The sequence below is a fragment of the Canis lupus genome, chromosome 17 (genome assembly GCF_048164855.1).
Source record: "Canis lupus baileyi chromosome 17, mCanLup2.hap1, whole genome shotgun sequence".
Classification (NCBI taxonomy): domain Eukaryota; kingdom Metazoa; phylum Chordata; class Mammalia; order Carnivora; family Canidae; genus Canis; species Canis lupus.
The window spans coordinates 46,391,610-46,463,698 of NC_132854.1; the positions used below are offsets into that span (position 1 = coordinate 46,391,610).

A 72,089-nucleotide genomic window follows, 5' to 3' on the forward strand; every position below is an offset into this window, starting at 1 on the left:
GGGACATAGAGTTTGAAAATAATGGTTAAAAATGGACAGAGTATTGAAGAGTACAACTTTGTTTAGGTAGATAATCCTAGAAATGAATAAAAAAATTAACCAAGGTCATGGTTAATGGATAATGATTTGTGGTATTTATGCATTATCAATGTGGTTTTTTGGTGAGGGAAAATACCAGAGCAATAATTGAGATAAAAACTATTGTTCCCCCAACCTACATATCAGTTTGGCAAAAGGTTACTGTCAGTCCCCTAAGTATGAAAAACTATTATTGTAATCATTGAGAATAGCTTATTCCAACTTGATTTCTGTATTTTTGTTTTGTTTTATTACACTGGACATTCTATTGGCTTCTAAGATACTATTAATATCTTGTGTTGCCAGCACACCTGGCTTCTTCCTAGGGAATAGATAATAATGCCTCCGGGGAAAAAGGATGTAAGATCTGAAGGCATAATCATTAATATTTAAAATGATAAAAATAACAAAATAAAAATAAAAGATATACATATAGGATAGATATTCATATAGAGTATATACAAAAAATGATGCTATGTATAGAACCATAGACAATTAGAGTTAAAAAAAAACAAAAAACTAGGGATCATGACGTGTTACTTCTTTGACAATTAACAAATTTTCCACAACATCCTGATGCATGATCATTCTATATTTTATCATTTTCTCAGTGCTCATTTCTTTTAAGGAAATTCATTTACCAGTTCTTATCATTTAAATGTCTTCCGTGTATGGAGATGTAATCTGCCTCTCTATAACTTTTACCTACTGATCCTATTTGACTTTCAGATGGTTATAATAAGTCTCCTTCCCTTAACACACAATAGGCTTTCAAATATTTGGAAATTACAGTGAAGCACTTTTTTCTCCAAGCTACATATTCCACGTTCTCTCAGCATTTCTATAGAAGTATCTTTGGGCACCATCACTAATCCTACTGCCATTCCCTGCATTGTCTTGAGTTTATTAACTCTAGAAAATAAAGGTATAGAAGGTTCATATTAGAGCCTGTTTCCTTTTTGGAACAATAGAATACCACTGGCTCACACTGATTCTGTGATTCCAAGCTACAATCAATTGAACTCTCTTCCAAGCTGAATTTGTATGTTTAATTGTTGAATCAAAAAGGAATATGTGAATCTAGATGAAAACCTTAAATGCATGTTTTTGCTATCCAAAAATTTAGCTGGCCCCTTGAGATTATTGCATCTGGAAAATATACTAAATAGGGCTTGTATGGCTTCATCTGGTATGTGATTAAAAACACACACAGGATAAAACCAAGGACACCTTCTAAAACATATCCTTAGAGGCTGGTTTCTAGATTGAACATAATCCATGAGTCAATGCTGTTCATGCGTCTGAGTCTACCTGTAGGTACTATTGCTGGTTATCATGTAGGAATATCGTGAGAGATTTTGTCAAATACCACCTTCCCAAATGGCTTTGTAGTAAATTTGATGGCTGGGCCTTCTTCACTTGTAAGATGCTATATTTTCCCTTTTCCCTTGTTTGTAACACATTTTCTTGTTCATTCAGTTTTTAGTGAATAGAATATAAGTCATGCAAGAGATGACCTTATTATGCAGGTGAGATGGTTAAGCATGGTTAAGCAGAGTTACAAAATGTTACCTACTCTTCAAAATATTTAAAATATCAAAAAAGATCTGAGGATACTTGAAATAGGAAACATGCAAAAAATTACTAAAATTAAGGTTCAAAGTCATATTAGCTACAGATACTTGTTGAACTTGTAATTACAATAAACTTAGACACATAGTTTGTTGTTACTCATTGTCTGATCAAAGCAGGTATTCAACAGTTTGACTTTTTCTTACCTTAGTCTTTCTATAGAATTTATATGTTCTTGGTGTTCTGCTTTAGAATAGAAGTTTCTTAAGGGCAGGGACTGAATCTTAATTACTACACAACCTCAAATCTTTCCTAACACAGAACCTGGCATGTGGTATCTATGTATTCAATAAAAATGTAATAGTATTTAGCCCAGATAGCTAAATTAATAATCCTGCTAGATGGATTTCACTCATTTTTTTTCATCTGCATGTTGGGATGTCTATCTAAAATAATTTTGGATTTGGGTACAGTAGGTATTAAACTTACAGTGTTTAGCCAGCAGGCTTAGTAGCTTATCAGAATAGCTCCTGGAACCTGATGAGAAATCCGTGTTGTCATCACAGAAGTAGGTGCTTGTCTTCTTATTTCCTGTGGCAGGAAAGTATTCATTCAGCTCATTAGAAAGATATATCAAATAATCTTGAAATAAATTAAAAAGAAGTAGGGCTAGAACACAAGTCTCTTTCTTGGTTTCTGATTGAAATTTAATGTTGGGAGCCCATTCCTATCTGTTCTGACTCTCACAGTGGTATTTTGGTTCAGACTTTGAAGGGACCGTCATAGCCTAAGACCTGTGCTGAGATCACATGTTTGGCTCATAGTGATGCCTGTCTGCAGAATCAAAGACTAACTGTAGATCAATACTGCTGACAAAGGCTTACATTGTTCTCAAATATTTTTCCAGTAAAGTAAAAATTTCTCCACAAAGCACAAGGTGAAAAGAGGGTAGATGTTTAGCAATGGTCAACAATGCAATAGCTTTATCTGAAACCCACATTTCTCTCATAAAGAATATTTTGTTAAGGGACACAGTTTTGTAGTATTCCAAAGTATAATTTTCCCCAGGGATGTCCTCTTTAATCCTTTCTAAATGAAGATATTTGCAATTTTTAATTTTTTTTTTGAATTTATTTTCTTTTGAGGGAGATGGTGGGGAGGGGCAGAAGAGAGTGAGAGAATCTTAAGCAGGCTTCATGCCCAGCCTAGAGCCTGATGCAGGGCTTAGTCTCACAATCCTGAGATCATAACCTGAGCCCAAATCAAGAGTCAGATGCTTAACTGACTGAACCAACCAAGCACCCCTTTTAAATATGTTTTTAGAAAAGACAACCCTCCACTCAAGTCAAATTATTTGCATTCAACTTTTTAAATCCTAGAGCCTAACACAGTGCCTTAGTACCTTAGTATCTTAGTACCTTAAGGCAGAATTAAAACAAAAAAAAATGGCTTTGGTCTGTTTATTTGAAGAGTCCCAAAGTATGACTAGTGTCAATACAAGCCTTATCTAGTGGCTCAGGTGATACTGCTCATTTGTCTCTCTTTCTACTCTACTTTCTGTTTATGTTGGTTTCAGCTCAGTCCTTATATAGTTTTGGATCTTGTCCACTGAAGCTCTGTCTTTCTCTATACCTTTTCACTTGGTCCTTTCTTTATCCAAAGATAAATGGAAAAGTTAATCAATTTCTGGTGACTTTTACGTTGAAGCCATAGCTGTTCAGTTTTAGACTTTCTCTTATGTGCAACAGTTTCTTGACAGTTTTCCATGATTTCAACATATCCTAAAATCATTCCATGAAGTGGATTGAGCCTTTATCATTGTCTTCGTTTCACAAAGCCAGGGAGTCAGTTTCTTATTTGAGGTCACAGTTAATAAGGATCTAAATACATATGAAATAAACTTTCTCAGGCTAGCTCTTATGCACTTTTACTTCTACTATGATACAGTTCAATTGTTCAGGAAGTGAGGTGACACAATTTTACTAACAGGAGCCTAGTTTGCAATTGGACTGATTCTAGTGTTCTGGTGTGTGCTGGCAATGAACCTGACCATCTGATGATGGCACCTCTGGTTCCACATTTGAAAAGAAAAGAATAAAAAGGTGGATGAAAATAAATAAAACAAAGATACATTGACAGATAGTACTTTAAAGGAAAATGAGATGAAACAGTAAAAGTAGACAAGGTGAAAACACAAAATTCTATTGAACAGACAGAAATCTTCAAAGGTCTAAGTTGAGTCTTGTCTGAATTTAAAATAGTTAAAAGCAAGAAGTTAGTGCATTACCAGAGCAAGACTGAGGACTGTAGTAGCAATCAAAGGGTAGAGTTGTACCGAGGACTGTAGGTGGAATTTCCTGATCTAATATCACCAAGCTTTTTTTGGCAAGTGAGGATAGAAATAGAAAGATGACTAAAGTCACAAAGAAAAGTTTTTTTTTTTTTTTTAAATAAAAGTTAGGAACTTAATCAGAGGTTAAGAAGAAGCAGTAACATAAGTTCCAAAAACTTTATAGATTTTCACTTCCTACAGTTTGAACCAATTTGAGATAAAGAGGTTAACCACAACTAGCATTTTGTTTAAGAGCAAAAGCATTATGGATTCTCAGGAAAAACAAAAACAAAAACAAAAACAAAAAACAAAAAATTTTTAGGACTATAGGAATTAGCAAATCTTGTTTTCCAACCACAGTTACAAAGCAGTAGCAGTTGGAACTCCTGTTAAAAATGCAAATGCTCCAGTTTCATCCCTGAAGAGTTTGAACTAATATTTTGAGATGTGGCCAAGAAGAATTGGTATTTCTTAACCTGGGTGTGCTAAGAAATTCTTAGGAATTGGGTCTGTCCTTGTTAGTTGGGGCCTTTGGGTTAAGTGAAGTCTCATCTGTGAAAAAGAGAAATATGTGGAAAGACAAGTACCAATTCTAGTAAAAGGATTTTGAATTAAGAACTGAGAATTTCTCACTTCTCAAGTGATTATCCATAAATTGTCAAAATATGGAAAATCTTGATTAGTATTTCATCTATAACTCAAATTAATTATGAATGTGATAAATGTCTATTTTTTCCAGAACATTGATTTATCTGTGTTGTCAAAGGTTGTCCAGTGTGAAGGCAAATGGAATGTTTTGTCATTGTCAGGCATCCTGACAGTCTTAGTGATACATTAATGCTTCTATGAGTAAAGCTTAATGTATTTCTCTATGTATCTTGATTCTTATAAGTAACAGAAATTAATAGTAAAACTTACTATGTATATGGTACTTTTCATCTTCAACTTGCTTTAGAAATGTTAACTAATTTATGCCCTTCTGCATAAAATGTAGTGCAAGCCTTATTACTGCAGGGGAAGAAAATCTGTCAAAAATCTGCTCTTGGAGCTGTTGCAAAGCATGCCATGGTTCCTGCAGATTCAGCACTTTGTCAAATTGCCAATGGACATTGACAGAGAGCAAATATAATTTGGCAAGAAATGGCAAAAGAACCCCCGTGCCAGCAAAATGGAGATTGTGGGAAACAGAAGTCGTGGACTCTATATAATGTACATACAGCCTTTGTTTGAGATGCTACTTTTTACCAAACTTGGTATAATAAGGTCGTATTTGGTAGATTCAAGTCCAAATCAAGACAAGAAGGACACAGCCATTGAGAACGGTTAAGATCCTGTTAAAAAGTCTTGACTTTTCCAAGGAGAAAAATATTTATATGTTTAAATAAAACTTTTCTTATGACTAAATATTCTTTTTGTTTGTTTGTTTTGACAACATGCAAACTTATCTGGAAGTTTCCATTTGTTGAGGGGGGATGGCTATTACAAACTGTTTTAGACTATTATTATGTTCTCTATTACAGAATTAACACCAGTTTCTTTAACTCTCCATCTGAGTTTCAGAGTTGTGTTTCTGTCAAACCTAATCATATTTCCCACAACTTTCCACAATTCCCCAAACTTCTGTTTGGCTACTCTACAGCCAATTTAATGATCTAATTTATCTTTAACAACCTCTCTAGACCAATCTTATGGAAAGGTGAAACTTGAATGAGATACGATTTTGTAGCATTCATTGCCTTTGTAAATAGGTATGCTCTCACTAATACATTGATTTATTCATTTATACAATCAAAATTTCCTATTAATTAAATAATGTATATAGGAAACTTAGCATGGTCACAAAGTGAGTACTCAGAAAAAAAAAAAAAGCTTTGTATTACAATTATATATTTACTGAAAAAATATTCAATGCCTAATAGGTGACTGTCATATTTAACTTTTGTCATTTCTTTTCAATATTCCATAATTTTTAAATTCTTATGTTTAAGAGCATTGTGATTGAAAAAAATGTAGATAATGTCCACCTGCTTTTATATCTTATATCATTTTAAACTTGACCGAATTTTTTTTCTTAAATTGTTCTTATTCTAGAGCATCCGAACTTAGGGTTTGCATTTATCTCTTACCCAATCTTATTCCTAAAGTTACTTCCAACTTTCAGTATTTTTTCCCTTTCTAAAAACATCTGTTTGCTCTAGATCTTGACCTCTTATTCTTTTGGTCATATTCTTCTAGAAAGGTTGATTCCATTTACTAATTCAAGTGTGCATTTTAAAATTTTTTTGTTTTGTTTTGTTTTATTTATGATAGTCACACAGAGAGAGAGAGAGGCAGAGACATAGGCAGAGGGAGAAGCAGGCTCCATGCAGGGAGCCCGACGTGGGATTCGATCCCGGGTCTCCAGGATCGCGCCCTGGGCCAAAGGCAGGCGCCAAACCGCTGCGCCACCCAGGGATCGCTCAAGTGTGCATTTTAACTAGTATAAGCTAGTCAGTGCCTAGAAATGTCCTAGTGATATTAATCTTCTGGAGATGAGGTTATATCCTTAAATGGCCCAGTTGTTCCAAAAGAAAGGATAGTTGGGAGTGGGAGTTGCTTGTAAACCAGAAAGCATGGTTTCCTGATTGTTGCTGGCAACTATTTTAGGACCATTAGGAAAATCTGCTTTAGGATAAAATAGACCCTGTTGATGGAAGAAGAAATAAGAAAATTCTTAGATTATATATTTAAGTCACTAATTTATCTAATCCTAATAGAGTCTGTCCTTCAACTGTTATGATTAAAATAATTTTATTTTCTTATTGATTGACCAGTTTGACTAGAGGTGTTTGCTACTTGAGCATACTTTACAAGTGCTCCATAGTGCAACACTCCTGTATCTTCAACTCTAGGAACATGACACCCGACATCTCCTGAAAGATCCCTGAAAGATTAGGGATCTATTGATAGATCCCAGCTATCTGATAATTTGTCATAGGATTGTAGATTCATAGGCTAAGGGATCTTAATGTTGTTTCAATCCATTACCCATCTGATATTTAATACTTTTCTGTATCATTGCCATGGACAGGATCTCTGATCTATACTGGTATGAGGGTTATACATCTTTTCAAGGTGGTACATTATCTTTGAGAAGCAAAGCTTGAAAGTTTTTCTTTTTAATTAAAACATTTTAATTTTTTTTTTATTTTAAGTAAGCTCCCTATCTTATATGGGGCTTGAACTCATGACCCTTATATCAAGAGTCACATGCTCTACTGACTGAGCCAGCCAAGTACCTTGAAAAGTTTTTTTTTTTTTAATTTAGCCAAGATAGATCACTATGCTAAAACATTTAATTAATTTTTATTGAATCTTCAGAACCACCATATGGAGGTTACTGCTGTTATTGCTGAGGAAACAAAGGCTTAGAAGAGTTAGGTGAGCTGTCCATTTCTATAAGGGTAATAAATATTACAGCTCACACTTTAAGTTAGTTCTGTCAGATTTCTAAGTTAAGTGATGTTCTCTGTAATTATTTTAAGACTGTGGTGTTAAAAGACTTACTAATTTATTTGTTTTTTTTTCCTTTCCAGAACTTTTATCAGTCTGTTCCTTTTTAATTCCCATTCTACATGAGAATCTTTGTCAGATGCCTTGCCAAACAGTGGTGTACTGTGTCTATCACATTGTTTTTTTCAATCACAATTCTGATAACTTTGCAAAAAAAAGGTTATTCTGATGTAATTTATAGTAAGATATTTGATTTATCTCTGAGGCTGATGGTTGAAGAAAAAGCCACAGACAGGACCTAGTGATTGATCTGAATCATCATAAAATTTAGAAAGGGTGTGTATGTGTGTGTGTGTGTGTATGTGAGAGAGACAGAGACAGAGAGACAGAGACTGTGAGTGTGTATATTTGAGTGTGTATGTGTGTGTTTTTTTTCAAGAAGGTAGGAGCTAGCAAGAATCACCCTTGACCTTGTTTTTTGTTTTTGCTTTTTTTCTAATTTCAGTAGTTCAAATGTATATCCAGAAATCTCCAGGTTCTCCTGCCCTTGTATTTTCTGGATATGGAGTCTAATGAGCTAATAAATAAATCTTAAGCTCCATTTGGAGGCCAAGAAAGATTTGGAATTTGTTTATCTTTCCTATATGCTAAATAGTTTACAAATGTCAGACTATTTCTACAAATTGTCTAAAATTTCCACAGATCAGTTTTGGAAGCAATGAGCATTCCAGCTTTTCCATCCCTTTTCAGGGTCCACTTTTGATTTCCAGACATCTCACTGCCCTGTGGTGCCCCAGTACTGTTAACTGTCCTTGATACCCTGAAAGAATTTTCCCTATATCACATTCCCTAGAGCTCTACTGCAGCGCTGATCCACAGTGTCAGTTGTAAAATTCAGTTTTTCTGGCCTGAACCATACCTTGTTTTCTCACATTTTTGTCAGGTCCCACACTTTATTTCGTATAAGTTAATTCTTCCCATATCCCCAGCTTACCTTGAACCAAAGTGGTAGATGATTAAGTGCAATCCACAACAAATTAGAGCTAAGAGCCTGGGGTTAGCTTTAGACCCTGGAATACCAAAGAGAAAATAAGAAGCTCAGGTGGATTTGTTGGCCTAACAAGGAGGATGTAGGGACCGGCTACAACTTTAGGATAGGTGTGGGAGCCTGGAGACCAAGGGTTCCACCCAGTGTACGCCGGATGCTAGAAATGACATACTTCAGTATCAGTTATGCTGCATCCTACCCAATAGTAGGGTGGAAAATTCTGACAGACTCTGCCCTGGTCAGTTTTGGCTTGAAAAATTTATATAAACAGATGGACAAATCTGAAAAAGGCAGTCTCCTAATACCAAAGTTTATTTTCATTTTTTTTACCTAAAGGAAAAAAAAGCCCTCATGATTAAAATGACTGAATAAATATAGGATATATTTATACCTATATATTTTCTATTAACAGTGCAATATTATTCATAAGAAGGGTGTCTACCCTACCTGTCTGAATAGCATCATCATCATGTTCATCCGCCTAAAGTTACATTTAATTTTATTATTGAGAACATTCTAGATATTGTGCTGGACACTTTATAAACAGTGTTTAATTAGTTGGTTACCAACTCGATGAGTTTTTTGTTTTTTGTTTTTTGTTTGTTGTTTTTTTGCTAACCCAAACTTTTACTGAGAGCAAAAATACCAGGAGGCTGTCTTCTGGAGGTTCTTGCGCCTCAGATCTTAGAAAGTAGGGCCCCTAAACCCATGATCTGTTAGAAAAGGACTAGAACAAAGTTCCACAGCTAGGCCACTTTCTGTTTCTCAGATGCCATGCTGAGTTGCAAGACCTGTGCCCATGTTTCTAGGTTGAGGCCTGGACTGTGGACTCGCAGTCAAGGTTAGCAGGCCCCACAGCTTGTTCTTCAGAGGTGGCCCCACGGGGCAAGTCTGTATACTTGAGGGCAGAGCCATGGGACAGATGTGCTGGGTAGCACCGGCAGTTGAGGTCCATCTTGAAGAGCACTGCCTGGGGCAGGTCCACATGGCAGCGGGCTGCTAATACTAAATTTTGGAAACCTGAATAAACTCTCTAAAGTTAAATAGGTAAATAGTTGAATACCAAGCTCATATTTAACTCAGGCTCTTTGAATACAGAGCCTGCATTGGTAACCACTGCCTTTGTAAAGTGATTAGAAATCACTCCCTGCCATGCACCATCCTTACTTTTCTTTTTTGTCCTTAGGATGACTGTCTGCCATTTAGATCTTCCAGATGCTGTTTTTTGCTTGATTGATATATCTCATTTTGAATTCTTCTCAGCTTCAGGTTATGGTACACTCATCTGGCCTCCTGTTGCCTTGGACAGATTTCAGGATGATCTTCTGGACTTACACCCATGCTGGTCTAGACCTAGAGTCAAATTTCTCTACCTTTTACTCCTTGGTTTGGGCCTCTAGCCTATGTAGGACCTAGCACATTTGCCCTCAACCTGGCCCATCTGCTATTGCCTAAACATTGATTCTGGCAGCTTGCATCCTAACCTGCTCCCACCTCCAGTGTCCATGGATAATTGCTATAAATTCTCATTATTATTTACTGAATAAGAGTGAGCTGCTCCCTGCATGGAGCCTGCTTCTCCCTCTGCCTGTGTTTCTGCCTCTCTCTCTCTCTCTGTGTTACATGAATAAATAAAATAAAAATCTTAAAAAAAAAAAAGAGTGAGCTACCAGCATTAAAGTGACAAAGTTAAGTTGAATCTAGGCCTGAAAGTATTTTTCACCAGCAACACTTGCATTGTTACTTACATGTTCATGAACCAGAGTGTGAGAAGGAAACTGATGCCAAGTAATGAAAAGAAATGCTTTTATCTCTGATTTCCTTTCCTCAAAATTTAATGTTTGAAGCTCACAAATATCTGCTCCATGGAAAGGAGTAGTAAATGTTGTGTCTCTCGCTTGCTGGTCCTGACTGGCCTTCGTTCCTAAAGATTAGAAATCCCAGAACTGAACAACAAAAGGTAATTAGCTTATACATTAGTTTAACTCATGCAATTTGCCTCATAGCAAAGACAGAGCTTTTAGGACTCAGTCTTATGCCTGGAACTTATAGTTTTTTAATCTAGATAATTATTCTAGAGGCAAAATAATGTGTAGGGTTCAGATCATCTCTCTTTATATTCCAGGTCATCCATTTTTCAGATGAGAGACTAAATAAATTATTCATCTTGTTGGTGTCTCAGTTTTCTCATCTGTAAAGTGGGACTACAATTAGTACCTATACCATAGTGAAAATTAATTACCCACACTTCTTTTTTTTTAAGATTTTATTTATTTATTCATGAGAGACAGAGAGAGAGAGAGAGAGAGGGGCACAGGCACAGGCAGTGGGAGAAGCAGGCTCCATGCAGGGAGCCTGATGTGGGACATGATCCTGGGTCTCCAGAATCACACCCTGGGCTGAAGGCGACGCTAAACCGCTGAGCCACCCGGGCTGCCCAATACCCACACTTCTTAGACAGCTGCTATGCACACAGATGTATTGTTATTATTTTATTAATTTGTGTAAATGTTTATTATTACTATTCATTAGTTATTATTAATATTTTTGTTTATATCAATGTTTTAAGCTCTAAACTCGCATCATATTGCTTACCTAAAACCTTCAGTCATTGCAAAATCAACACATTTGACTTGAATACATTCTCTTTTCTCTAACCTTCTATATCTGGCCTAAACATGTTTCTCCCTCAGCGTTTCCTTTTCTAGTAAAGAACTCCATGATTTATTCAACAGTTCATACCAAAAGTTTAATTGTCGTTCTTGTCAGTTTCTTTTGTTTCAGTGCAAACCCTCCCAGTCTGGTAATCTATCAAGTACTGTCCATTTTATGTAAATAGATCTCAAATCCATCTATTTCTCTCATGTCTACATCCTAGTCTACTACTCAAAGTGTGGTCCATGGCCAATGTCAGTTCACAAACTGCTGTTCATGGGAAAATAAACATTGAAATATGGAGTAAACATTTAGAAATATTAAAAGGAATTTGTCATTGGAGACATTCAAACATATCATTTTTCTTCAAGTCTTTCATTTTTTATTGTATTTTCCAAAAACACTGATCTCTGCTGAATTTGAAAGAAAAAAAAAAAAAAAGCAAGCCCAAACAACCTGGGTGTATATTATTCCTGCACATTGAGTAACACTGGTGGAGGGCTGTGCCATCTGTCACTTGAACTACGGCAATGCCTCTTAAGGTCTCCTCCCCTTTCCTACATTCCCCACTTGATCTAGGTCCCACCACAGGCTTTTTCAAATGCAAATAGCTCTGCTATAGTCATGGACCCCCTTAAATCTGCTTGATAACCACTCACTGATTTTTGTAAGAAATCAAAAAACTCCTTCAACACATAATAAATGTTTATTAAATATGTGTTGAACACTTGTGTCTGGGTTCCCCCATGCCCTCTTTGTCCTATTTCTCTCCCTCTCTTTCTTTCTTTCTTTCTTTTTTTTTTTTTTTTTTAATTCCCTTCACTGACGGCCCTGGCATTGTCCTCTATTTACTTACTTGTTTTACCAAACCTATATTGCTTCTCGTGGCTTTCCAGAAAACTCCCCAAAATGTCAGAACTTTTATTTGCCAATCGCCAGCCAAATCCTCTCCTTAACCAGTAGTTGGGCGTGACACAGAAAGGGATGCAGTAAGAAAATTTTGCCTGCCCTAGCATAGACAAGCCCTTAATATCATACCTGTTTTGCCATCCAGGGCATGAGAAGCAATCAGAAATACCTTAACACTTTTTGAATTTATCTTTCTGTGAACTTTTTTTTTTAAAGGTTTTATTTATTTATTCATAACAGACACACAGAGAGAAGCAGAGATCCAGGCAGAGGGAGAAGCAGGCTTTCTGCAGGGAGCCTGATGCAGGGCTCAGGACTTGATCCCAGAACTCTGGGATCCCACCCTGAGCCCAAGGCAGACATTCAACCCCAAACCACCCAGGTATCCCTCTTTCTGTGAACTTTAGAACAGACAAAAATGTATTTCAGTAAACATATATAGCTACAACTTATTTCCTCTTCCCATTGATTAGTTTATTTTTCACAGCATGTAAATAAATACTGTGATCACAGTGGGAAATTGTGAAGATAATCAGATTACCCCTCAAAAATTCTGTGCAAGAAAATAACATGAACTAATGTGTATTATGCATTTGCTTTATGTCAGGCACTGTATGCTGATTTATATACATTGTCTCATTTAATAAACACACTAAGCCTACCAGGTAGGCACTAGTAGGATTTCCACTTCACAGATGTAGGACCTGGTGCTTAGAGATTTAGAGCAAGACACTTCTGATTCATTTTAAAATGGAATTTTGACAATATGCTTGTTTTGCTGTTTAATCTGCATTAAAGAAAATAATGTAACTTGCCAAAAAAAAAAAAAAAAAAGGTTGCAACTGCAATGAGATTCCAGTTTAGGAACAGACTAGCTTGATTGGAATTGCTGATGATGGGTTAAGGGGCAGGGAGATTTGTGTCTCAGATTTATTTGCTCACTAAATTAGCCATTCAGGTCTTTATATAAATGTCTGCCTGTCTTAGTATTCTACATCTTTCATGTTAAGGGGCTAAGACAAGAAAAATAATACCATATACAAGGATAGGAAAAAGTTAATTTCACTGCGGCTCTCTTCTTTGTAGTGCAAGTTCCTTGATTTAAGATCTGAGGCACTTCAAAAGCATTGTGAACTTGGAGAAGTAATACATCAGCTAAAATCTAGAGGCTTAAGGCTTGCACTCCTTCACCCCATCAGGCTTTGTGTGATATGTAACAGAAAATGTCTTTTCATTAGTGCAGTTGATAAAGTTAAAACTTTTCTTGATTAATATTCTCTTGCGGAAATCAGTTACTTCCATGGATTTACACTGCAGATTTGCCATAGCAGTTCTAATTTCTTTTGTGCTAAGATTCAGCTGATACAGATTTTATTTAATAAGGATAATTGTTGTTGAAGGGCTGAGTTGGTTAATATTCCTGAGGTATCTCTGCTTGCAGATCTAAAAAAAAAAAAAAAAAAAAAAAAACTTAGAATCTCTGATACTTGACAATGACCTTCAGTGATATTATGGGGATTTTTACAAGTCTCATTCAGGGAAATGGTGCAGGGAACAGGCCGTTTCATTGTTTAAAGCAATGCAGTGTGTAGCAAAGGTAAATGCCAGCTAACTAGATCAAATTCTGAGAAATAACATGGAAGTTTCTGATATTCTACTTAGGTTTTCAAATTGGTACTTTTTAATAATATATCACTGAATATATTTAATTTCATGCATAAATCACGTTCATTTATTTTAGCATTGGTGCATAAAGTATTTTCTGGAAGTGACTTTTTTATCTCTGTAAGGTAAATTAACCCTATCAAGGTATCATTTGCTGCAACAGGACCACTAATTCACAGGTGCTCCACAAAATTGGATTCATTTCCCACGATCGATCACTTGCTTTTTTCTTCACTGTCCTGTCCCATAGAGAGAATCTTCTTTGTCTTTCTCTAATTGTGATCATTTCTTTTCACAGTTTCTTCTGAATATAAGTATGTTTTTTTCCAAAGACATATTTATAAAAGGAAGAATGATTTGCTCTTCAGGGGAAAACTTTATTTTAAAATTAGTTATTCATAATATTTTGAAGAATTCCTAAAGCTTGTGATCAGTTATTTTAAATCCTTAGATCTATACTAATCAGGGCAGAAAAATGGGTGCATTAGGCAGGAAAGCATGGCTCTTTTCTGGAAAATTCAATCCAAGTTAGATTTGTTCTTATTTTATGGAATCAAATATTCTCAACATAAATGTGTATCTTGTATTTTCCAGGGAGGCTTAAATACACACTTTTGGGGAGGAGAAAGTCATATATTCACCTTTCAGTTTTTCCTTTTAGTCAGTAATCAAGATTCATTAAAGAAAGGTACTCTTCATTGGCACTCATTATTTGAGAAGTTCTTGAAGAAGTGTTTTATATATTAATTTGAAGTCTAACAGCATTCCTGTGTTTGTACAGGCTGCCTTCTTTCCATAAGGCCATCCAGGTTGTAAGTTCATTAATGAACATGTTCTCTTTTCACACTGAACTTTTTGAAACTTCTTTTTCCTCGAAAGCAGAAGATCTAAATTAACTACCTACAGTAATTGTATCAGCCCAAGAAGCTTCTAAGTGTTGATTATCAATACATTTTTAAGTCAACCATTTTTGAACCCCTTGAAAAATTGATGGAAAGCAATGAACTCCTGATTCATGTATGTAGACAATTCATATTTTTGGACTATAAATTTAGGAAGCCCATAAATCCTTTGGAGGCTATCTTTGGACTCCAATTAGGAACTGCCATTTCAGGAGTTCGTTCAGTCTAGAGTGTCTTGGGAACTCCATTCTGGAATATCATTCAAGAGAGAATGAGGATGAATTAAAAGGGTATCCATTATTTGTCAATTGATGCCATGTCAAATGACAACAACAGCATTTACTGAACACCTGCTATGTGCCATACACACTTTCTCATGCACATTATCCTTTTTTAATTCTCTCAACAATTCCTGTAATTTGCCAACAGTACGCACATTTAAAAATTATGAAAACATTTAGCACATGGCTAAAATGTGCAGTCATGGTAATTTTTTTTTATAACATCTAAGACTGCTTAAAACTTTTTTTCTCATGGCAAGAAGTCTGTACATAGGTAAATGCTGGTTTTGAGCACTGGAGCTCTGGATCAGCATGCCAGTTCAGCTTTTGACTTCTCTCTCATTTTCCAAAGAGAATGCCTCAACTCTAAGCAAGACAGCTTTCCAAGCCAGGAAAAAAAGAAAGGGGGGGGGGGGCTTTCCTTAAGGAGGACAATCATTTCTAGAACTTTTTAAATTGTATTTTTGCTTTATCTGATTAGTTACATTTGGGTTACCTGTTCATCCCCAAACTAGGAGAGAGATTGGAAATATTAATATTTGTATTTTTTTATTTTCAGTGATTCTAAACCAAGGGCAATTTTGTCCCCCAGGGAACAGCAATGTCTGGAGGCATTTTTGTTTGTTACAACTTTGAAGGTAGGGATGCTATTTTCAAGTACCAAATAAGAGTTCACAATATCATGTGTTGTGGTATTTTCTTTCCCAGTGTCTCACTTGAGTAATCAGTCTTCTAACAGGTTCCCTTTTTAATTACTACTGAATATCTGATTGAAAGTTCCTTTGGCATCTTATAAAAACATAAAGCCTTGATTAAGGTTTGGAGTTTGATGCCTAAGCAAAATTTTTCTACCTAAAACATGGTGAAAAGATTTTGTCATCAATGTGATACATGAAGTTCACTATTTTTTTGCTAAATTTAATTAATTTATATTAAATTAGAGAAGATATGAAGAATATATATTTTTTACCATGTCCCCACGTCCAAATTAGAATATGAGTTTTACTTGATCATACTTTAGCTTTACCTTAAGTATATTATTTTTAAAACTTTGTTTGATGTGTTCTGGGAGAAGTTTCCCTGGAATAGCTGTAGTAACTCTGACTAAAATGAAAATAGAAAAATAAAGGATCCAGAGAACAGAGGATTTTTAAGGCAATGCAACTACTCTGCATGATACTATAGTGGTAGATGCTATAGTATGTTATAGTATATTATAAACATAACTTAGCAGTTATGTATTATAAATATAATTATAAATATATTATATAATTATATATTATATATAATACTGTAGTGTAGTGGTTATATATTATAATATATAATACTGTAGTGTAGTATGAACATAACATGGATCTACTCCATAGAGTGGACTATGATGCTAAGAACTGTGAGTGATAAAAATGTGTCATTGTAGGTTCATCAGTTACAAATGTGCCACTCTGGTAAGGGATGTTGTTGACAATGGGGAAGCTTATATGTGTGTGAGTACAGAGGACATATGTCTGTATGTTCTGCTCCTTAGTTTCACTGTGAAACAAAAACTATTCTAAAAATCAAATTGAAAAAAAATAAAATTGTATTAAAAATTAAGGATCAATAGTAGCTCATCTAATAAAATATTGGAAATGAGGGTGGATGTGTGGAGACATATAGCTTGTTAATTAATCTTGAGTTTCAGAAAGGATGATCTTTTGTCTTAAGGTGTTATTGAGAATCAGTTATAGATAATGGAGACTAGTACAGATATAGAGGGCCTGTGACCTACTGATCTTATTGTATCATTAGAAAAGAACACTGCTGGCCATAAAAAAAGTGTGCTTTTTGTTTGTTTTTATTTTAAATTGTATGTTACTGAGATATTTCTGACTGACTTGGATTTTTTCAATGACTCTAATTTTTTTTTTCTGTAATAACATTAAATATCATACTTCCCATTCTTTTTTTCCATTGGTCAGCCACTTTAGTTCATTCACCGTGCTTTTGGCCATAGGAAATGGGGCTATTCCGGGGGAAAAGCTTGAATGTGTGAGTTCCTGAGGTTATGGGCACATGTGCCCAACGGACTAGTATATGAATGGGTGATTTAGTTATTCTTATTGATGGTGATTTATCTGTATGGCATTTTGATAAGGGATCTAAAAAAATAATATCTCTCCTTTTTGAGCAATCATAAAAATGAAGCAAAGGAATGATAAAAACAAAAAAACAAAAAACAAAAAACAAAACAAAACAACAACAAAAAAAACAATCCAAAACTAAAAGGTAAATGCCAGGAGACAAACCCAAATCTTCTAATAGTATCAGCCTTGCATGCAAATCTCTTGCTTCCTCTTGTAAATCATGTCTTCCTGCCTTTTTTATTTTTTTTAATTTTTTAATTTTTATTTTTTGCTTCATGTCAGTGTGCTTTAATAGTGGAATGTTTTCTGAGTACCTCTCTACAACAAGTACATTTGTAGATACTCATTTAATGCTTATAGCAATCCTAGGGGATAGTTAGTATGATTCACCCCATAATATATATATAGCTAACAGAAGCAGCAAAACGAACTTGCCCAAGTTTATTTAGCTGGCAATTAACTGGTAAGGCTGGGATTTGAAACAGGACAAGTTTTGGAGTTGGACCTTTTCTTAACCAGTATGTTGTGAAAACGAAACATTTGACAAATTACCTTTGACTTTCTCCTCTTTCTCATCTTTGCACAGTTGGCCAGTCAACAAATGCTATAAATTTGACCTTTGAAAAGTTTCCCATCCCACTCCTTTGATCCCTCATTCTGTTACTCCATTCTTAGTTTTCTTGTTTCTCACCTAAACCAGTTTATTATTACTAAAGTTTCAATGTGCCTCTTTCCTTCCATCATCTATTTTCAAAGCGTTGGTATTTTCCTCAGAAGATAAGAGGGGCAAGAGATTTGCTAGTAATCACTAGAGTATCCTCAAATTATACTTCATTATTTTAAGTAGCTGTGGAATAAAGCTAAAAATGCTGCAATTGCAGTAGATATCTAAAATTTGAGTTCTGGTTCTATCACTAACTTCTTGAGTTTCTCCAGCTTTGATTTTTTTACAATCAATAAAATATATCCAATAATATTTTTATCACAAGGCTATTGTGAAGGCTAAAGAGATGATTAAATAAAACATTTTACAAGTTGTAAAGTGCTGCATACTCTCAAAGGAATGCTGGTGTTCTCAAATTCAAAATTTTATTAACATTCTTGAAGGCCAACTCTAGGCCAGGTATTTCACATGTTTGATCTCATCTCATCCTTCCTCTAATTTTATATTACGATTCTTATTTTACAAATATGTACTGTAGGGATCCCTGGGTGGCGCAGCGGTTTAGCGCCTGCCTTTGGCCCAGGGCGCGATCCTGGAGACCTGGGATCGAATCCCACGTCGGGCTCCTGGTGCATGGAGCCTGCTTCTCCCTCTGCCTATGTCTCTGCCTCTCTCTCTCTCTCTCTCTCTGTGTGACTATCATAAATAAATTTAAAAAAAATTAAAAAAATATATGTACTGTAATATTAAGTGACTAACTCAAAATCACAAAGCTAGGAACTTAAAGAACTCACATTAAAATCTATCTCCTTATTTTAAATCTTGCATTCTTTCCACCACCCGTAGTGACACCTTCACTTGGCAAACTTTCACGGCAGTGGAGTATAGAGGTTCAGAGCATGTTGTGTCACACTAGCAGTGCCTGGGATCAAAGCCAAGATTTACCATTTATGAGCTGAGTGACCTTGTTCATGCTTTTAACCTATCACAGCATCAGTTTTCATTTGAGAAATGGGTATTATAGTAGTAATTTCCCCATAAGGTAGTGGCAGATATTTAATGAGTTCATATATGGTCTTAGTTAGCTTTCATTCCCTAGAAGTAGAGCTTGAGATAGTGCTTATTGTACAAATGGTTTATTGCGAGAAGGATCCCAAAAAAGGAAAGAGAGGAAAGGAGGAATGGGTCGGGGTGGAATGTTGGGGAGGAAGCTAAGCGGAGAGGTACTCTCAGCAGCAGTCTGATCCCACTGGGGGTGGTGTACCACAAATTATACCACAGACCTGGTTCTACTGGAGGTGAGAATTGGCCTTTTGTAGATCCCTGTGTTAGTCATTGGCTGCTGCTTGGTCCAGGAAGGTGGAGGTGCATAAACTCCCAGGCTCCTTTCTGTAGAGGGTAATGTTTAGAAGAATAGGTCAGCTTTGAGCAGTCGGCAGCTAACGCATATATGGCAGTTCGGTGTGGGGTGAACAGAGCCACTAAGGCAGTTCCGGGCAGCACACCAACAGAATTCACTGCAATACACAAAGTGCTTACAGCTGTATCTGGCTCATTGTACTCTGCCAATAAAAGTTAGCTTTCATTACATTATTTTGCTCGTAAGTCTTCTCACATTGTTTCATATGTTTAGGTTTGGCTTTCTAACCAGAATGTAAGTTCCTTAAGGTCAGGGACCAATTCTAATTCTACCTACCGTGCCACTCACCTGCAGCTATAAATCGATGCATTGTGATGGCCGCCTAGCAGTTCTGATTTATGTCTGGCCCTGAGAGTTGGACCTCTGCCTATTTCCTTTTTTTTCTACCCAAATGCCTGCTTTTTATTACAAAATATAATAATAAGTGAGAATCGCTTCTATTTTGGGGGGATACCTCCCCTTACAGAGGTAAGTGTGAAAGGATATAATTGTATTTTTATCTGTACCCAGACACATTTTCTGCTAACTTTGTGCTCAATACAATTCCCCAAAATTTGTTATTTTATTTGTGAACCGAGTTTGTCAATATTTAAAGTGAAAGTTATTAGACAAGGCAGACATACTCTTATTTTTGCCAATGCAGACTTGTTCTGGAATAATTACTTTTTAATATCTAAGGCAATTCAATTGATCAGAATATTGATCCCATTCTCATTTTTGATCATTGTGCCATTGATTTAACATTATCACTGGCTTACCAAGCAGGGTAGAACACGAGGTGTCTTGTGCATTCATCTTTGTTAAAAGATAAATGCATGAGACAGGCTTTAAAAGCTTTTTAAAGTGCAAGATGCTGGAACTGCATTTTCAATCTGCATTCTCTCCTGCTGTTTTATGGAATTTATTGAAAATGTGCCTCTTAGAGGTCAGATCATTTCTTTCTTCAAGTGGAAAAAAAAGATATAAGTAATATATTAAAAGGCCTCTAGGATAATATCAAGAAATTAGAACAACCTCATTCTATATTCAGACACCCTTTCTCTTGAATATTATGACTCATCAAAAATAAGAATCACAATTCATCTGTTTCTAGCTAACTTCAGTCTTTTGCATTTTTAGGTTTTATTGGAATTGAGCATATAGGACACTTTTTTTCTCTTTCTCTCTTTCTCTGTTTTTCCCTTCTGTCAATCTCCTCCCATCAGGTAATTTAGAAGGCCATGGATTGAATTAAAAGTCTTGAGCCACTCTGTTTTACCTAATTTGAAATCTATTAATTGATTAAAATTGTTCTTAATTCTTTAGTTCTTAAACACTTTAACATATTATTCCTTATTAGTAAAACATTCTCTGTATAGACTGTATTCAAAATACATCATTTGTATCATGCTTTCCATTAAGTGTAAATAATCGGTGTCTGGAAGAAAAATAAATGACAATATTCTTTTAAAATGAGAAAGTAGGGATCCCTGGGTGGCGCAGCGGTTTAGCACCTGCCTTTGGCCCAGGGCGCGATCCTGGAGACCCGGAATCGAATCCCACGTCAGGATCCCGGTGCATGGAGCCTGCTTCTCCCTCTGCCTGTGTCTCTGCCTCTCTCTCTCTCTCTCTCTCTCTCTCTCTCTCTGTGACTATCACAAATAAAAAAATAAAAAATTTTTAAAAAATTAAAAAAAAATAAAATGAGAAAGTAGGGGCAGCCCAGGTGGCTCAGTGGTTTAGCGCTGCCTTCAGCCCAGGGTATGATCCTGGAGACCCAGGATCGAGTCCCACGTCGGGCTCCCTGCATGGAGCCTGCTTCTCCCTCTGCCTGTGTCTCTGCCCCTCTGTGTCTCTCATGAATAAATAAATAAAACCTTTAAAAAAGTAAAATGAGCAAGTGGGCTAAATTATTTATTATACCAGTTTTCTAATCTGTAGACATGCTACAATAGATCTTTTCTTTTTATGAGTAAGAATATATATGTCCCTCTCTATACACACACACACATATACATACATACATACATTAATACATATGTATTAATTTATTCAAGGCTGATTTCTGCCCCTTATTTGCACTTTCAATCTGGAGAAAAGTTCTTAATCATTTCTGGTCACAGTTTGACAGAAATATTTCCACCGCTTTTTGATTGCCTATCTTACAGTTTGAAGTGCTTTAGCAAGTCTTCCCTAAACACGAACAGTTTGCTTTCATCTACACAGGGAGAGTCCCCTTTCATTTACTCTAATTAATTGTTAATAGATTGTTCTCTCTTAGTTATTAAAAAGTAATGGTAATGATTCAAGAGCCACTTGGGAAAGGCTCCTATTTTTAAGTGCTAAAGATGAGCCAAGCATGAGAAGTTTGTAGACCAAATAGAAGTAGAGAATTCCTCCCTGGGTAGGGAGACTCACTGGGAGTTTTTAAGCGGGGAGCTTTATAAAAGCACTGCTTGAGGGAGACCTGGCTGATTGATGGGGGGGAGGTGGATTACAGACAGATGAGTTTCATGAAGTATATACTAATGCAGGTATAATGGGATATTAAAAAGGAGTCCTTTCTGTCTCACTTTTGGCATAAGGTCCTAAGACTGAGAATAATGGGTCCCTAGTGACCGCAAGACTTGTTTGTAGCTGTTGTCGAGGAGCTCTTGCCAAGCTGCCTTGTGAGGCTCATCACCTCTCTCAGGGATGGATAGAATAGGACTAGGGACTGGTCAGGAGGGCAATGGAGCTAATGCATAGGATTCCTTTGGATGGGTCTTTAGGCCTTGGAAGATTTTTGTCTTTAAATTGTTTCCATTTACCGTAAATCCACACGAAAAGCTTCACAGGGATATTTTGAAGAGCTTAATACTTCCCATTTGGGGTTTGAGGGATACAAAGGAATGTTTTTGCACATAGCTGAGAAATCTTAAGATGAGAAATTGTGGCAATCAACCTAAGATAGTAGAGTCTTGAAAGAAATGGGGAAGGAGGAGGGAAATAGAATACAGGAGAGAGAGGTTGATCCAATGTGTGTTGGAATTGATCCCATAATAGTGGTGTGGGGAAAAGATGCAGGAGTTCCTCCTGAGCCATGAAGACCTGTGGAAGGGCATTGACTTGAGATTGCCTAAAGCCTGGGTAAGAAGGAGGAGGTGACTGGGCACAAGAGCACTAGTGCCTGATGCCTAAAAACTGAAGGAGGGAGTTGGAATGATTCCCAGAGGAGCTAGCTGTTTACATCAAAGGCACTGCAGAAAAGCTAAAAAACCCCAGAGATGTAGTGTCAGTTTTGAATGACCTCTTTCAAGCCAGAGGAATCAAGCATTATACCACTACCCAGTAACTCCTAATTCTTTCTTCCCTTACGTCTAACCCTTGAAGGGATGACAATAACAATTTAAGGGTGAAGGGAAGAGCTGACATTGAAACATACACCATATGTCCACCATACTTCACCTTTTCATTCCATAGGTTTACAGTTTTGAAGGCTATCAAATTAGCGGTAGGAAAGGTTTCAAATTAAATAAGAGCTTGGGCTTATGATTATTACAGTGGGAAAAAATAATCAAGTGACTTTGTGAGCTTACCCTATTGAGCTCAATTCATTCAATGATATGATTATGCATATGTGAGTACTTTAAATTTAAAGCCAGGGTTAAGATAGTAGGAATGAAAAAGTAAAAATAAACAACACAGAAATTATGAGTAACAGTAGATGACATATGATTAATGCTTGATATGTTCCCAGAAATCACCTCATTTAATTTTACAACCCTGTGATGTAAGAACCATTATCCCCATTTTAAAGAAGAGGAAGCTGAGACACAAAAATATTCTACCTATGGCTGTGCACTTGTGACTTTTTTTTTTTTTTTAACTCAGCCTATGCTGTTAACTATTACCTGGTCCTACTGCTTATTTTTTTTTAAAAATCAATCAGCAGAATTTGATTAAAGAGTGGATATCAAGAGGGAGGCAGAGAAAAAAGTCCACAATGATTCAGGTTTAGAGCTACTCTGGACAAATAAACATTGATGCTACCACCATAACTTACAAAACTGGGGCGGTGGGTGATAAATATAGGAGTGGCTATGAACAGTTTTTTCTTAATGATTTATTTATTTATTCAAAAGAGAGAGCCTACACACATGTGAATGTGAGCAGCGGGGAGGGGCAGAAGGAGAGTAGCAGACTCCCCGCTGAGCATGGATTTTCCCCACACTGAGGCAAGCAGATCTTAGGACCTGAATCAGAGATATGACGTGAGCTAGAATCAAGAGTCTGATGCCTAATCAGCTGAGACACCCAGGTGCCCAGAAAAGTTTGGTTTTAAACATCATTTCTTCAAAGACACTGAGGGACGGGTGTACAGTGGAAGGCAGAAAGGTAGAGCCAATTGCATAATGGCAGAAATGGAGATGCACTGGTGCAAAACATCCTTATGAAAGTGATTGTCTTTTTTTTTTTCCAGGGTGTCCACTCTTATTTTGGGCTACATTCCCTTCACCCATCTCCTAGATAATTCCCAAACTGCTCATAGTTATATCCATATAGTTTCCACTCTGTTTTATAACACGTATCTCTGTCAAGTGATTTTCCTAAAAGACTGAAGGGCAGAGCCTGCATCTTATTCACCTTTTTATCATCAGGCCTAGCAGAATGCCTCTGATCCAGCAGGCAGCCAATTAGTATATGTTGAATAAATGAGGGAGTAGACAAATAAATGAATGTGAAACAGTGATCTCATTCAGGAAGATAATAAAGAGGAAAGAGAGGCTTGACCACTGAGTTTTAGCAGCTGCCACCAGAGATGAAATAATAAAGGATACAAAGTAAATGGCAGAGATCAAGTGGGGAAAATAGGAAGAGTTCAGGAAAAGGAATACAAGAGGAGCCTCAGAAGATAATTATGATGCCATGTACTTCAGAGGAATCAAGGGGAATGTGGGCCCCAAATACCACAAGACTTGATGAGGAACTGGTCATTTGTGATTTTCAGGAATGCAGCTACTATGAGATCATGGGGGCAGGAGCCAAGGAACTCTTAGAAAGGGGAACATGAAAAAAACACAGTAGAATGAAAAAACAAATACAATTGGTGAAGGAGATGCAGAAAATAACAGAAAGGTAGCTTGGAGTAGAAGATTAGTCAAATGAAGAATTATTTACTAATTTATTTGTTGATTAATTGTAGAGGGAGAAATAAGTGTGTTTCAACACAGAGGGAAAGAGCCTTTGTCACAGCAGGTAATGAAGATGCTGCTAAGAAAAGAGTTAAGTCACACCAGTAAGGATTTCTTCTTTCTAGTGTGGCTTATGTTTGGTCCTACAAAATACCTTGTAGAGAACCTGAGCAGAACTAAGGCTTGTGAGTAGTGTCCTGTTAAGTGAGCTCAGGGGGTATCTGTCATGTTTTGGCACTCTCTGTTTTGTTAATTCCCTACATCAGAAGACAGTCTTCATCTACCCAGATTCACAGCTGGGAACAGGGGTTATTATGGAGAGTCAATGCATCATGCACAACTGAGTTCAGGCTCACCTGAGCATCAAGAAATGCAATATGGAATCTGCATTGCTGCTGTCTGTAAGCAAAGTTGAGGAGGTGTCAAGTTTTAGGTACAGCAGGCTGATGGTTGTACAGGGGTCATGATCTGGTTTCAGTGGCTATGAAACATGATGTGATCCTTTTGCCAAAGGGCCTTGGAAACATACCTGCCAGCAGTTCTGCAGTGTGGCTTACCTGTAGCTTCCAATTTTTGACCTCTTGAGAGCTTGTATACCCTCTCCTCCATGGACTTTCATTCCTTTTCTGCTTGAACTAGAGAGCCGATCAATGCATTGAATATATGCATTGGAAATATATAATTTCCATCTTAAGCTCCAGAATCTTGAAATAAATAGCCAGATGATATTGACCCAGACCAATTAATTAATTGTTAAAAACAATCCTTTCCCTAGCCTCTACTCCAAGTACTGGTGATAGTCAAATTGGGGATCAAAGAACTTAGAACTATATGGGAAGTTTAGGGCCAAGAGGATAATAATGTATAAAATGATTTTTATTTTATAAAAATATTTTACTTAAAGAATATAAATAAATGGTAAATTGCATACATTTTGCATTTAGTATTCCTCATCTGCTAGACACTTTTCAAGGTCTTCCTCTTTCATATTGATGGGATATAATTTATTTTTTTCTTGTGCATACTAAAAGCCTATGTTGTTCTGTTTTGTTTCTAGTTCCACAACAGAATGTCTCAAGCCATCTTGTCTTTTTTTTAAAAAAAAGATTTATTTATTTATTTCAGAGAGAGAAAGTGAGCACAAGTGGGAAAGGCAGAGAGCAAGGGAGAGAGAATCTCAAACGGACTCCATGCTGAGTGTGGAGCCTGATGTAGGGCTCAGTCTCATGACTATGAGATCATGACCTGAGCAAAACCAGGAGGAGTGGGATACTCAACCTACTTTCACCCAGGTACCTATCTCGAACTTTTTTTCATGGAAGTATTAGCTTCTGTCATGGGACTCGCCTGTTAGGAGTATCCTTTGGGAGCCTTTGTATTCAGAAACAAACTGTAGTTTGGATGCTTAAGATACAAAGAACTTTGGATAACATTTATTTAAATACTTGCATATTCCAGACAGGTATCTTATAAGCCCTTTGTCAGTGTACAGTGTTATCAGCATTGCTTACATAACCTCCCTATCCAGATGCTATCATTCCCTGTAGACATAGGTCTATCTTTTTTGGTAAGCATAGAAGTGTGCATATAGGCCCAGTTTTCCCTTGCACTTTATTTATTTTTCTTTCACAGGTTTATCTTAGTGCCCTCTTTTCCTCCAAGATGCATTTATCTTGTAGCTCTTCTTACATCCTCCAGGTAGTTTTCTCTTTTACAAATAATTCCCAGGAGAAATGAAAGAATAGCTTTTAATAGGCTTTGGCATAATCATGTAAATGAATGTGTGTGTATGTGAGCAAGTATATGTGTAGGTCTGTGTTAGTACTTATATCTGTGTTTATATGTCTGTGTATACGGTGGGGTTCTGGTACAGACTTCTAATTCCTTTCCACTAAAGAATTGTTGAGTATCATACCAAGCAAAGCTAGGAAAATGCTTTTAGTTGGTTTTAGCCTGGACTCATTCTCTTGTACTGTGAAAATCAAATGTTATTCCTCTGTTTATGTCACATTATGCTCACACTACCACTGTCTATAAGAAATGTCACGTCCTTGTATCACTATCTGCAGGAAGTGTTTGGTTGTCTCTTATGTATTCACTCAAATGTCACAAAAAACACATTTGATAAAAGTCACAATGTCCCATTGCTATTCCTTTTAAAGTGCTGATGTCGATAGTAATTTTAAGTTTTTGTTATAATCCATAGAATAAGACAATTACTTGAACCTTGAAATAATAAAAATAGAATTATGTGGGGAATCTGGCTGGCTCAGTTAGAAGAGCATGCTACTCTTAATCTCAGGGTTATGAGTTGGAGCCCTATATTGGGTGTAAAGGTTACTAAAAGACTAAATAAACTTAAAGGAAAAAAAGAATTATATATGTATTAATTTATTCATTTATTCAGTCAACAAGAAAATATTTAGAAATTTTTGATTCTTATTTGGAGCATTGATGTGATTTTTTAAAATGGAAAATGATATAAAATTCTGTATTTCAGGGACCTCAGATGTGAGAATTAGGGGAATTGGAAATAAATCTTTTGTTCCCGTGATGACATCAATATTTAAACTACTTTGTATACATCAAGAACTCATAACCAAGGACCATAGAATAAGAAAGAGTCTTTGGATGAATTTTAAAGGATCTATGAGGGCAGCCTGGGTGGCTCAGTGGTTTAGTGCCACCTTTGGCCCAGGGCCTGATCCTGGAAACCCGGGATGGAGTCCCACATTGGGCTCCTTGCATGGAGCCTGCTTCTCCCTCTGCTTGTGTCTCTGCCTCTCTCTCTCTCTGTGTCTCTCATGAAAAAGTAAATAAAATCTTTAAGGGATCTATGAATTCCACAGAACCTATATGATTTTTTTGCCTTTTTTGAGAGAGTTCATAGCTTTCATTATATTTTTCTATGAATATATATCTCAGAAAAGTTATGATTATATGATATATTATAAATGCCATAAAGATGCCCCATTAATTGTTTAGTTAATTTTATCAAGCATATCTGGATTTTTTGTTGTTGTTGTTGGAACACTAGAGAATCTCTATACACAAAACAAAAAGCTGTAACTTTTTTGTTTTGTTTTGTTTTGATTTTTTTCAGAGAGAGAAAGAGAAACCAAGCAGAGAGAGGTGGGAGGGGAGGGAGCAGAGGGGGCAGGTTCCATGCCCAGTGTGGAGCCCAATATTGGGCTGGATCTCATGACCCGGAGATTATAATCTGCACAGAGATCAAGAGTCATACACTTAATTGAGCCATCCAGTCATCCGTAGAGCTGTAACTTTTTTTGTCTTTCTTCTTTTCCCCTTCCATTATTAGATATTCTGATGTAGAGAGAGAGAGAGAGAGAGAGAGAGAGCTTGGCAGTGTATATTTAGTAAAAAATCATCAATGCTCTAATCTAAATGCTTGGGTTTTAGCCAGTTGCCTTTATTTTCTGCCCTTGTGCCTTCTGCCCTTGTGCAATAAGAATATTAGCATTATTTTCCCTTTTAAGTGCCCTTGTGCAATAAGAATATCAGCATTATTTTTCCTTTTAAGTTTACTTGGGGTGCAAGCCTAAAATAAATGATCATGGAGAACAATATGGATTTCATTCTTACTCTTTGTATACTTATATTACATACTTCCAGGTTTCAGTGGTTCAGGAAATTATTCTTATGAATATTTCTATGTCCAACCTGTGTAGGTTTTGTATTCGTAATACTATTTTTATAATCTACTATTTTGATTGCCATATTCATTATAGTATTGCAAACAGACTACCTGAGTTATTTTATAAGGGGAATCAAAACTTGATGATTAATTACTATGGTTTAAAACTGAGTTAGATATTTTATATACAGAATCTCATTCATTATTTATAAAAATCCTATGATGGATTATTGTTTCTCTTATTTTATAAATAAAGCGACAAATTCAGAGTCCAAATTAGTAACTTATATTACATTTCTGAAAGTTTGAAATATTTGAAAATTAAATTGAATTTTTTATTAAAATTTTTGAATGCAGTTTATTTAAGTAGGAAAGCTAGCAAAAAGCTATTCACTGAAACTTCTTTATCGTTTCCAGAATTAGTGATTAACTGAAACTCAATATGTGATAATACAATTGGGAAAGAATAAGAACTTTTATGAGTGATGGTTTAATTTGCAATCATCGATTATTCTAAAGTAGAAGATCAGCAGTTAATCTAAATTTTCTCTGTTTTTCTCAAAGTTTTGTCTTGCACTGCAAAGTATTGCAATGGTGCTACTGAAATTTCAAATTTTTTTTTCTATGTTTGGGTATGTGTGCTAAGGCTGCCTATGGTTTGCAAAGAATCCACATACGTTTTCTTATCCTATTAGTGAGAGAAGAACAATTGTTTCACAGAGCAGGTAGGGGAAAGGCATTACTGGAAAGGGCATTTGAAGAATGAAGCTGTGAACGGCATTTTGCCTTTTCTTTCAATAGTGTTGGTAGCATCAGAAAGAGCAAGAATAGCAGTGACTAATTTTATCTCCTAGTTCACAGTTTTTATCATGTATCTTTTTGTTTGCTATTCTGCGACATCAGTGAATTATACTTCTGCACCTTTTCCTGGGTAATTACAGAGTAAATGCAAGTTAGATTATGAGAGCTATTATAATCTTGTCAGTATGTTTGGCTAAAGCCTTTTTATTTAATGCTTTTTTTGTGTGAAGCCTTTCCAAAGGACTGCATCTTTTAAATATTGTTATTCTTCATTGACCTAATGATGGGCAAAATACCAAAAAATTAGACTGTTTGGACAACAGTAAGAAAAAAAATGTTTTTGTGATTAAAAAAAACCCACAGAACTTTATTGAGTATGTTCTTGTATAGTTTCACAAAGATTTATGATGTTTTATTCCTGTTGATCTGAAGTTGTAGACATTTGTCTATATTGAGATGCCTAAGTGTATCTGAAGAGCTCATGCTAAAATTGACAATTTTTATTACATAGTTTTAAAAAGTGCCAAACCTTTTTAAGCTGAGTATCTCAGACAGTAACATGTACCACAAAGTTACTCAGCTCAAAAAACAACCTACGTTTATTATCACATACAACATCAAGCACTGTGATAGGTCCTAAATGAGGAGGGAAACTTAGCCCTTACTTAAGAAGAGTTTAAGATATACTAAAGACACTAGAGATACAGAAGAAACCAGTTTAAGCTAATTTAGGGGGGATCAGATTGGATATTGGATTTCAATAGAGCACCTCACAGCTCTCTCCAAGTTATTGTAGAATAGGTGGAGGTTTGCTGCCTTGGCTCTTTTCCTCCTACATGGCTTTAATCTATACAATAAGTCATTGATGTTATCTGCTTTATGTGTTGAGTTTTCTTGACGTACTGACTTAGCTGAGTAAGCCTTTGAATCTAGAGCTTCATGGCTAGTGTTACTAAATCACTGACTCTGATGGCAACAAGGAATGCTTAGAGTTACAGAAAAAAAAATCTCAAATTCCTTTTAATTAAAAAAAATTTAACTTGTACTGTAATAACCCATTTGTGTACTATCCTTGACTACTGGTGCTTTTTTTTCCCCCTTGTGCTTTTTATTTCTATAAGACAAATCTTAGAGATTGGATTGTTAGAATGAAGGGCATGTACCTTTGAACTTTAGCAGATGTAGGATTACTTTCCAAAATTTCCACAACAGTATATGAGAGTACTTCTTTCATTCTGATTCCTTTCAGCATTAGGCTTTGTCTTTTTTCATTTAATTCATATTTTTTTTCTGATATCCATAAAGACTGGGAATATTTTTTTTCTTTTCTCTCTCTTTTCTTCTTCTTTTTAAATTTATTTTTTTATAGAGATTTATTTATTTATTTGAGAAGGAGATGGTAGAGAGGTACAGAAGGGGAGGGAGAGAGAATCTCAAGCAGGCTCCCCACTGAGCAGGGAGCCCAACACTGAACTCCAACTCAAGAGCTAAGATGATGACCTGAGCTAAAATCAAGTCAGATATTTGACTGACTAAACTAACCAGGCAGCCCAAGCCTGGTAATATTTTCCTATGTTTACCAGCCATTTGGCTTTGCTTTTCTGTGATTTGTCTACTTATATACTTTTCATTTGTGTCTTCCCAGTTGTTAAATTTTTATAACCATTTTTGCAACATTTATTTATGCATTACAGATATTTAGTCATTTATTACTTATCTGCATTGCATTCTTTTCTAAACTGTTATAGGTCTATCAATCTTAATATATTTTTTCATAAAAATATTTTTATAATGTATGTATTTTATTTCTTGGTATAGAAAGATCTTTTCAATCTCTAGGTTGTAAGTACAGTCTCTTAAAATTTTTAAAATATTTTTTAAGGGGTATATATTTGTTGGGCATTTAAGTAATTTCTATTTGTTTACCTTCTTTTAAGCATTTTATTTATTTATTCTTGAGAGAGAGAGAGAGATTGGTAGAGACATAGGCATAGGGAAAAGCAGGTTCCCTGCAAGAAGCCTGATGTGGGACTTGATCCTGGACCCCAGGTCCACACTCTGAGCTGAAGGCAGACACTCAACTGCTGAGCCACCCAGGAGTCCCCATTTTGTTTACTTTTATGAATAGCAATGTTTTCTAAAATAGTTACAAGGAACATCCATGATGATCACCTCCACATACAGCATTAAATGACTAGCTAATAAGCCCTCTAAAACAAAACCTCCCCTCCATCACAAACTTCTCAAATTTATGTATTTAAACAATTTCAAGAGTCCATCTTGATCAAGTCAATGCTAGCAGACTCTATAGTCATTAATGCATAAATACTCATGACATTTTATGACAGAATTATCTCGAGTAGAAATGTGTTATTGGCTTGGAGAAAGATGAGAGATAGAGATATGCCTACAAGTTCTCTTTTCTGTGCTTCCATAATGCTAACTGAATTTATCATATCACACTGTATTAGAATAATTAATTTATACTACTAATCCTCTCATATAAAGAGGTAAATTATAGTCTTACATTATATCTATAGTGCCCAGGACAATATCTGAAGCATACTGGGAACATAGTAGATACTTATCAACTAAATTAATAAATTAAAATTTAATCAGTGACAAGATTTGATACCAATAATAGTATATTAACTTTTATGTAAGAATCCTAAGTTTGACAGTTAGAAACTCAGAATAAAATAAGAACAACACATATTTGAAGGCACTGGAGAGTAACTGAAACTGGCAGCAGTTGGAGGGGTGCTGAGACTTGAGATGAGGGAAGTACATGTGTAAGCTTTAAATTATATAGATTTACATCTTATGGGGACTAGAACTGAAGCAAAATCTTCAGTCTTAATGGCTTTTAGAGGGATTTTAAGGGTCCTAGAACAGATGAAAAGTAAGGAGGAAAAATGCTGGAAATGAGGGGTCCATAGAACTTCTCCAAAAATCTGTACATAACCTCCACCTACATCCACTCAAACATTCAAGGAATGCTCTAACTTATTGGCAAAAAAACAACAGTGTAAAGGCTGAAAGAAATGGACAAACATTTCAGCTGCTGCCTCTGGCAAGAATAAAGTTTAAAATTTGAGAACATTCAGTTTCACTGACTGATAGGAAAGAAACATTTTTATAGTATAATAATCTTTTCAATGTATTATAACAATATCTAATATATAGTCAAATGTCACTGGACATGAAAAGAGATGAGAATGTCACTCATAATCAAGAACAAAACAGTGAATACAAACATTATAAATGACAAAGGTGTTAGAATTAGCAATAAATGATTTTAAAGGAGATTTTACAAATGTGTTCAAGGATTTAAAGGAAAATGTACTCATAATGATAAAACAGATGGGGGATTTTAGAAAAGAAATAAAAATTATAAAAAAGAACAAAATGGAAAACAGAACTTATCATGGAAAATCTACTGATTGATGCTACTTGTAAATTGGAGACATCAGAATAGAGGAGTAGTGAACTTGAAGATGGGTCAAAATACATCATCCAACATGACAGAGAGTAATTGTTAGTAATACAACGGGACAAAAAGGCAATAATTCTATAGATGTGAGCAAACCTTCAGCTGTCTTGGTCTTAACTATATTTATAGAACATGACATCCCTAATATTTATAATATACATACTTAGCATGAAAGGAACTTTCACAAAGAGAGTTCATATTTTTGGGCCTAAATAAATTTCAGGATCTTTCAAAAGACTGAAATCTTATACACATGATCTATGGCCATAACCAAAGTATGTATCACTAGTAAGATATTTGTAACTGTTTTAATGTTAGAGATTAAATGCCATACTTACAAATAACATATGAATCCAAAAAATTAAAAAGGAAATTAGAGAAAATTTCTAACTAAATGTTAATGAAAATGCAATATATCACAATATGTAGGGCGTTACTAACACATTACTTATGCGGAAATTTATGACATTTAATTAATTTTAAAATCCATTACCAAAATTTTCACCTTAAAAATGGGAAACAAAAGAGAAAATTAAACTCAAATAGAAAGAATAAAATAATAAAGGCAAAAAATAATGAAATCAATGCTGGTGGGAATCTAAACCAGTACAAATGGCATGGGAAACAATTTGACAGCTTCTTATGAAGTTGGCCATATACATGACTTAGCACTCAGCAAATGCATTTTTAGGTAGAGTTCTGCTCTAATGCTTTTTTAAAAGTACAGATTTGATTCACTGTATAAATATGTATTTTACTAGTTTATAATGCAGTTTTGTCCACATGAACATTGAATATAGAAACACTAGGTTCAGGGGTGCGTGGATGGCTCAATCAGTTGGGCATCTGCCTTCTGCTCAGGTCATGATCTGGCATCCAGGGATCGAGCTCCACATAGGGCTTCCTGCTTCATGGGGAAGCTGCCTCTCTCTGTGCCTGACATGGGAATGAGTTAGGGACAGACATAGGCAGACATAGATATATCTAGGCAGGGAAAGATAAGGGAAAGGCTCCAGAGTCAGGTTCCTATCCATCCCAAGGAAAGAGAGATAAGACAGTAAAAACAGAAAAATAAACCTGGCTCCCTAGCTCCAAAATGTTAAGGAGTATCCCCCTTTAATGGCTACTAAATAATTACAGAAATCCCAGAGGTAGAGAAATGATATGGAGGAGACATTTACCAGAGAGAAGGGAACACCTTGTTTGTGCTCATGATATTTACAGAGAAACATCTTGTTTGTTACAAGTCCACCATGTTTGTTCTAACTATAGACATGAAATTTACAAATCCATTCTGATATTGACAAGAAATTTACCAAGTTCCCTGGTCAGTTTCCTATAAAAAAAAAAAAAAAAACCCAGTGGAATCCTGTCAGGGACCCCTGTCACTTTTGAGAACCTTTCTGTATCTCTGCTTAGTAAACTATCACTTTGCTCAGTCTCTGTTGTCCTCAAGATTTCATTCTTTGACTCTGTGAGAGAACCAAACTCTCCTTTATCATGCCCCCCTCCTGCTCATGTTCTCTCTCAAATAAATAAAATCTTAAAAAAACCTCACTAGGTTCAGTTGAACTAAGCTGTGTATAAATATATAAATACACATATGCATACATTCAATTGTGTATTAGATACTTTACAGTTCATTCATGTGTTAAGAGCCACATTTATCTGTATCTTGTATTATAGCTTTTCTTACTAATTCAAACCAAAACAAATCTCAAGGTACAAATCTTCCAATGTTCACTTCTGCAAACCAGTATCATCTTTGTTTTCAGGGTAAAACGCCATACTTATTATAGTATTTGTATTTTTAGCCATTAAATGTGTATAAAATGTAGAAATGTTTTCATGTTTTCCTCTCTTTTTGTTTGTTTCACTGGCAAAGGTTTTGAGTGTTATGGCCCAGCCTCATTGTCCCCATAAGTCCTGTGTTCTTTATTGCCCAATTTTTCATAGCATGGCAATGTTTAAGAACACATATGTGACACAGCATAACCGATTATATTTATCTAATAAAAATGACAACAAATAATCACACAGACTGTACAAGAATGTCATAGGAACTTTATAATAGTTAAAATTTTTAAATGTATAAAATATTTATCCACAGGATAATGGAAAAAAGAAATTGTGGTATATTTATATAGAAATACAACACAGTAATAAAAATAAAACTAGTGATTAAGTACAATAATATGTATGGATCTCATAGATATTATGGTGAGCAAAACCTGTTAGACAAAATAGTACATAATGTATGATTCTGTTTACATGAATTTATATAGCAGGCAAAACTAATTATGTTGCACAGTGAGAGAGGGGATTGTATGGGAAGGGTGCCAAACAACTTTTTGGGGTAATGGCCAGGCTCAATGTCTCATAAGGGTATGGCAGTTACTTGGAAATGTGTATTTGTCACAACTCACTAAGCTGTACATTTAAGATACGTGCGTTTTTCTGAATGCATGTATTTCTTTTTTTTTTATTGGAATTCAATTTGCTAATATATAGCATATCACCCAGTGCTCATCCCGTCAAGTGCCCCCATGAGTGCCTGTCACCCAGTTGCCCCAACCCCCCGCCCACCTCCCTTTCCAGTACCCCTTTGCTTCGAGGTGGATGGAACTGGAGCGTATTATGCTGAGTGAAGTAAATCAATCAGAGAAGGACAAACATTATATGGTCTCATTCATTTGGGAAATATAAAAAATAGTGAAAGGGAATAAAGGGGAAAGGAGAGAAAATGAGTGGGAAATGCATGTCTTTCAACCACCATCAGCCACATACACAAAAGGGCCATAGTAAATTTTGGATCCCAGTTTGCAGATTTGTTTCTTGCAGAGTATAGATTAATAATAGTGAAACTGTTATCTACGTATCCTTGGCTTGAGAAAATGAGTAATTATTCTCAGAGTTAAGTTTCTCAATTAGAAAGGAGTTACAAAAAATATATATAGAAGACAAGAATGGAACCTGTAGAGACGCCTGGGCAACTTAGCAGTTGAGTGTCTGCCTTAGGCTCAGGGCGTGATCCCAGGTCTGGGAATCAAGTCCCGAGTCTGGCTCCCTGCAAGGAGCCTACTTTTCCCTCTATATCTCTGCCTCATTCTCTGTGTGTCTCATGAACAAATAAAATCTTAAAAAACAATAACAACAACAACAACAACAACAACAACAAAACAAAGAATGGAACCTGTGCTTTTGGGTTGGATTTGGATTTATCAGTATGAACTACATATACACACACTATATACACTTAGCCATATATGTATCTATATCTAGATATATTACATATTTAGAAATAATACATCAGATATAGAGAAATAATTATAGACATACATGTGTGAATAAACATATATATCCTTGCACTATCTGCTGAGCTAGCCTAGAAGTAAGGACATATGTGTAATTATGAGCTTACCTAATGACCAGATCTTGCTTTTTAAATGTCATTCACCAATAAAAAGTATTGTGGCTCCTTGATGAATTGGCTTATTTCAGGGCTGGAATGAGGAAAGTAAGCTAATCATGGAACATTATCTTTCATAAGAAAGAAAGATAGTAACATATAAAAGGGATATTGGTGTCAACCCTAAAGGCTCTCACTCACCAAATAAAGGAAATCGATAACCCAAATCAGTAATGATAAAAATGAGAGTATCAGTGGAATTATACATAATGATAATGAATTAAATGACAAATGAATAAAGTGATAGCATCAGCAATAATGCTAATAAATGATGTATGATCCCATATTGATGTAGTAAATAAATGAATAAAGAATAAATAAATATGAAGGGAAAGGTGTTCTTCACCATGTGAAGCCAAATAATAATCATGAAGACAATTAAAAAATCAAAGAATGTTATTAATGAGTGAAAATTGGAGAGGATATTTCTTTTGTCCTAAAGCATATCCCACATTCAAATTACTTACTATTACAAATGGAAAAATAGTAATGTTACAGTACGAAAATCTTATGTATACCATCTATACCAAACAGTCAAATTTACTCTGTAATATTGGGTAAAACTAATGTCACACGTTTCCGAATATAAGTCACTGTGACATTTCCTTTAGCAATGCACAACCCAGATCTAGACTTGAGACATGAGACAAAAATAAATTGAGAGATATTCTATAAAATTACTGGCCTGTATTCTTTTAAAATACCCCAAATCGAGAAAGACAAAATCAGAGGAATTCTTCTAATTTAAAGACTAAGGAGATATGTCAACAAAACACAATTCATGATGTGAATTGGATCCTTAATCAGGAAAATAAAAAAGTTATTGCTGAGACATTACAAATTTGAATACAGATGGATTAGACATTTCCTGATTTTGACAAATGTACTGTGGTTATGTAAAAGGACTTGCTTTTGTAAAATTCACACTGACGTATATAGGAATAAAAGAGCAAGATACTTCCAATGAACTCTCAAATGGTACAGGGAAAGAAAAGTGTGCATGTGCATTTCTGTATTTAAAATAGTAAAGCAAGAAATTGGATAAATTGTAGAGTTGTTGAATCTGAACATAACTATTTGCAACTCCCTTGTACTACTATAAGTTTAAAATTGCATCAAAATAAAAAGTCATAGAAATGAAACCAGGGCCAAGAGACATAAAAATAAATGTATTAACTTCTTTTATAAAGCCAGTGTGACCTGTGAGTTTCAAATAATTATTTGAAAGCCAATGAGTTTCAAATAATTATTTGCTCATAAAGTTGAGCATGATACGTAGTGTCAACTAAGAGCAAATGAGCAGTAAGAGAGATGGAGGATCTCCCCTGGATGGCTGTGAAATGCAGTGATGACACTATATTAAAGAGCCCTTTTGTTTTCCAGTCATGAATTACATCTTCTGAGTAAAACCGTTTGTTTTTCAATAGATTCTTATTAATTTTTTTATTCTCAAAATGCAATCTCATTCTTGATTAAATTGAATAAAGGGGAATATAAACCTAAGATTCAGCTTATATGGGTCGTCTGATACCAGTAGATGATTTGATTCATGTGTGTATTTTAACTCCAGCCTCATCTGGTTTACGATCACAGACTCTCAGGGTTGAAAAGGAGCTGAAATATTATCTTGTTACTCTCCCCATTCAGTGCTTAAATTTTCTGTTCACCTTCCTTGGCACATAAAGTATGCTAATATTTCTCCAACTGTATTATTATTTTTTTAAAGTGTGTTTAGATTAGTGAGAAGAATGTTCTGTTTTTAATGGACACCCCCACCTCCTGAAGAAATTAGTAAAAATATTTTCTCTTAAAAAACTACATTCTACTTTACAATACCCCCTTGTAACACTAACTTATGATTATCATGAATTTTTGTTTAGATAGTCCAGCCTGGATTGGCTTTCTCTTTGTTTTATATTAGAAGTAAACTTGCACATAATTATTTTTGATCTAGATTTTTAGCCAGAGACAACTCTGTTGGATTTAAATTTAACATCATGCCTTTATATTATTTTGTTTTGGAGAGTGAAGTGGTACAGTTGTTTCTGAGATATTTTAAGTGTCCAGTCTTTGTCAAATTTAGGGTCTAAGTTGTTTGAGGAATATTCATCAGAAATTTGAAATGTGTAAAGTGATAGTGAAGGACTGGGTGTCAGGGTCCTGTTGAAGTCTATGAAAACATCAGTATTTATATCACTATTCTTCTATATTTCTTCCTCTTTTGACTTAAGCATGCCAAATCCAAATTCTGTTTTTTTTTATTTTTTTAAAAAAGATTTAATGTATTTATTCATGAGAGACACAGAGAGAGAGGCAGACCATTAAGCAGAGGGAGAAGCAGGCTCCCTAGGGGAGCCTGGTGTGGTACTTGATCCCAGGACCCCGGGATCATGACTTGAGCCAAAGGCAGACGCTTAACCACTGAGCCACCCAGGTGTCCCCAAATTGAGTTTTATATTTGAAAATAGTATAATTAGTCAATGAGTTCAAGACCCTTTTTCTCCTTTAACCACATTCACATTCCTTCTCAGATATTTTAGTGAAGAAGACCAGCCCATTATAGCCCATTGTTAACTTGCAATTCAGACCCTAGGTATTTTGATCAAATACATGCGCTTATCTTTGGTATTTCTGGACATGTGATTTTTCTTCCTTTCTTAATATATATATATATATATATATATATATATATATATATATATATTCTCTATATATATATATCAAATTCTCCTAGTGTCTTCCTTTTTCCTTAGAAAAGAGGCCTTAAGTCATTCACCTTTAAATACAATTAACAATTACCTAAAGTGCTATATACTTTAGGGCATTAGACATTTTAAGGAGATCAAATTTCAAGTAAAAGAATATGCCCTTTCAGCCATCAGTAGAAGGGGTAAATACTTTTGGTATCAAGTATTATCCCTTTCTTTCTGAACTTATAGACTATTGTTTACTCTGCTTTTGAAAAAAAGCAATATCATGAAAAATTGCATAATCAAGCTAATTAACAATTCATTAAAGCAGTTGGCACATGCAGATGTCCAATTTAGGTCTTTTCCAGATAATCCTTTCAAAAATGTATTCTGATTTTTATACACAGGATATATGAACATACTTTTGTTGAAGATCCAGGCATTTCAGAAATATATGGAATAAAGCATCTAAGTTTTATTAAAATCTTCCTACTTTTTTCTCACCCATGGATAATTTGATATTCAAATTTGAGTACATTTCCAATGTATTTACTTGCATGAATTCTTTTACATATGCAATTATTTCTTAAATATGAATTGGAACATACTTTTAATACAGCTCTATAACTTACTTTTTCATATAAAAATGTTTTGGAGATCTGTCCATGTTATTAAAGTTGCAGAGTATTCCATATTAAGGATGTGCATAAATCTTTTTAACAACTTTTCTGTGGCAGGTGTTAAAATACAACCAAAGACCACGACAAATATACCTGTAGTCCAGAAAAAAAAAAAAAAAAGACAGAAAAAAGATAGATTTACTGAGCTTGCTGCAGCTAGGGAGGATGTACCTGAGAGCACTGGTAGGTTATTGAAATGAAGAGATAGGCTGTTTTTAAATGTTTCATTTTTGAAAATATATGAAATATCATAATATCTTTTTGTAGAATATAATATATACCTATATACACATTCACACTTATATGTACATATGTGAATTACTTTATAATGTTATTAATTCTTCTATGTCCTTTTTGTCTACTTGATTATTGTGTTTCATTTTTACTTCATTCATTTCTTCCCATAGGTGACTTGCTTCTTGAATATATTGAACTCAGTAGCATGGGCAGGCAATGCCATAATGCTTATTGTTAGGGCATAAATATTTCCAGGAGATGGTATTTCCTTTGACATGCACGTTAATTTTTTTCTTTATTTCAGAAAATATTTTTTTCTCTTCTATTTTTGAAAGTTTTATCTGTTCCAATTTTTCCATTATTCTAATTTGCAGCTCACAAATTTGTTTTAATCTATCTGAACTGATTATAAATAGTGAAAGTTCGGTTCTGTTCTTTTTAATATGCCTATTGATAATTAACTTTTCTAGTTCTCTTGTGCTTTCTAAAACTGCTGTTAAAATAATAAATGGACAGTATTGATAATCTCAGTTTTAGTAACATTATTCTTATTTTTTGGGGGTAACAATACTCCTAGATTTCTATATATAACTTCTATTTGATCCTATTTTCTTTCCTTCATTTTAAAATCAGAAATTGGTGTTACCATTTTTAATTTACCTATTTATTTTTCTCCTTTAATTAGTAATGTCATTAATGCATTTCTTAGTATTAATACTAATGGTCTATTCTGATTTTACTATATTGATTATGGTACATTATCCTTGAAATATACCTACATTTAATTATTAATATTTTATTTTATTTTATTTTTAAAGATTTATTTATTTATGATAGACATAGAGAGAGAGAGAGAGAAAGAGGCAGAGACACAGGAGGAGGGAAAAGCAGGCTCCACGCTGGGAGCCTGACGTGGGACTCGATCCCAGGACTCCAGGATCGCGCCCTGGGCCAAAGGCAGGCGCCAAACCGCTGAGCCACCCAGGGATCCCCTAATATTTTATTTTTATTTGTAAATGTGCGATTAGTCCTCTGTTTTGTGATGGTATATTTAACAGCTTTTGGAATCTTTCCACCTTTTTTTTTTTTTTTCTGTTCTGAATGTATTCATAGGCATAGGGATTATCTGTTCATTTTGAGTTCAATGAAATTCGTTTGTAACTTTACTTGAGCCAGTTTCTTTAAAAGGAATAGCTTTTTTACTTTCTTAAATGCTTATACAACTATTCAGGTTAGATGTTAGTGATTTTTTCTTTCTTTGTGAAGTCCAGAAATTTTACCAGTATGTGGCTTAGTATTTATGATCCCAGATCAGTTTTTCTGAGGCATGATGTAATGTTCCAATGTATATTTTGAGGTCAGCTTTTATTTCTGGAAATTAAAAAAATAATATTTAAAAAATATTTAAAAATATTTTACCAATTCTGTTCCATATTCTTCCTCAGCTAATACTTTCTTTTGAGTTTGTTTGACTTTTATTATTAGCTCTTCTTCCTCAATGTGATTGTGTGCCCTTTTTTTTTTTTTTTTTCTTTTTTTCTTTTTCTGGTTTTGTTTTTCTAAATAAGAGACATTGCCTCCCAGTTCTGGAAGCTAGGTGTCTGAGAACAATGTGTCTGCAGGGCCATGCTCTGTCTCTGAGACTCTGGGTACAATTCTTTCCTACTGCTTCCTAGCTGCTGTCAGTGGTGGGCAAGCCTCAGAATTCTTTGGCTTGGAGGACCATCTGTTCAGTTTCTGCCTCTGTCTTCACATGGAGTTCTTCCTAAATATCCTCACATCATCTTCCCTCTCTGTGTATCTGTCTGTGTCCAGATTTCTCCCTTTTTATCAGGATATCACTCATATTATATTAGGGCTCACCTTGACTTCATTTTTAACTTGATTACCTTTAAAGACTTTATTTCCAAGTAAGGTCAGGTTACAAGATACTGGCAATTAGGACTTCAATGTATCTTTTTGGGGAGTGTAACTCAACCCATAATGTATGGCACAGTTGACCTTAAAAAGAGGGAGAGTATACACATGAGCCTACTAATCACATGAACCTTTATTTATTTTTTTTAAATTTTATTTATTTATGATAGCCCACAGAGAGAGAGAGAGAGAGGCAGAGACACAGGCAGAGGGAGAAGCAGGCTCCATGCACCGGGAGCCCGATGTGGGACTCGATCCCAGGACTCCAGGATCACGCCCTGGGCCAAAGGCAGGCGCCAAACCGCTGTGCCACCCAGGGATCCCCAATCACATGAACCTTTAAACACAGATTGTGATATCTATAGTTGTTATACCTTCCTGATGGATTTTCCCTTTCATCATAACATAGTGTCATTTTTCATTTCTTGAGACAGTTTTTGACTTAAAGTCCATTTTATCTGATGTATCCCTTCTCTCTTTTGGTTACCATTGTGTGTAATATCTTTTTCTTTTACTTTCAGAATATTTGTGTCCTTATATCAAAAGTAAGTTTCTCGTAGACAGCATATATAGTTGGGTGTTATTATTACTTTTTAAATCTATTCAGCCATTCTGTCTTAGAATTGGAGAATGAAATTCTTTTTGACTTAAAGTAATACTACATGAGAAGGATTTATTCTCTCCATTGTGTTGTTTTTGTTAGTCTTTTGTTTATTGTTTATTGTTCTTTTGTTTATCTTTCCCTGTCTTGCTGCCTTGTGTGTTTTTTTGACATTTAAAAAAATTGACAGCTTTTGATTATTTTCTTTTTTATTTTGTGTAACTTCTTTAGGCATTTTTTGTGGGTATGTTGTTATCTTTGGACTTACATAAATATCTTATAGTTAAAAGTCTATTTTAAACTGATGACAACTTAAGTTCCATCATTTACAAACTTAACACTTCTTCCCTTTTCTGCTTTATGCTATCATTGCCACAACTTATATCAATTCATATTGTGTGTCTTTTAACATGTTTTTAAATTATAGTAATTTTAATTTTTATACATTATTTTAATTTTTAATAGATTATTAACCTTTTTCCTAGAAATAAAGGTATTTACTCACCATCATTACAGTAATACTGTATTGTCTATATATGTTAACTTTACCTATGAATTTCATGCTTTCTTATGCTATCCTTAATGCCCTTTTATTTCAACGTGAAGAACTCCAGCATTTCTCAAGATTCATCTAGTGTTGATAAACTCCCTCAGCTTTTGTTTTTCTGAGACATTTTCCTTCATTTTTAAAGGAAAGCTTTGCCAGGTATTGTATTCTTTGTTGGTGTCTTTCTTTCTTTCTTTCTTTCTTTCTTTCTTTCTTTCTTTCTTTCTTTCTTTCTTTCTTTCTTTCTTTCTTTCCTTCCTTCCTTCCTTCCTTCCTTCCTTCCTTCCTTCCTTCCTTCCTTCCTTCTTTTCTTCCTTCCTTCCTTCCTTCCTTCCTTCCTTCCTTCCTTCCTTCCTTCCTTCCTTCCTTCCTTCCTTCTTTTTTTCTTTTTTTAATTTCAGCACTGTGCATATAGCATTCTACTCTCATCTGGCGTACAAGGTTTCTACTGAAAAATCTGTTTATTGTCTTATGGAGAGTGTCCCTTGTATGTGAAAAATTGATCTCTTTTTTCTTCAAAATTCTTCCCCTATCTTTTGACAGTGTTTACGATGCATATTGGTGTTCATTTCTTCTAATTCATTATATTTGGAATCCTTCGAACTTCCTAGATCTGTTCATTTTCCTTACCTGGATTTGGAAAGTCTTCAGCCATAATTTCTCTGAATAAGGAATAAGGAAATTTCTGGTCCTTTCTGTTTCTCTTTTCCTTCTGGGACTCTCACAATGCATACTTTTGTCTTTTAATGGTATCCGTTAAGTTCCGTAAGCTTTCTTTACTCTTATTCTTTCTTTTAAATTTTTTACTCTTCTGACTGATTTATTTAGAGTGACCTGTCTTTAAGTTTACCAATTCTTTCTTCTTCCTAATGTGCTCTGATACCAACCTCCTTGGTGAATTTTTCAATTCACTTGTGTTCTTTAGCACTGTGATTTGTTTGATCCTTCTTAAAATTTTCTAATCTTGGAAACCCTGGTTGGCTCAGCGGTTTAGTGCCTGTTTGGCCCAGGGCATGATCCTGGAGACCCGGGATCAAGTCCCTGCACTGGGCTCCCTGCGTGGAGCCTCCTTCTCCCTCTGCCTCTCTCTTTCTCTCTGTGGGTCTCTGATTAATAAATAAATAAAATCTTAATAAAAAATCTTTTCTAATCTTAAAATTCTTATTTTGTTCATGCGTTACTATCTTGACTTCAATAAGCATCTTTATGACAGTTATTTTAAATTTTCTGTCAGGTAGTAGTATCAGCCTACTGACATTTATCTTCTTGCTTTGTTTGGGACATCTGTGCCTGATTATTCATTTTTCTTGACTCTTTGTGTTGATGTCTGTACATTAGACAAGAGAGGAACCTCTCACAATCTTCATAGACTTGGCTTTTACAGGAGAAGTCTCCCTTTAATCAGCCCAACTAGAGATTCTTGGGGATTCTGCCAATTCTTTCTCTCACCAGGGAGAGGCAAACAGGTGTGGTTTCTGTCTGTTCAGTTTGTGCTAAGCTGGGGGCTGGGGAAGGGAAACTATGGCACCTCTCAATCCGATCTGCCATCTCCATTCCCTTCCATGCAGCTAGACTATGTTGGACCTGTCAGAGCTCTAAGAGTAACAAGATAGATGCTAGTTCTTTGGGAAGCCCCAATGAGATTGAGGTGTTAGATGAATGAATCAAGTCTTTCTCTCTCCAGATGAATGGAGGTGGCTTTTTTTTTTTTTTTTTTTTTTATCTGCTAGCTCTGTGGTAAGCAGGAAATGGGGGCAGGATCTATGGTGTCTGTTGGTCTATGCCACTGACTTCATTCTTCCTTAAGTAGCCAGACTGTGCCTTTCCTATCAGAGATCCCAAACTGGCAAGACAAAAGCCAACATTCTGGGGAATGCCTCCAGAAAAGTTGGTCTTTGGATGCACAAACCAACTCCCCTCTCTTCAGAGAAAATCTAGATGCTGGGGATCTCTTCCTGATTGCATGACATTGTGTCAGGGGTATGAATTCTGGTGAGAGTGTGTCCTAAATCTTCCTAATAGCTTTGGTGATGAGTCTGGTGTCAGATTTGCATGAGGTATAAGAACCTTTCAGTTTCTGGATTTCTCACAAAATCTCCATAAATTTTTGCTGAATTGGCATGTTTGTGTAAGGAAGGAGAGTACAGGTCTTCTTGCTCTACTATCTTGCTTCAGCTGTATCTTTCTCTTCTCTGCTGCTTCTGGTAGGATCTTCATTTCTATGACAGATTACATCATTTCTTTCCTCAACTCTACCAACCCATGTTTTGCTCATTTTTTTTTTTTATTTTTGTTGCTTCATTATCTTCTCCAAACTCTCTATCTGCTTAGAGAAACTCTTTTTTAAAAATGTGTTTTGTTATTTATAATATTAATATGTCATGCTGTATTTAATCACAATTTTTATCTCTTTGATGGCAATACATTTATTACTCATCTGAAATTTACTTTACTGTACTATTTGCAATTTTCTCTTCTGCTGTGACCATATAGACCCTGTGCTGTTTCTTTTTAAGTTTTACACATCTTATTGAAGTAAATTCTTGGACTAATATTTGCAAGGGGATCACATGGAGATCCAGGTAGAGCCATGTTTCATACTACCAGGTATTGTTTTCTGGCTGTAATGAGGTCTATTTTGTAGTGTGGTTAGGTTAGAGTAAATTCTTTTGGTTCTTGTTTGCAGCTGGCCCACAGAGATTAGAAGCTATAGGGCTGCCAACAATGTGGAATATCTCCCTTTTGCTCTGCTTTGCTGACAGACTGCTTTTTTATAAATACATCTTGCCAGTAATTCCTCATTCAAGTTGACCTCCTTGGCATCAGCCTGTTACCAGTCAAAGTCCAGGAAGCTTCCTGCCTTAGTTTGGTCTTATTGTGTAAATAACAAATTGCTGGATTTCTCATAATAGTATATGCCACCTGCTTTGGAAAACTATACATTTTTGGTTTTATCTGAGATATACAACTTCAATATCCTCTTGCAGCATCTTACTGTTTTCTTCTTTGGCCTTCATTGTATTTAAGGTTATAGATACCTTCTGGCTTCACAAAGATTGAAGTTCATATTTCTGTTATATTTCATATCACATGATCTCTAAAGAAGGAAATTCAGTGTTTGTTTTATTGCCAAAAATATGAAATTAAAAATTTAAATTTTAAGGACTGTATTTAATATATCTTGCTCTGGATAAAGTGCATTAATAATTCTCTAAACATTGGATATATAGATGATGTGCAATTATTTCCTCTGCTACATCACATTCTGATGAATTGTTAAATTTCTAAAAATTGAATTATAAGATTAAGGCCACGAATACTTAAGAATCAATACAGATTGACAAATTGTGGAAAATATGCACCAATTTCTGTTTTAACAAAAGTATGTAAAAGGTCCATAATCTCTATTCCCTCATGCACACTATTATTATATTTTTTAATTCCCTAATTTCAAATAAAAATGCTACCTTGGATTTTGATTTATATTCCTTGACAAAAAATATAAATTTTTCATATTTTAGTGGGTTATTTGTATTTTTCTTTGGAGAATTGGCTTTTTAAATCTTTTGCTGTCATTGTTCTTTTCTTTTTTTTATCTATAACATTTTAAAACTTAAAATTAAAAATATTAATACTTTGCCATCTATATTGTAAGTATTTTTTCACAAGGTTTATCATTTAGATCTGAATTTTATTTACATTTACTCATTCTTTACTTTTTTAAAACTTAGTTTTAAAACTTTTTTAAAAATATCAACTTCAATTGATATTTTTCTTTAATATTTTTGTATTGATTTTATGCTGAGATCAGTCATCATTCATGAAAATTAAATGTGTATATATGTTTTTTTCCAGTAAATTTATGGTGTTCTAAAAAACTACTTCTGTCCTTAATTCATCTGACTTAAACATTATCAGTCTTTATGCATCTGTAATATTTATTTACTAACAATTATGAGTTGTGTTCATAGTAGCCTGAAAACAGAAAATTCTTCCACTTCAACTGTTATATATTACATATCCTATCAATTGTAATTGTATTTCAATTTTTCACTAGATCACAAATAAAAATGTGAAAAAAACTCAAAAGCAAATAGTTTTCACCAAGTAATAAAAGTTTATTTCCCTAAAATATTAATTTCAGTATCCATATTTTGATATTGATTTTTAAATGCATTTATCCCACAGGTCATTGACACAAGTTCAAAAGCAAAGAATATTAATATTGTTTCAGCCTTTTTGGCCCCATGCTGGTTTTTCATACTGCATTTTCTTTCTTTCTTTATTGTCCATTCTGCTCTACTAGTTCTAGCAGATACATGTGAATCATCAGGCTCACTGCTTTTCCTCTTACATTAACTGTGCTTATATATCTGATGTGATTGCTTTTCTATAAACTGGTAAAAATGTCCTGTACATTCTATATAACATAGACCTAGCTTTAAAATATTCACCCAGCAAAAGTGACTTCCAAAAAACATTTACATTCTGACTTAGTGCAATCAGGAGGAAGAAATTCACAGTTAAGGATCAAACTTGCAAAACTCAAACACAATAGAACACTGAGTAGATAGCATTAAGGTGGCACCCCATTGAGACTAGGTACGTGAGGCTTTGAGCCTTGACTATAAACTTGTGTTGACTTTGAGAAGAACCTACATTTTTATTTCATGAGTCTTCTGATGTGAATTTTATTTCTCATTTTACCCCATTTAAATAAATAGGAAACCTTGCTGCGCTATGCCTGGAGCCTCTTATATATCCATGTTCAATGGAGCTAAACCAGTGGTTCTTTTAATTTATTTTATTTTTAATTTATGATGCTTGAGGACATTCCTGTGTACTACTGTTTTCAAGATTTTTAAGGCCTTTATGAGACTCTCCCAGGAGAATCATCTTTCAAAAAGATGATGACTTGTTTTCCCCAAACACAGGGTTTCTTGGAGGTCCTGAATTGTCCCTCTAGATGCTTAGCTTAGATCTAATTATTCCACATTTGAATTTATTGTAAATTGACCTCAGTTCACTCCACTGCAGACTGATTCCTCTATCAGTCTACTTAGCCAGCTCCAATATTTTCTCAACCCACATTTGGCTTATGTGTTAATCAATGGTTTGATTACATGGCTTATCTTGTTCATCCTTGTGAATCTGAAATCTGACTGGGATTTCTCCCACTCACTGGATTTTTCTTTCACACAGCCCTTTCTATTGCCTGAGCATACTTTTTCTTCTTTTGCCAAGAAATTCTAGTCATAAATCTTGGCTCTTATGACTTAACCATGGTTCTAGTGGCTTGTCTCAATTCAGCATTTTAGGCCATTTTGCCTGCTTAAATATTTAAATAATGGTTCCAAATCTGTAAACATCAGACTACTAAATTCTTCAAGGGTAGTAATAAGTCCTTAGGCATTTCCAAAAATGTTTAACAATCTGATAGAAATTACAGTTTCATAAATTTCAGTTTGGTACCCATTGACCCAATGTTCTAATTATTTTCTTTTTGTTTAGAAAAATACAAGACAAAATGTTTTACTCACTGTTATTTAGTATAGAAAAAAATTCTGAAAATAAATATTGTATGGTGAGTGAAGACCAATATTAAAAGGAGTCCTTATTATATTTTGAAAATGTTTGTATCCACTACTCTCTAGAATCAAGTGTCACTTACCACTTTAATTTTAAAATTCATACTTAAGTCAAATGGATTCTCATATGTTGTCTAAGATACCATCTCTTGGGGATCCCTGGGTGGCTCAGTGGTTTAGCACCTCCTTCCATCTAGGGCATGATCCTGGAGTCCCGGGATGGAGTCTCACATTAGGCTCCCTGCATGGAGCCTGCTTCTGCCTCTGCCTGTGTCTCTGCCTCTTTCTCTCTCTCTCTGTATCTCTCATGAATAAATAAATAAATAAATAAAATCTTTAAATAAAAAAATAATAAGATACCACCTCCTTTTTTCCTCCTAGCTTTTGAGAAATTGAATTTTAAGGCCTCTTTACTTTTTAAAAGAAGTTACTTATCCTTTGGGAACACCCAAGTTTGTCCCTTTGACAGTTGCTTCCTTATTATAAAATATTATTCTTATGATTACATGCATGTGTATTTAAGACTCAGGGCCAAGAGGATCCTGAAAAGTTAGGAAAATTAGAAGGGCAAATGGAATCTGTCCAGGATTTTAATAAGTGAAGACCAGGTAAGGAAAACAAAGATTGGCTGGTAATCAACTAAAAACAAAAGATATGAAAGATGTAGATCAGTCTTCTGATAAGAAGTTAGACTGGGACAAACCCCACAGTATTTCTTCTAGCAACAATGAGGAAGATGTGTGTCCACTGTGGCTCCTTTTCAGATCATGGTTGGGTGTGGGAAGCTGGAGGTCATCAGTCAAGCTAAAAGCCATTAGTTAACATGTTTTTTATATTATTTATATTTTTGGTCATATTTATCTCTCTCTATGAATATTTTTGTTAGTGTCATGTGGTCCCCTTTAGAGGCTTGATACTCTTGCTATCTGAAAAGCATCACTGAAATTCAAATTTATATTTTTCCTTTATAAACACCTCTAAGTTTGCATTTCCTCTGCAGTACTTAGGGGAATACCTTCTAAATTAACTGTACATTCCTTCATATTACCTGGGTTGAGTATGTATGTTAAAGAAGAGATTTAAATGTTCTTCTTTCACGTATGTCTTACATTTATTAAATGTCAAATATATTTAGATATTGGACTAGTTATGAACTCTGAAAGTTGAGGCATTAGTAGAGACAAAGGGCTCTGAAACCTACATTTTGCCTAGAGTAGAGGTAAGCAGAGGAATTCAACATAGTAATGTAGTATGACCTCTTATAGCCTTTGTCTTTCCCAGAAAAGACATCCCCATAGTTGCTGGTTCTAGTGTCTGTTTGCCCAAGGACTGAGATTTTCTTATCATAGTAAGGCTTCTTTCTCCATCCCAGTACTAGTTGCTAAGATTTTCACCAATGACTGAAATATTGAGGTATATCAGGTACAACTGAAGAGAGGTATCAGAGAATGTTATTGAACAGACACAGGAAGAAAAGCAGGAGATTAACTCACTTTTGTCACTTAAGATCAAGAGCTATGTCTATGTATGTGTTTGTGTTTGTATGTGTAACAGTGGCTAGTATGAATAAGAACAAAGGCAAAATATTTTATAATCCACAAATATATGTGTCATCTGAGATCCAAAAAGAACTCCTGGCACATCATAATACATTTGAGGAATGTGTCACCCTAGAGGCAGACTCATTGTTTGTAATTGTTGTTAGACAAAGGCAGAAAATCTAAATCTGGACAAAGTTAAAATTCCCGGAACTAAACACTGAGATACTAAGAAATGATTTATGCTGGGAAGAAACTTGGACTGTTATCAATAAATCCTGACAAAGCAGACCACTATGCCATAGATTATAAGGTAGTTCTTGCCAAAGTGAATTAATTGGCCCAAAGTCTAAATAACCATGTTTTCAGAAGACATACATATTTTTAGCAACTTGAGAAACCAAGGACCCAACCTATGAACCGGAAAAAATTTCAAAACCTTTGGATAATGAAATTTGCATAAAGAATAGGTTAGTTTTAAAACAAGGTCATACTTACAAGTTTTACCTCTTTACATGATTTCCTGATGATTCTCCCAAGTCCCAGACTTCCATTTTCAAGTCCTCACGGCACTTTTCACGTGGGTGGAGATTTGCTAAGGTTGTTACCACAAAGTATACCAAGGCCACTCATCATTTTCCCCGCACAGTTTAGCTCTTCCTCCCGATTTCTTGCTGATGGTTTCCAATATTCATTTTTAGTCACAGAATCTCAAGACCTCTGAGTGTTCTTTGATTTATCTCCCTCCTTTTCCCCATTACCAATGATTCATCAGAGGCTGTCAATTCCTTCTCCCTACTGTCTCACACCGCCTTTTCTTCCTGTACATTACCCTAGCCCTAGTTAACAGTCTTATTACTGCTTACCTAAACTACTGCTATAACTCTTCTCTCTGCCTCCAGTCTCGCTTCTAATCTACTCATTCTGCATTTGGCTGCCAAATTAATCTTCCTAAAGTACAGCTTTGATTATGTCACCCCTGCTCAATAACCTTCAAATCTCTCTTCTTGCCTACCAAATAAAGTTCAAACTTTTAGCCTTTGACATTATGATCTAGGCTTATTTTTATGAGTTTAGCATTAATATTTTTCTCTTGTTGAAACTCTAGCAAAACTGAACAAATCAACATTGTACATCAAGCCTGAAAGTTTCCTTCCACCAAAGGCATTAATAATTATTATTTTTTTCCTGCCTGGAATGTTTTTAATGCTATCTCCTAAAATCCTTTTCAGCTCTTCAGGGTGAGCTTTGACTTTCACTGGAGATTCTTATATACACAGACTGGAGTGTTCTCATGAGCACACAGAAGCCCCATAAGGTATGGAGTGAAGACAGAAGTAGAGAGATAAAGAGGAGAAAATGGAGTAGTAGGGGCTGGGAGCCAGGGGCAAGGAAGTTTGGGAAGTCAGAGAATCCTAAATTTAACTCTGATATTTCAGTTCATTATAAAATTATGTTTATAAAGGTAGGACGAAAAAATATTTTTAATAGTCTAATTTCTGAATATTCAGACATGTGATATACATGCCTGCATTTGTATTCTTTCTGTGGGCCTTAAAAATATGAGAACCAGGCTTGCTTTTTACCCATGAAACCCAGGCTTAGACACATTTGTCTGTAATCCAGCAGATCTTTATTAGTATTTATTGGCTGTATCAAGTAGTCTGCTGTTCTTTCTTTGAAATTCCAGAGCATTTATATGGAAAAATATGTCTCTTTCCTATAGTGCTAATTATAGTCCACTTTAATATCTTGCATTTTGTGTTTGCCTTGCCATCTACATGAGAATCTCTATGAGAGAAATACATGTAATGCTATAGGTCTTATGTTTTTCACATAGTAATGGAAGTTAGAAACATTTATTTTATGAAAAACAGAAACTCAGAGTTTGTTGTAGAAGAGATATTTAGACTTAAGGGTTTGAGAGCTATAAGATACCTTAGAGACTAAGAAAGTGACTCTATAAAAGTTAGATAACTCATCCAGATCTCATGATTATTAGTAGCGGCTGTAGAGCTAGAATTTAAACATCCTGATGGTTTCATCTCCAAGTACAGGCTATGTTAGCACATTGTGTCAAACATTAATCAGGAATTGTCACCAGGAAAGACAGAGCATTAATATTATAAATAACACTATTCCTTTTCATGAATGCTGCAGTCAGCTTGTGAAGTAGAATAAAGATATTAAGCTTAGAAAGATGGAAACTTTCTAGAGGAGCCTAGTTTCTTCACATCCATAATTGACATACATTGAAAATTTAGCCAAGTGTGTACCCAGTGTTGACATACAGTTTATCCAGATGACGGAGGGATTATGCTGCAGCAGTTGTCTTCATAAAGATTTAGTATTGATGCCGCTTAGAACACCTAACCTATGTGTTTGTATAGGGCATTACTGTGAGCAAATATTGTCAGGTTAGGCCTAATTTCTATAGCAATCAAACACTTGAAAAAGACTTCTTACAGCATCTAAAAGCTATTTAAGCATATAAACCATGGTACCCTAAAATCTGTTTGAATATATGAATCAGAAAAAACTTTGCCCTTGGTAATACACACACACACACATTTATTTATTTATTTATTTATTTATTTATTTATTTATTTATTTATTTATTTAATGGGTTGGAATAACCTTATCTAATGGATGTGTGTGGGGGGAACATACTGTTTATAATTGTAATGTTCTGATAGATGAATCTCAATACTGGTCCCGTAGCAATTGATAAGTAACCTAGTAAAATAAAACATAGTCATTTCAAGCTATTACCAAAAGAAAATAAGGTTAAAGTGTTTCACAATGTATACACATTACTTGTGTTAAGAAAATATCGAACAAAGGGAATTTGGTGATTTGACGACACAGTGTGACAGCACTGAGCCTACATGTTTCATATATAAACTGAATTTTTACTATTTTATTTCTAATACTTAGGTTCAGATATCCCCCCTCCTTGATAATACTCAGTGTAATAGGGATATGGAGTTAGGAGTACTCACCTTCTTGTCTAGGATGAGATTGTGAGGTTGCTCGGGTTTGCCCTCTGTTACTAATATTGACTGGGTGATACCAAAGTACACTAAACAACAATAGGGAAAAAAAAAAGGTAGATTACTCAAGGGAATGTTCACATTTGTGGTTTCAGTCATTCAAGCATGCAGATTTTCAAGCAAAGTGTCCCTGGATTGTGCTTAAGTATAAGGATTTTGAACCTGATACGGCTTCAAACAAGGCTGCTCAAGGGCCATGCTAGGATGGAAATGACATTAGAACGGATGCATTTTCAGGGCATGTTTACAGCACACCTTGCTGAGACTGTGGCCAAGGGAAATGGAGCAGCACTCTTGAGGGAGATATGGGAGCACTGCCACATATCCCTCTGCTCCCTGGAGTAGCAACCCTGTTTCCAGCTATGTAGCTGTTATCCTGAGGTCCCTAAGCACAGCTTGCTATCTCAGGTATCAGACTGTACACCTGCTGGGAAGTGGTTACATGAGCCTCAGGAGTCTCCTGTGCAAATCTAGGGAACTACTAATTGTGTCTTTTCCCATCTAACTTAGACACCTGCTTCCTTTTCACTTGGCTGATCTCCACCTATGCCTCAAAACTAATGGCTTTGGTGTGATCTCGTCTTTTTCCCTTACCCTCCTGATATTGTAATTAAATGATACCCTGGTATACTCTCTGCCACAGCAAAGGATTCAACATCAGTTTTGGACCTCATTGCTTAGCATTTAGATATCAGAGTACCAAAAGACTTCTCTGTAAGGCAGAGCTCAAGGAAGTTCAAGTTCAGATGAAATAGACTGCTCATCTGATTTATTGAACTTCATTACTTTAAAATTAGCTATTGTTATTAGTAATGGATAATATGCTTCTACATGTAATTATTTCAGATGAAATATGACACAACACAGAGAAAAATGGAAAAAAAGTGATAAATGCCAAACTGGACACGTAATTATAACTATGAGTATCTACAAGTGTTGTCTCTGGCTCCAGACTGCCTGGGTTTGAATAGTCTCTCTTCTACCTTTTAGCTGTGTGACTTAAGCAAATAATTTAATGTCTTTGTGACTCACATCCTCATATGTAAAATGACAATAATAATGCTATGTAACCCGTGGGGTTTTATAGGCTTACATGAGTTAAGATATTTAATATACATAGAAAAATGACTGGCACATAAAGAATATTAAGTAACCCTTTAAAAATGTTATTTCATTCTGCTTCTAATTATTTTTCTGGTATTCTTTTGTATAAATTCTGTTTAGACTACATTTTGCAAAATTATGTAAAATTATTAACAGTTCCATGTGTAACATGTTTTTTTTCAACAATATTTTAAAGAACTAAATAATTTCCAGTTGAACATAGGGGATATAATATTTAACCATTTTATGCTTAGTGAAGTTGTTTACTTTGTTGTAATTTATAATGAATCAATATATCTCCTTTTAGATAAAATAGTTTTCATAATTGAATTTGTAGAAGTGGGATTTCTGGGTTAAGTAGCATGAATATTTTAGAGACTTTTTAAATGTTTGATTTTCTAAAATGTAGCAGTACTTTAAATTTCCACTACTAGGGGTACCTGGATGGCTGAGTCTGTTAAGCTTCTGCCTTTTGCCCAGGTCATGATTTCAGGGTCTTGGGATTGAGCCCAGTATCAGGGTTCCCAGCTCAGCAGGGAGTCTGCTTCTTCCTCTGTCCCTGCTCACGCTTGTGCTTTCTCTCTGAAATAAATAAATAAATAAAATCTTTTAAAGAAAAAATAAATTTCCACTACTCTATATGATCATTCAATTTTAAATGACAAGTAATGCCGTGAGATATAGTTTAATTGCTTTATTAGTAATTAGAGGAAACTTATTTGAAAAATATCTGCCCATTTTGAATGTATTATGTTCCAAAAAAGGGCTGAGCAAGATGATAGTCAGTGAAATGTTTATATTGAAACTTATGCACGTTACTGAGCTTAAATACTGAGCATTATTATTATTTTTTTTAGCATGGGGCTCAAAAACTTGAAATTTCTTATAATCTAACTCTTATCTTGTTTTAATGATTTTCTGATATTGCTTTAAAGATTTTAATTGTGCATTTCTGAAATTATTTCATGACTTTCCTACTGTATAGCCTGTTTATTGGTTCCTGTTTTCATGCAATTTTATTTCTGATTTCTCTTCTTCAACTCAACAAATATTTCTTGAATGTTACTCTTTGCTAGGTTCTTAGAGTATAGAGGTGAATAGGAAAGTGTCCTTGACCACAAAGAGCTCCTAATCTAGTGAAGGGAAGAGACAAATGACAGTGAGAGGAGGTCAGCAGAAGGCTGTCTACAGCAAGTGAGCTGAGGCCTGGGAAATAAGAAATTGCCTAGTGAGGGTTAAAGAGGTGTGAGATGGAAGACATTCAAAAAAAGAGGAGCTACATGCCACAACTTCATGTCTTGCGAGGAAAAGTTTTTTGTTTTCTTCTAATATATTCTATTTAAGACTAAAAGCCATTTCATAACTGCCAAAATCATGTTAGCTCTCTCTATAGGTTATACTCTATGGCTTGTGGGAGCTTTGTGATAGTAAGTACCTTCAGTCTTAGCTCCCCTCGTTGACAAGATTGATGTCATCAAGTGAAGTCAGAGCAAGCAGGGAACTCTTGCCAATGTCCTCTGGTATTGAGATTTCATTTGAAGTCTAATTTTCCCAACCCTCAACAAGTCTGTTGTAAATCACCTCTTTTCTTTCCACCTCCCTGGGCCCCACGTACATTTAAAAGGCATATATAGTATAAATGTAAGTACGTGGTCTTTATCCCAGGTTTAGAAATTGGTTCTAAGTCTCTATAGCATTTCCTGCCATTATAATCTAGCATGAACAACATGTCACTCTTGCTCTCTAGTCCTATCTAAGTTGGCGGTTTTAGCAAATAAAAATACAGGAAAAATATTGAATTTCAGATTTTAAAAAAATGAATACATTTTTAGCATAAGTATGTATCATGCTATTTTAGGGACATACTTATACTGAAAAGTTATTCGTTGCTTTATTCATTCATTGCTTTATCTGAAATTAAAATTTAACTAGATGTCCTATATTTAATCTGGCAATTCTAATCCAATCTTTAGAGCAGAACTCATTTAAACTGCCCATACCATGACTGTTTAATCTTGATTCTACCTTCCAAGAGCTACATTGTCAATAGAGGAGAGCTCTTCTCAAATGGAAATGGTCACTAGATTCATTTAAAGTAGTAGCATGGAGGGGAGAGATAGTAACAAGAAAAGACAATGAAAGTATCTCTTGAAAAGGAAAGAACTTCCCCACTTCATTCCTCCTACTGAAGCTCCACCTTTCTGTATATAGAAGTAGCTTAAACTACAGACTAGTCATATTCTCAAAGATATATTTTCTAAGATTCTTTCCCTTGTTACTACTGCAAAGTAAGCCAAAACAGACATAGAGGTGAAACGAAAGGAAAGGTACCTCTTCCCTAGATTGCTTTGTTGTTAAGAAAGTAAGAAATAACAGCTTTCAGAATTCCCTAAAGAAGTGCTGCTCTGCTAAAGTGTAATAGTTGGGACTCACATGACTTAGGATATAGGCAGGCAGCATGTGTAAGGTCCTAGAATATTCATTTTGACTTCTTGCAGAGTGTAATTGTTGAGAGAAGTAGGATTCACAGTTATAAAGAGTCTTTGCTAGTGACAAGTTCCAAGGTGGCCTAAATCATAGAGGTGGAACCATATACCAAAGACCAAGAGAACAAAGTCAGACAGGATTCAAAGTATGGCATTATGTACCTGGGCAGTGGGTTGGGCTACATGGCAGGAGAGTCTTTACTTATAAGTGACCTGACTTTGGGGTACAAATGGCCTTTAAGTTTCTGAAGATGTTTAAGCACAAAAAGAAGAAAGTCTGTATTCACCTATCACCCTGAGCAAAGATTTAGCAGATGAAACCACAGGTGTTTTACTCAAAAGAACATGAGGGAAACACTGGAGTCGGTTAAATGTTTCATTTGTTCCTCATAAAAATCTCTAGTCAAGGACATTCCAAGACCTTTATAGATTTTATACAACATTCAGTGTTTGAAAGATACTTTTCAGTGCTTCTGTCTATTCTTAGATGTTTATATACTTAAGTCTAACCATTTAAAATACACTACACACTGTACAATCCTGAATGCAGGATGTAAATACTTGAGTATTTTTATCAACAGTTTATTATTAGAGTGGTTTTTATTTATTGTGGGTAAATGGTTATGTACTCTACACTCATTTCTTGTGCAAAGAAGACTCAACTATTCAAAGACTCAGAAAATTATACAGTACAATGCCCCTTGATTTCAAAGGAGGAAACTAAATTAAAAGCTCAAAATAGGGAATCATAAAAGGATTTGTAGGGACACCTGGGTAGCTCAGTGGTTTGGGGCCTGCCTTTCGCCCAGGGCATGATCTTGGAGATCCAGGATCGAGTCCCACATTGGGCTCCCTGCATGGAGCCTGCTTCTCCCTCAGCCTACATCTCTGTCTCTCTGTGTCTCTCGTGAATAAATAAGATAAATAAATTTTCTATGGTAGTTCAAAAATAAAATCTCTGTACTCTTCTCAGTATTGAAATTGAGAAGTCTAGATGATCTGTAATCCAAAAGTAATGTTAAAAAATTAAACAAGAAACAACTTAAAAACTTAAAATACTCTGGAATAGGTAGTTAATAAAAATAGACATCTAAAGTAGTGACTCTTGACACATCTTTTGTGAATGTAGTTTCCATTCAAGAGACTGTCAAATTTTTATGGAGTTAGTGATGGTCAAGTATAAGATAAATGTGTAAAAATCAATTCTTCTCTAAACCAGTAGTGACCATTAGAAGACAGAATGTGAGGCATTGTTTATACTAAAAAGCTGTATTTATACTCAGTACTCATATATTATTTAGAAATAGCCCTAACAAGGAAATGGGTAAGGCCTATAGGGGTAACTTTATAAAAATTTACTGAGAGAGATAAAATATTTAGGTAAACAGAGAGCTATACCATGTTTCTGAATGCAAAGCCTGAATATTGTAAAGATAACTTTTCAAATTAATGTACAGGCTTATAATGGGACACAGTGCTCTTTGAACACACTCAACCTCTATATATTCCTCATTGCTTATATCATTTTGGTTCTACTTATTCTTCTATAATCAAATGGAATTATTAATGATTTTTCTGTGATTGTACCCTGAGCAATATTAATGAATCATTAAGTAACAATTGTTCAATTATGCCTTGGAATATCATATGCCTCTTTAAAATACATGTGCTGGGAGGGGAGTGGGGATCAAAACCCATGAAATTCTCTATTGCCCCAAAATGAAGAATGGTATAGGATTTCTGCTAATGGATGATTTGCCCAGATAATAATTCCCTTTATTGCTTGCCTGTATCACTTAAATCTTGCCAAAAATGAAGCACTTCTGATTTGAAAGAGCCTATTGAAGAAGGCTTGCAGTTCCTTCACCAATGCAGATGAATCAGATTATTGGAATGGTCTTATCTTTACTGCCTCATAGGAGCAATTATGACCTGACTCTGTACTTCTAGGTCTTCTCCAGAGTGGACAGCATTGTAGCCCAAGAGAGCTCAAACAGGTGGGCAGTGATCTGAAGAGCTTACCTAAATGTCTACTGTTTTCTGAAGATCTCTCTATATAAGAGAACCCTATCTCTAAGGAAGAGAGGACGCTAGAATTTTTCCTATTTGATACCTGTATCTAGAGTAGCCTTGTGTTTTAAGAGAACACATACACATGTGTTGGTCAGGAAAGATGAGGAAAGACTATGGCTCTGCAAGCCAGTTTAGCTCTGTGAACATCTGGATGTTCAAGCCATAAACATCACATGATGTTTAGCTCTGTGAACATCTGAAAAGCCTTTGAGGTAGAGAGGTGGACAGTTACAATCTAGGTTTCTTTGCTTGGGATGCACTAATGAAATAAACTTCACTTTATTCTCTGGCACAGCATCCTGTTAATTTACTTCATATCGCTTTTATCACCACATGAGTAACAACTATTTCACATATTTGATTGGTTTGTCTGTTTTCTCCCAATAGATTCTAACATTCTTGATGCAGGAATCATGCCTTGTTTACCATTGTATTCCTAGCTTTTGGCTGAGCCAGAGTAGAAAAGAGCATCTATTAAATAAATGAGCGAATAAGTGAATAAATCAATAATAAAGAGAGAGACTAACAGTCTAGAGAAACCTGGCTATTTGGAAAAAAGAAAAAAAAAAACCCTAAATGCTAATCACATTATCTTTCTAAACAACATAGATTTGTAATCTGAGTAACTTGTTACTAAGATACACAAAATAAGTGGATAGATTGCCACCAGATTTTGCAAATATATGTGGTGTAGTCTGACTGAAATTACAGACTACACATTCTACATGACACTCAAAGGATTCCAGGATGCACTGTGCTCCTCAAGATTGGCCGAAACTGAGGAGTGAGGGGACCGTTGGACAGCCTGTCCTAAGAGAATTGCCACACACAATAGAGTGTCCTCAGCAAGAAAATTAACAGTTGTTTGTGTCTCAAAGATCACTAAGACAGAGGTCCTCACCTGCAGCAATAACTTGTTATTGGGTTGTTTTTTCCTTGGGTAACTCTATATGCCAAGGAAGTTCTGGGGAAGAGTGAAAAGAACAGTATGGGGGGCGAGATACCCCATTTCTTGATGTTCATGCCTTTGAGTCATCCACTTTATCCCTTGAATATGGGCGGGATCTGTAATGTCTCTTAGCTATAGAATATGGCAAAAGGAATGGATGTTAGTCTTGTGATTGTGTAACATTATATGGGATGGTTGTTGCTGGCTCGCAAGTGACTTGTGTCTATGGAGAGGACTGTGGCAGGGAACTACAGATGACTTTTTGTGGCTTGGGGCCCACTGTCAGCAAGAAAAAGAAACCCTCTGTTCCATAGCAACGGGAAATGAATTCTGCTAGCAACGTGAGGGAGCTTCAAAGCAGATTCTGTCCCAGTTGAACCTTCAGAGGAGAAGGCAGCCTAGTTGACACCTTGATTACACACTCTGACACCCTGACAGAGGTCCCATTTAAGCTGTGTCTGGTCTCTGACCAATAGAAACTATTATGTAATAAATATATGCTATTTTTTAGCCACTAGTTTCTGATAATTTGTTACACAACATAGAAAACGAATATATACAGATTAATGAATCTAATGATTTAAGATGTTCATTGAGACTCCTGAATAAGATGGAGTATAAATTGGCTGTCCAAAAATTGTCAATTATTAAATACATTGTGATAAAATTAAATGAATATTCAAAAACATGCACTAAGTGAGGACTTAATGACATCGGGAAATGGTCACTATATTGGTAACTTTAAGTAAAGCTCTCTAAAACAAAAAATAACTATAATGGTATTCACCAGTATATTAAGTATTATATCAGGACCACAGGCTATAAAAGATGTTTATTTTCTGTCTTATCTTTTTCTAAAATTTTCACATTCAGAAGGTCTTTTATATAGACAATATATTTTGTTCTTCCTTTCATTTTGGCCATATATTAAGTCCTTCTGCATTTGGTGAATGACAGATCCACATCACAATTCCCTCCTGGAGAGGAGGAGTTAAATGTGTTGAAGAAGCTTGACATTTGACTACTTGGTTGAGACTTGGTTCCATCAATTTCTGTAACCTTCCTTGGAATGTTATGAACTGCTCTGTTTCTAATTGTTTCCATCTGAAATATCTAAATGCTATCATAATAGACTTACCTTAAAGGCTGTTTAAAATATTAAATAAGTTAATAAAGGACTTATAAAGAGTATTTGACAAATAATCAAAAACAAATGTTCTTATTCCCTTTAACAACAATAACAAACAAAACAACCCCCCCCCAACTTCAATAACTAAAGAGTGAAGAGAAGGATATCAATCCCCTTCCAAGTACTCTCACTTTTCTGTGTATAGCTTAAAACTAATGAATTCCAATCATACCTTCACATATAAATCAAATGATGTAGTATATATATTATGAGAGTACTAGACATTGGTTATTCTTCATTTTTTGACATTTATTTTTCATTTTTTTTTAAATAGAATAATAAAAATCTGAAACTCAGACATCCTGTAGTTCATTCTCTGGTTTTCCATTTCTGTTTTACAAGTATGACTGGTGATATAACTGTGGGAGTGTTAACATTAAAACCATCAGGATGGTCTGCTTTTTATTTGTCCATAAGATTCTAAGATCCTGGAATTAATCATCATCTCATTCTATCTCTTTCTCTCTCCCTCTTTGTCTCCACTTCCTCCTCCCTCTCTCCTCTCTTTACACACACACACACACACACACACACACTCAGTGACTGTTTACGCACAGGTTTGTTTTCCATTTCTTTAGTTACAAGCTCACTTATCAACAGTGTCAAAGCTTTTCCTTTTGCGACTTCTTCCTGAAGGAAATGTTTATTATGAATTTTTAAAATCCACAACCAAAATAGGACTTCATAAAAGAAGTGCTGACAGAAACTTATTTATTCTCTTGAGAATGCAACACTGTGCATAATAAACATTTAGTAAATTGTTAAACAGCATATGATGAAATGTTAACATAAATAAAAGAGAGTGCTTAAATGAATTTTCATTCCTTTTGTTTTCCCCTTGCTGAGCTACAGAGCCATTTCAATAAATAAAAAGAAAATAATGGGGAAAAGTGGAGCAAATTTCACAAAAAAAGAAGTCCATCCCCCACCTGCATTTTCCTTCTCCATGCCTCCTTGTTTGTTAAGAACTTGAACAATAATTACCACCACCTCTATAACAACAATAGCAACAAGAGGTAGTTTCCTAAGAAAAGCAAAGACTAAAGCAGTTTTTAATAAGCACTTAGCAAATCTGGGGACAGGTTTAAGTACTTAAGGAAACTCTTCATTCATAGTAATAATACTCTATCAGACATGAAGGAGCCTTTTTTTATGAGCAGGGCCATTAAAAATAACTCCTGTGAAAGTTTACTGGAAAAAGAAACCAATGGGTACCACTGGGCGCATATTGATGCATTCACTGCAAAATACAAGTATTATTTTGGATAAAGCATGGATAGACTTTACAATTAATTAAATGCTCATGATATTTGAAAGCTCTTTTAGAATTATGTTTTTTAAGTCACTTGGCAAAATTCTGCTAAGATTTTAAAAGGAGTATGTGCACATAGGCACATTTGTAGAGTTTTCAGAATAATAAACAGTTATCTTGCCTAATGAAGTTATCTAATACCTAAATCTATCATAACAGCTTCCTGGGAGCCAGTACCTAACTTTTTAAGTGCCTCATTTTTCTTTTTGAGACCCTTGTAGGTGAGAATAAAGCTGCTATGCCATGAACTTATGTGCATTTCCTTTTATAAAGCTACATGTGAGTTTAGCTACATGAGTATTTCTACATATTTATATTTACATATTTAAACGTATTTTAGTTCTTAAGATTTTACAAGTTGGCTTAAGTCCAAAGAATTCACTCGTGAGGGGTCCTGGAGCTCATTTTCTGAAAGCCCTAGGATGATCTTCCTTGAGATCTTCAACTCACCACTTAAGAGAGTGCATTTTCTTTATTTGTTGTTACTAAGTACTTTACACTTATTACATTCTGAGATTTGGCACTTTTTTGATAAGTTAAAGCTCTAGTTTCTGAAACTATCTCTACTAGCTAACAGTTTAAAAAATTGTGAGAGTTTGAAAAACCCTGAGGTGTAGATATGATTAAAGAGACAACATTGCCTGTCCTTTAGAAAATTCCCAAATATGGCAAGTGGTTTTGCTTAGCATAATATCAGTGAGACTCCCATACATCTGCTCCACCAACATGATGGCTGGGCCACCACCTTTCTGCATGTTCTTCAGGTCCTCTTTTGCAGTCTGAGGCCAATAGCACTTTCTCTGAAGGGAAATACAATTTTTTCTCCCTCTCCAATTTGATATGAAAGATTTTTTTCTTTTAAAGGTTATGTGCAAGATTCTTCCTATTGTGTATCTTTCTCTTCCTTTTTTTTCAGCTGGCATAGATTCTATCCCACAGATAAGGTGGGCCATGTATTACAGGGCTGTAATGTGAGGCAGCCTTTCTTACATTCTAATGTAGGATATTTAATGAGATTACCTGTTTGGACTTAGATGTCTTAATCTATAAGTATCATATATGATATAAATAATACATATATATATATGAATGAAATAAATAATATCTGTAAAGTGTCTGGAACATAGTAAGTACTTTTACATATAACCACTCTGTCTTCGCTCTTTTTTTGTTTTCTTCCCTACAGAATGATAGAATTATCTTCACTGTGTATTTCTAAAAAAAAAATCTTTTAGAGCTAAATTTCTTTTTTGAGTGTAAGTTCTTCAAATTTTTTGGATAATATATATTTATATGTTGCTTTCTAACAGTAAATCCTATTCCTTTTAAAACATGTTTTCTGTCTCAATTTTCTTTTAACACTTGATAACTACCTAATAAGTCATAAGGGACTAATAACTTTGAGAAGGTTTCCTGGAGACAGATGGTTTACTTGTCTTTAGACTATAAATGCTAAATCATGATCAATGAAATACCCTTTGCCCCTCAAAAAATATGAAATTTCTTTGGTAACTTATTCTTCCACTCTATATAAATGAAAGAAATAATAGGGGAAATATAGGAAAAATCATAATTTTCAAAAGAGGCCCAAGAGGAAGAGAATTCTTCATAGCTAGGGGGAAAAATGGGGTAGAAGAGCATATTTAAATTAAACCCTTCAGTTGCTTAGGAGTAATTCATAACCAACCATCCCAAAGTGTAAGCTGTCAGCAAGCAGAAGATGTATAAGGTATAGTAAGTGGAAACAAGACAGCTGATCCATCATTTACAATTTAGTAGGCTAATAACATTCTTATATTCTTCTTTGAAATATTAAAAATATGTATAAAATAGATCTGAGTGTCATTCCACTATAATGTAGTTCTGCAAAGTCAGGTTGATATGTATCTAGGGATTTTATTTACTGATGTTTTGACATATGAAATTTTGGTTGTTGCTGAATGAAAATTTAAACCTATTACTCTAGAATCCAAACAGATTTGGCCTGGCTTCCTTTTATACCAATGGTGATTGTTTCATAAACATTTTGTTTGTTTACTTTTACATATTCTTATTTTGCTTAGGTACCTTAAAGTAAAATCTGAAATTAGCTTTCCTACTTAAGAAAGATATTAAGAAATACTTATAGTATGCAGAGGTTTTTTTGTATATACCATAGTGACTAAATGCCTAATTAGGGAAGCCTGGTGAAAAATTGTTTTGGGGTGCAGGATGGAGCTGACTAGAGTAGAACATAAATGTTTTATAAAAGTAGGGGTGTTTTTTTTTTTTGGTTCCTAGAGATGAGAACATAATTAGGCACATGATGATGTTCGAAAAATGTTAAAATCAATATAATACTCATATTTGGTGTAATCTTCTATGGAGTATAAAAGACGTATTTACTTGATTTTAATAAAAAGGGATTCAGAATCATGTATTACTACTATTTCATTTTAAAATGAATCTTGGAAATTCAATGATTGTTTCAAGGTCACACAGTAAAGTCAAGTGTAACCTTATCTGGTACCCTAAAGTAGCTGTTATTGATGGAGCAGACTTATCAGAAATCTTGTCTCTAAAAAGAATGAAAAGTCTCTTTGAGAAGAATACATGTAAGGAAAGAGGACCCCAGGTATGATGCCTGTATCTTAGGAATGTCCTGAAACTAGAGGGGTGAATTATTCCGAGTCCAGCATGATGGCTCTGATTCTATCACCAATCAGGACTTATAGACTCATGGGAGAAGGCCACAAGAAAAATACAAATGAGCGAATTAACGAAGATCTATATAAACCTCTGGGGCACAGCAGAATGACTTTGGGTTACTGTTAATTGTACACTGTATAAAAGAGTATTACATGGAATTATTTTATTAAGATCATTGCTATCATAGCTGTGGGGAAATTTAATTACTTAAATTGCTAAATGCTACAGAATATAAATATATAATACAGAATAATTCATAATTAATTTCTAATAGTTATAAATATAGTTTGAGTCTGATAAATAAAATATATGGTCAAATATATTCAGTGACTTATTGATATAAAAGGCAGAGTGCTCTTATGGAAGATCCAGTGGATTTCTTTTCCATTTTTGAGAAAGATAGACTAAATTTAGATAGTTACAGAGGAAATTTCATCATAAATATGTTAAAAACATGTATGTGCACATAGATATTTGTGGCAAATGTTGAATCTCAATGCATACAATTAATTTATACTTTTCTGGGTCATTTCTTCATGTTTTTTTTTAAAGCCATCAATTTGATTTCACAGTACAATTGACTTGGTTAAGGTGTGGGAATATTATTTAGTATTTAATATAAAATAGAATTCCAGGAAAGAGTAAAAATTACATAGCAATATTTTGCTGGTATTTATTGTCAAGTAAAGATTGAATTAAAATTGTGTTTTTTCCAACTAATATATAGACTTCAGAAGTGATTTAAAAAGTGAGTAACTGGGCAGCCCTGTTGGCTCAGCGGTTTAGCGTCGCCTTCAACCCAGGGCCTGATCCTGGAGACCCTGGATCAAGTCCCACGTCAGGCTCCCTGCATTGGGCCTGCTTCTCCCTCTGCCTGTGTCTTGGCCTCTCTTTCTGTGTGTGTCTCTAACAAATAAATAAAATATTTAAAAAAAAAGAAGTGAGTAACTTTTTGGTTACATTGGAAACCAGGTTTCGAGGATATCAAATTAAAATAGAGTGGAAAAAACCTATTTAATATAAATTTTATCTATTGTTGCCTCTACATTATATCACTTTTTTTATGAGGTTACTGTTTCATTATCTTATGATATAGGAAGAAATCTGTCTCAAATTGTGTGTGTGTAGAGACTTTGGAGATACTGTATTTTTTTCTCTTATGGAAAGATGAACTAAAGGGTTTACTTATAGATAGTACTGTTTTTCTCATGAGTTAAGTGACACAACTGGGAAGGGAGAGGGAAGAAGTATAAGGAAATACTCATGATCTTTGCCAATATCCTAAATTATTAAAAGTGGGGAGGTGTATGCTAGTGCAACCATTTGGAGGTTCCCAGGAATAGACATTTTATTTTGATTAGAGTACTGCTGGCACCGTATTAATGAATCTTCACTGCACACATGTAGTGGATGTGGCTTCAAATGTTGGATTGTAGAAATATGGAACATGTTCACTACAAAAAACAATTCTTTCTGCTGTAGGTCATTGTGATCCTCCTGTTGTGGAGAAATAGATATCACTATAGTGGATGCTGCGTACCTCAGACTGTCTTCCTTATCTCTTCATCTAAAGTGGGCATGGTTATATTACCACTGAGTATGAGCTTTGTGAGAAGGGATGTCAGGACCTTATTATGATGAAGTCTCATTACTGTATCATCCTTAACATCACCACAGCTGTAGTAACTTTAATTACTAACTCTTTCCCTTATAAATTCAAGTCACTCCTTTATCTTTATTAACCTTTTTTTCTAGAGCTTGGATCCTCATCATTAACAATTCTATCTTAAATGCCAAGATATGCTAAGCATTAGATAAGAAGTGAGTATATATGATTCTTGTTAAGTATACGTCACAATATGCAAATATTAAAATTCTATGATTATGAAGTCGTTAATCAAATTCCTCGCTGTTTGTACATAGACCTGGCAACCTATCGTTGAATCACATCTTGAATTGTCAATCAACAGTCAGCCCCTACGTGGATTTGACAAAAGATGCATCTAAGGGAAGACTCTTGACTGGCAGCAGAGAAATCGCCCAGAACCAATACAGAACCCCACTGTTATTTGAAACTTAACTGCCGGAAACTGATTGGGTTGTCACTGGTATTTCCCCTCAGGGGCAGAGCCTCATAACTAAATTTATATTTTAAAAAGCCAATATTAGAAAGCTAGGAAACACTGAATTCAGTCTCTTAATTATGTCTTAATGCTAGTAAAGTCATGTTATGCTCTGGGGGGTGGCAATATCAATTTTAGTCTGGAGGAAAAGGCAAAATGGGAGCTAGCAAAAACACTTGAAGTACAAATATAAAAGTAGAGGATCTATTTTTAAACATGCAAATGACAGCAAATTTTAAATTAAAGGGATATTTTATACCTAAGACATCATATACTGAAATTCTTAGAGCTCAATGAAAAATCACACATCTGTCGGTGGTGGGGGGGAAACAACAAACTAAACCATTAAATAAACTTTCTGGAATACTACTAAGCAGATTGTCAGCAAACAAGATGTTGAGACATTGGCAAGATAGTGGGTAGTCAAGTTTTAAATGGGAACTGTTGATTCAGTTTGTATGGATTCAAAAGAATAATTAGAGGAGATTCCTTTAAGCTACCTTGACTTGTGTCTTTGTAAGTATATTAACTTAACATTCTTTCCTTGCCTCAGTGCTGTTTTACAGTCCCACGCAGGGGTCCGTATTTAAGGCAGGGGGTAGAAAGAGTCACAGTAGGTTGGAAAAGCTCACGATCCATTTCCACAGCTTAGCCCTGGGGTAAAGCATAGCTATTCTGTGAGATACCACAGAGGAAATTTAGAAGCAGAATGATTTTCTTTAGCAAGGAGAAAATGGCAGGATGTTCCTCCACACGGTTTTTAGGCCATTCATTGGGAATGTGTTTATGAAATGATGTGAGGAACATGCATGAACAATTTGGGACACAGAGAAAGAAATAGAGGGAAACCTCTCTGGAACAGTTTACTAGATTATTTTCTTAATGCAGGGACATAAAGTATAAACATTAATGTAAAGATTATAGTAAAGATTATGGATTTCAATTTAAATCAATAGCCTATTTTTATGTGAACTACTTTTCAATATAGAAGTGGTTTACTCCCTCCACCTTGCATTATACTTTTGTCTACTGCTGCACTCTGCTTTTTCTCTCCTTCCTTCCTTCCTTCCTTCCTTCCTTCCTTCCTTCCTTCCTTCCTTCCTTCCTTCCTTCTTTCCTTCTCTTTTAATTGAAACCAAAGAACAAAATAAAGGCATAAGAAGTCATGGAAATTATCAATAGGATTTCAACATGATACCAAACAGCATAATGTATTGTCAAGATGAGCATGTAATCTGGTTACTGAAATTTCTATACGTTTGGCATTTTCACAAAAGAGAGAAATACAAGCACTTTTTCACTTTAGTACCACTTTCTTCAGACAAAAGAAATCACCTTGGATTCATTTGATTTTGCCACAGTGAGAAGTGAATTTCTGGCATAGAAAGAATTCTACCTTTCAAACCTCCTACAATGAAAGAGAAAAGCTTGGATTTGAGATGAGTCCAATATTCCAGGATTTTAGAGAATTTAAGGTACCTTATGATTGAAAAGGCCATCTGCTATGAGCCCTGAACATATCTGCCATTCTTGCTGAGCATTCCAAATTGCAAAGCCTATGCTAGTACACAGGCAATTGAATAGGTCAAGGTGATCAAAGTGACTGCGAGGTAACCACTTAATTCCTACTCTGTGTAGATTTGTTTGCTCCTTGCCCAAGATATACTGAGTTCTTGGCCTTGGGTTTCTCTCCTTAACACATTTCATTGCTTATGTAGGTGTCATCTGGCTCCTTTTGTCCCTCTGTGGGAGCTTAGCTTAGAGAGACTGGCCCAAATTTACTGACCCTTTGGCTATTGCTTCTCTTACAAGTAATAAAGTCTTTAGTCTCTGATCCAAGAATCCAATGTCTCCTGTCAGCATCTACGAAATGGCAAGCTAAGTTATCACCTTGCAATTGAAGTAAAAACTAGACCATTTCCAGCTCTTGAAACACTAGAGATTAAAAGGTGAAAATAGAAAAATTTAATAGTAGAAGAAATGTCTGGTCAAGATACATAAATTTTGGAATCACTTGTATGTAGGTGGGAATTGAAGTTGCCAGCATAGATGTGATTCCCTGAGGGGTGGGTAGAGTCCCAAGAGGAGTCTGCTGAACTTGGGCTTTGAGTAACTCCAGTAACTAAAGGTTTGGTAGAAGAGGATGAGCCTGGACAAAGATAGGGAAAGGAGACCAGAAAGGTAGGAGGTAAAAGCGAGAGAATATTGTTTTATAGAAGTCAAGAGAAGGGAATCTTTAAGGAAAAAAAATACATAATTCTGTTAAGAGATTAAATAGCATGAGAATAAAAATGCCCACTGGATTTGACAAGATGAAGAGAAATATAGAGAGTAATTGGAGGTAAAGTGGGTTGAATCAAGGCTTATTAAAATGTTGGCAAAGGATCTAGTTGATAAATTGTGGTCAAATACACCAAGGGACTAGATAATACAGAGTGTAAGCTTCTCCAGAATTTAGGAAAGAATGCAATGGGATAGGAGTTCAGGTGTGGATGAATGCACTGAAAGAAGAGGTTAAGGAAATGCTCTTATGCAGGAGAAACCATTTGTTCATTATTGTAGGAAAGAAAGATGGGTGTGATATTACAGGATTTAACACTTGTTAACTGGAAGATTAAGTTTTGATGGCTCCATTTACTCGAGGAATAAAGAGGCAAATCATGCATAGGCATGTGGTGGGCCTTAAGGTTTGAATCAAATGGAAAAGTTTTAAAAACATGCTTTAGCAGAACATGAGTGAGTCAATCAGATAATTAGAGTAGCATGGTTTGATAGTGTTGAAGGCCCTTTGCAAAGTTGGATTTGTAATAAAGTTTCATGGGTGACTTTGTTCAGTAGCATTTTGCTTTGAAGGTAGAAGAACTTAACATACAGTTCAGTTTAGCTAAGGTAGTAGCTTTCAATCACAGGTTGTATATTAGCATCATCTTGGTAATTTTTTTGAAAATCCTAATGCTCAAGCCAATCTCAAACCAATTAAATGGGAATCTTCACAATGAGACTCAGGCATCATATTTTTATAGCGTCCTAGGTGATTACAATGGGAAAACAAAGTAGAGAACCACTGATTAAAGAACAAAAGAGGTAAAGGGGTTTAAAGATAAAAGACATGAGGTACTACTGGTGTTAACAGGTAATCATGTTAATGGCTACTCTGGGTGGAAGCCCAAGTGAGCCCTCCAGGTACATAGCCTTCTACCATAGGAAGCACTCAAGTAGTGAGCTTGCTTGGAATCCATATGGATAAAACAAAACAAGGAATCCCGTAGAACTTTTGTCAGATATAAAACAAACAAATCCTTTTGAAATAAATGTTTAACGTTCTCCAAAAATTTCCCACCATAATTTATAGTTTTAAGTCATGTACCTTTCTGGCACTACAGTCACCACCAGGGGTGGTGAACGGGGAAATGTTGGTCCGAAAGTACAAGATTTAGTTATATAGGCTGAATAAGTTCCAAAGACATAATCAAGCAGCATGGTATCTATGGATTATGATACGGTATTGTGTCCTGAATGCTAAGAGAATGGATCTCAGGTGCTCTCACCACAAAACAAAACAAAACAAAATAAAAGGTAACTACATGAGTAGATGAATAACCTTAAATATATATAATTTTTTATTTTTAAAAAAGGTAAAACTACCTTGGAAATACTGAATTTAAACTGGAATAAATGCTTCCTTTTTCAGTATCATACAAACTGAATGGACAGTCATTTCAAGTTTGACCCTACACATTACTTAAAAATACTGTTTTTTGCCAAATTTGATCTGAGAACATCTACAACAGTGTAGAATGCATTTCCCCTCATATATCTTGCCTGAGTGCCCTGAAATCATCAGATTCCATGTGCTCAAGATTAAATACTGGTCTTACAACACACATACCAGCTATGGCTGCACCATGAATACTATAATGTCAAGTCTAAATTTGCTTGAAAGTCTGTTGAATAATTTCATCATTAAGTACAATTTTCATTGAACAAGATTGTCAACAACATGGCCACTGTTTTAAATAAGAGAAACCCATTAAACTTTGATTATATTTTTACTTCTTCAAATTGGCTTAATTTCAATTACTTCTTGCTTTAAATCATATTGTTACAAACTTTTAAACAATTTTTGTCCCAATTTTCTGCTTGAGTAAGTATAATGTGGTAAGCAAATAATCCAGTATCTTTCTGACAACCTGATGACTCTATGGTAACTGAAGACTATAATTCAGAATACCAGTTTAATTGTACAATATTATAAAGCTAAACATTGAGGGGACTATGCATTAATATAAAGTTTCTTTTTGTCTTATTTTTTGCTTTGGTTTTAAAATATAAATCATGATATTTGTTTATTTTCTTACCATCCAAAAAGAGGCAAGAAAATTCCATTCCTGGGTATATACCCAAGAGAAATGAAAGCATATCCACACAAAAACTTGTACACACATCTTTATGGCACCATTCTAATAATAAAAAATTGAAAACAACTCAGATGTCTATCAATTGATGAATGGATAGACAATTTGTAATGGTCATACAATTGAATATCATTTGGCAATAAAAGAAGAAACGTACTAATGCATTCATGAACCTTGAAAAAGTGAAAAAAAAAAGGCCAGTCACAAAAGAGCACTTATTGTATGATCCAATTTATATGAAATGTCCAAAATATCAAACTCATAGACACTAGATTAGTGGTTGCCCAGAGCTGGGAAATTAGGGGATTGAAGATATTGGAGAGTGTCTGCTAATGGGTACGAGATTTCTTTTTGAGGATGATTAAAGTGTTTCAATAGAAGATAGTGTGATGGTTGCATGACATAATATTCAAAAAATACTTTTTAAAGTATTTATACTTTTTAAAGTATAAAGTATACGTTTTATTAAATGTAAATTTCATCCCAATAAAGAAAGTTAAAAAAGAGGCACCGTTTTTTGGTTTTGTTTTGTTTTGCTTTTGTAGACAGGGTTTTAGACAGAGAGAGAGGTGTGCATGCATGTGTGCGTGCATGTGAAATGGGGGGAAGGAAAGAATCTTAAGCAGGCTCCATGACCACCGTAGAGCCCAATGTAGGACTTGATCTCACGACCCTGAGATCATGACATGAGCCAAAAATCAAAAGTCAGACACCTAACCAACTAAGCCACCCAGGTGCCCCAAGAAGAGGAACAGTTTTAAAAATTATTGAGGATTCTTGTTATTTTAAATTTTATTCTGTGGAAATATACTTTTTATTCTTTTAGCTTATTATAGCTGGCATTGATGAGAGCCCCCACAAATAATGAATTTTTAAGACATTCTTTAATGCACTACTCCTAAATTTGCTTCTGACTCATCTATTTCTCAGTACTTCAGCTTTTCTCTATCAATAGCTTCAGGCTTGTGAATCACTTTTCTAAAATTTCAGTTTTTGTGTTTCTTTTAAAAATAGGCTTTTGGAGCTATTGTAAATGGTTTAGTGATAACATTTTTGAAATTTTTATTACACAACTTTGGGTTTGCTATCGTAAGTACTGTATTTCCCAGGTTTCTGTATAAATAAGTATTCCTCTCATCTTTTACATTTGAAATATATTTTGAAGGATCTGTGTCTTTACTAAAGGA

At 35.0% G+C, this 72,089-nt stretch overlaps 1 long non-coding RNA gene across 1 annotated transcript; it reads right to left on the reverse strand.

The window, feature by feature from the left end:
• Positions 1 to 12,370: 12,370 nt before the first annotated feature.
• LOC140608413 (uncharacterized) lies at positions 12,371 to 50,406 on the reverse strand. Its single transcript, XR_012010434.1, has 3 exons — positions 50,009 to 50,406; positions 19,005 to 19,110; positions 12,371 to 13,529 (listed from the first exon to the last, which is right to left on the reverse strand). It is a non-coding gene; the product is annotated as an uncharacterized lncRNA (long non-coding RNA).
• Between the last annotated feature and the right edge of the window lie 21,683 nt (positions 50,407 to 72,089).